Raw genomic sequence first — 72,089 nt, 5'->3', positions numbered from 1 at the left:
CCAAACTCATGTGCATTGAGTCGGTGTTGCCATCCAACCATCTCATCCTCTGTCATCCCCTCCTCCCTGCCCTCAATCTTTCCCAGCATCAGGGTTTTTTCCAATGAGTCAGTTCTTTGCATCAGGTGGCCAGAGTATTGGAGTCTCAGCTTCAACATCAGTCCTTCCAGTGAATATTCAGGACTGCTTTCCTTTAGGATGGATTGGTTGGGTCTCCTTGCAGTCCAAGGGACTCTCAAGGGTCTTCTCCAACACCACAGTTCAAAAGCCTCAATTCTTTGGCACTTAGCTTTCTTTGTAGTCTGACTGTCACATCCAAACATGACTACTGAAAAAACCATAGCCTTGACTAGACAGACCTTTGTTGGCAAAGTAATGTCTCTGCTTTTTAATATGCTGTCTAGGTTGGTCATAACTTTTCTTCCAATGAGTAAGCATCCATCCCTTGTCGGGGAACTAGATCTCACATGCCACAACTAAGAGTTTGCATACCACAACTAAAGAGCCCACAACCCAAAACGAAGACTGACAATCCTGCGTGCCCTAACTGAGACCCAGTACAACCAAAAAAATAAAACTAAATTTATTTTTAAAAGCTTCCTCCATCTTCATCCTTTTCCAGAAGTCCACTTCACTTTCTTATTCTCTCTCAAGCCTGCTTCTCCGCCTAGAACACTGCTTCCTCTCAATCCTTCTGCTCGCTCATATGGATGGGTTTGGTAATATGTGGGATGTCTTCACTTCTCTCTAGTGTTGCTTCCCTCCCTAAAACCACCCATCTTTGTTGCTTATGTCATTAGACTCCACCTGTCACTAATGGCCTCATAATCACTCCCCTTTGTTGGATGAAGACTAGCTCCTGGCTCTCTGTGTATCTCTTCATCACTACTCTTTGGGTCATTCTTGCTGACTTCAACATTCACATGAATGATGCTACAAATACCCTGGTTTCTCAACACCCAACTTTTTCTCTTCCAGTGATCGTGTGCTCTCCAATCCTACCTTGGACACTCACTCTAGTGGTCACACCCAAGAGCAAAACTCCTTAAAAGAAAAGTTTACACTGGGCTTCCCTGGTGGCTCAGCGGTAGAGAATCTGACTGCCAATGCAAGAGACATGGGTTTGATCCCTGGTCTGGGAAGATCCCACGTGCTGTGGAACAACTAAGCCAGTGCACCACAGCTATTGAGCCTTTGCTCTAGAGCCTGCGAGCCAAAACTACTGAGCCCACATGCCACAACTACTGAAGCCCGAACACCCTAGAGCTTGAAATAACAGACAATACGGCAATGAGAGACCCATGTACCTCAACTAGACAGTAGCCCCCATCGCCAAAACTAGAGAAAGCCTGAGCAGCAACGAAGACCCAGCCCAACCATAAATAAACAAATAATTTTTTTTTTTAAAGAAGCTTATACTGCCTGGTTCCAACTTATCTCTTTCCATTCCCTATTAACTGAGTCTAATAAGTGTTTCTTCACCACTCCATTGAAACTGCTCTTGCCAAGTTCCCCAGTGAACTTTAAATTGCAAATTTTTTGTTTCAGTATCTTACTAAAATAGCATACTTAATAACTCTTCATCAAAACTATGTGAATTTTGTCTTGTCTGCCACCACCCTACCCTGCCAAAATAGGCAGCATAACATAGTAGTGATGTCAATACCCTTGTTCATGGTGACCAACAAAAATAGTTCAAAGTCAAGTTTGCTATTAAAAACACCTTGGAGAAATTCTGAATTAAGTGTCAAGTAGAGTTCATTTATCTACAAATAGTAAATGCTGGTGTGCCACTCATCTGAAAATACTACGATGTTGGTTGGTTGGCTTTCCTTTATACATAGCATAACCTGTCGTTTATAAGTACCCACTTTTATAAGTAAAATCAGCATTTTTCATCCCATTTGATATTCTTTTTCAGCTTCACAGGGGAGCCAATAAAACTGTCAACGACAATCAATTCTTCAATCCTTATCCTGCTTCTTGGTCTATCACCAGCATCTGTCATTACTGTCTTCCTGGACATCCTTCCTAGGTTAGCATCCTCTGCCCTTCACCCCTCTCTGACCTCTAGGGCTCAGTCCTTAACTTTCTCTGCTTTCACCGCACTGTGTTGCAATCCTGTCCCACAGCCTTAAATACCATTTATATGCTTGGCGACAATGCACATGTCCAGTCCAGTCCTCTCCCCTATACTCCAGACCCACAGACCCAGCAGATAAATTAAGATCTCCATTCAGTTGCCCCACAGGCAGTTCAGATTTAATGAATTCAAGATAGAGTTCTTCATCTTCCCTGAACCCTACCCCTCTGGAGGATTTCCAGCTGCATTTACAGGAAATTCATCCATCCAGTTACTCAAACCCCAAACCCCAGAGTTGATCTTGTCCTTTTTTTCCTGCTGAACCCCACATTCAACTCAGGAGCAAACCCTCTCACCCCCTCCACTGACCTGTCATCAGAGTTACTGCCACAGACTCCAAACTGATTTTGTTTCTGCCCTTGGCCTCTTCAGCTTGTGCTCCTGTTAAAATGTCCATCCACGCAGAGCAGTCCTCTGCTGAAAACTTCCAGTGGCTTCCAGATGTCCCAGCCGAGCTCAGCCATCTGCCAACCCACCGGTTGAATGAGGCCACTGAGTGAAGCTCGAAGAGAGTTGCCCAATGAAACACTGAATCTTGAGAAGTTATAAGTCGTGATTTTAGGCTACGATGTTTTGGGGTAGTTTGTAATGCCACCATTTAATGCACTATACATTTTACTTATTTTGTTTATTGATATTCTCATCCACTAAATGTAATCTCCATAAAGGCAGGGTTTTTTTCCTCCTTTGTTTAGGGTTGCACACCTGGTGCCTAGAACAATATCTGACATAATATGTTTTATTTATCTATCTATTTTTTTTCAATCTATGTTTGATTTACTCGGTAGCATGGGGCCTTAGCTGTGGGCTCGGGGCTTCTCTCTAGCTGCAGTGTGTGGGCACAGTAGTTACAGTGTGCCGGCTTAATTGCCCTGCATCGCTTGGGATTTTAGTTCCCCGACAGGGATCAAACCCTTGTCCCCTGCAAGGAAGGCAGATTCTTAACCACTGAACCACCAGGGAAACCTCCTGTCTGTCTATCTATCTATCTACCTCTACCAGTGGGATGAATGAATACACAGAACAAACAAATGAGAAGATGTCAGGAGAATTATATAAGGATTTTAGTTGACATGCATGACTTAGTCCTCAGGTCCACCTTTACTAATCCCCTTTTTTTACATCAAGGTCATTATTGCAATGGAATATCAGATTTGAGATGCTTGAGTCTCACCAGCTGAATCATGTTGCATTGTCTTTAAGCTACCCCGTGCCAGAGTCCAGCCTTCTATTATGGCCCCTCCTGTATATGGAAGTCTTCCCAGGTAGCTCAGTGGTAAAGAATCTGCCTGCCACTGTAGGAGCCAGAGGAGACTCGGGTTCAATCCCTGGGTTGGGAAGATCCCCTGGATGAGGAAATGGCAGCCCACTCCAGTATTCTTGCCTGGAGAATTCCATGAACAGAGGAGCCTGGCGGGCTACAGTCCATGGGGTCACAGAGTCTGACAAGACTGAGCATGCATGCACTGTATATGGAAATAAAGCTTTCATCTTCTGTGCTGTTACCAAATGACCCCAGTGTTACCACTGTTTATCAAACTTGACAGTATTTATATACTTGAAAATACTTTTAATATAACCTCCCCTCCCCACCAGATGACCCTGAGCTGGGATCTAATGCTTAACTGGTTCACTTCTCCTTACAATTCTCTTATTTTCTCAACTCATAATTATTAATATTTAATTCTTTACTTAAGATGAAAAAATAAAATATTTTAGAAGCAGACTTACCAAGATTTGTGGCAAACACTTAACACTTCTCCATTCCATTCCACAATATAGTCTTTCTTTTAAACTGGGACTCATTACAACTGATTTTTTTTCCATTTATTTTTATTAGTTGGAGGCTAATTACTTTACAATATTGTAGTGGTTTTTGTCATACATTGACATGAATCAGCCATGGATTTACATGTGTTCCCATTATACAGAGTGAAGTAAGCCAGAAAGATAAAGTACAACTGATTTTTAAAATTGAAGTATAGTTGATGTACAATATTATAAAAGTTACAGGTGTATAATATAGTGAATCACAATTTTTTAAAGTTATGCTCTATTTATAGTCATTATAAAATATTGGCCTTATTCCCTGTGTTGTACAATATATTTGTTGTTGTTTGGTCACTAAATCGTGTCTGACTCTTGACACCATGGACTGTAGCCCACCAGTCTCCTCTGTCCATGGGATTTCCCAGGCAAGAACACTGGAGTGGGCTGACATTTCCTTCTCCAGGGGATCTTCTCAATCCAGGGATCAAACCCACGTCTTCTGAATTGGCAGGCAGATTCTTTACCACTGAGCCACCAGGGAAGCCCTATGTTTGATATATCTTTGTAGCTTATCTTCAACCTGATAGTTTATACTTCCATAATAGTCTTTTATGTTCTACCAAAACCTTTATTCCCTGGTTTTACTCTTCATCGTAACCACAAGAATTTTTTCTTGCTGTTTCTCACATTTCCCCCATATATCAAATATATAGCAATATTTAGTAGACTTTATTTTGCTTTTTCTTTGTTGACATTATATTGTTTGGTCTTCCCTAATAATCTATTAGCCTTCTTTAATAAAATATCTTACTCTCTGGAGAACTGTTTACAAATGTTTGAAGTGTCATTGTGCAAACACATACACAGTCCATTTTCTTTTGTGCATCTGTCATGATCCATTTTCAAACTGAACCTCTGACAGGAAGTATTTTCTATTTCCTCCAAATATACCAATTACTTAATTTTCTCTTTCAGCTCTTATGACTCCTTTTTTAAGAAGAATATCTTCTGTTATGGGTGTGTAGTCATTATTAGAACAATCAGAGTCCTATTTAGAGAGGAAGATGTTTATATAATACCAGACTATGGCTCTTAAGAATCAATATTTATGAACTTAAACAATGTCTACAGATTCTTTGGGTCATTGCAACCTCTTCTAGTCTTATTGTTGTTGTTCAGTCACTCAGTCGTGTCTGATTCTTTGCAGCTCCATGGACTGCCGCATGCCAGGCTTCCCTGTCCTTCACCATCACCTGGAGCTTGCTCAAACTCACGTCCATTGAGTCGGTGATGCAATCCAACCATCTCGTCATCTGTTGCCCCCTTCTCCTCCTGCCTTCTATTTTCCCCAGCATCAAGTTCTTTTCCAATGAATCTTCTAGTCCAAGTAGCCTCAAAAGCAAAATTTCTTGGTATGGCTTTTATTTTATTTTTTGCCACACTGCATAGTATGTGGAACTTCCTCAGTCAGGGATTGAACCCATGCTCCCTGCAGTGAAAACATGGAGTCTCAACCCACTGGTCCACCAGGGGAGTCTGTTATAGCTTTTAAAGAAGGTCAAGATTCCTGCCAATGAAAGGATTTTTCCTTCAGATGCACAGTGACTGTTTAATTGCAATTATCAATTGCAATTGAGCTAAATGAAATTCTTGGTGCTATACCATAATACCATAGAAGCCTGACAACTAGAAAGTCTGCCATTTTGATGGGAAACAAAACATCCAAATCTCAACACTTAACACATATAGGTTTATTCTGGATATGAGATGATATTAAGGAATTGATAACAGTGATGGGGGGATAATGGCATGATACTTATGCTGACTATCGATCTGCTTATTCTCAGATATGTCCTCTAAATTTGCCCTTCTCTGATCTACATCTCAGAGGACTCACCTCCCAGCTTTCCTTGCTGTTTCAACCTGCTAAGGCTGCTGACAAAATTCTATAGACTAAACTGGCTTTAGCAACTGAAATTTATTCTCTCATAGCTCAGGAGACCAGAGGTCCAAGATCAAGCTGTCAGCAGAGTTGGTTCTTTCTGAAGCCTCTAACAACATGTTCTGTGCTTATCTCCTGACTTCTGGTGGGTGTCGGCAATCCTTCACCTTCCTTGGTTTCTAGGCATATTACTCCAATCTGTGTCTCGGTCTTTTTCTGCATATCTCCTCTATGTCTCTGTATCCAGATCGCTCCTTTTTAAAAAAGACACCAGTCACCAGACTTAGGACCCACCCAAATCTCGTGTGACCTCATCTTGACTTGAGTGCATCTGTGAAAATCCCTATTTTCTAACAAGGCCACTTTCACACATACTAGGGTTTAGGACTTGAATGCTTCATTCAACCTCCCACAGCCACATCACTAGGTGTCCGTGGCCCTAAGGTCTAGGAAAACACTTCCCCAGCTCCTGGATTGGGAGTAGCTTTCTGCTCAAGCTCATCTCTAAGTTGCTTCACCAAATCCTACTTCTCTGTATTGCAAAAGATGTGTAATATTTATGTACATATATGTACCCAGTATATATACATAATACGAAAGTATTTACAGATGGGATTTTCTTTAAAATATTCCAGCAAAAAAAAAAGGGGGGGGGTGGCGGAAATCCTAGTGTAAACTGTGGACTTTGTTTGATTCAGTCCCAGTCCAGTCGCTCAGTCGTGTCTGACTTTTTGCAACCCCATGGACTGCAGTACGCCAGGCCTTCCTGTCCATCACCAACTCCTGCAGCTTACTCAAACTCATGTCCATTGCAACAGTGATGCCATCCAACCATCTCATCCTCTATCATTCCCTTCTCTTTCCTTCATCACCTTCAATCTTTCCCAGCATCAGGGTCTTTTCCAATGAGTCAGTTCTTCGCATCAGGTGGTCAAAGTATTGGAATCTCAGCTTTACCATCAGTTATTCAATGAATATTCAGGACTGGTTTCCTTTTGGATGGACTGGTTGGATCCCTTGCAGTCCAAGGGACTCTCAAGAGTCTTCTCCAACACCTCAGTTCAAAAGCATCAATTCTTTGGTGCTCAGCTTTCTTTATAGTCCAACTCTCACATTCACACATGACTACTGGAAAAATCATAGCCTTGACTAGACAGACCTTTGTTGGCAAAGTAACATTTCTGCTTTTTAATATGCTGTCTAGGTTGTTCATAACTTTTCTTCCAAGGAGCAAGCATCTTTTAATTTCATGGCTGCAGTCACCATCTGCAGTGATTTTGGAGCCCCAAAAAATAAAATCTCTCACTGTTTCCATTGTTTCCACATCTATTTGCCATGAAGTGATGGGCCTGGATGCCATGATCTTCATTTTCTGAATGTTGAGTTTTAAGGCAACTTTTTCACTCTTCTCTTTCACTTTCATCAAGAGGCTCTTTAGTTCTTATTCGCTTTCTGCCATAAGGGTGGTGTCATCTGCATATCTGACGTTGTTGATATTTCTCCTGGCAATCTTGATTCCAGCTTGTGCTTCATCCAGTCCAGCATGTCTCATGATGTACTCTGCTTATAAGTGAAATAAGCAAGATGTATATTTACAGCCTTGACATACTCCTTTCCCGATTTGGAACCAGTCTGTTGTTCCATGTTGGGTTCTAACTGTTTCTTCTTGACCTGCATACAGGTTTCTCAGGAAACAGGTAAGGTGGTCTGGTATTCTCATCTCTTCAAGAATTTTCCACAGTTTGTTGTGATCCACACAGTCAAAGGTATGATATGTTAATGTAGATTCAAGAATTGTAAGAAAAGTCTCACTCTGTTGGGGGGATGTGGACAATGCAGGAGGCTATGTATGTGTGGAAACAGGGAATATATGGAAAATCTCTGTATTTATTCTCACTTTTACTATGAATCTAAAGCTGCTCTAAAAAAAAGTGAATATTGAAAAAAAAAATGCATAATGAGAATGCCCTGGTGGTCCAGTGATTAGGACTCCACGCATTCCCAGCTAAGGGCCCTGATCAGCGAACAAAGATCCTACAAGTCTCAAGGCCAAAAACAAAAAGAAGAAAGGAAAGAACTGAGTATTCAAAACAAAACAAGGGGGATGTTAGATAAAGGTGAAAGAATATTGGGAAAATGCTAATAGTGCTGACAATAAAGTTGAATAATGAGCATATGGGTGTTTCTTTTACTATTCCACTACTTATATGTACATTTGAGATTTTCCACAACAACAAAAAATCTCTAAAAATAGTGTGATAAAATGGTGATTTATCCCCTATAGGATTTTTATACTTAGTTCTATGAAAATACCTTATGTATCACTCCTTTCTTATTTCACTAAGAAAATATCTATTGTCTGTAGAATTCTGCTGAAGAAAATTCAGCAGGAACACCAGTTGGTCTTACCATTCAGTATTTCAATAGAAAAGACAAAGTACTCAAAATCTAAATTTCTGAGAGAAAATTTTGTGACCACATCGAAGCAATAAAGTTTATCTAGCGCCACCTTTTTTTCCATTTAGTATCAGTGAATTTTAACCATCAAGGAATATCCTTGATTTCTTCAAATTATTAAAAAGTGAAGTGTGAAAAAAAAAAAATGAAGTGTGGTCAGCTGCCATTGAAAGTATACAAACCCTTTTGCTTTTTCTTCCAGTAGAGGGCTGCTACTGAATGAAAAAAGCAAAAGCTTTGCTCTGCAAGGATTTAAATCAGAAGTTGAAGAAGAATCTAGATTCTTTGGGTATCCTAATGCTAACATATTAGTCTTCTTCTGAACTCACACTGCTCAAAATAGCTTTTGTTTCTGAGACTACATAATACCAAGTTTAATTATTTCATAATTCTTGAACCACAAGCAGATGCACTATTGGAACTTGCAGAGAATTTTTGGTTGTCAAGGATGGTCATGGTCTTTCTAGAAACCTAGCTTTACATTTTCCTTGTCATAGAGTATATTTTCAAAATTAAAAATTCTCAGAAAGAGAAACAAACCAAGCCTAGCCTATTATTAACCATAACTTAAGCTTTTAAAAATTGTTTTTTTGTGCTTCTGATGTTGTATGACATCAGAGTATTTTAAAATTTGGAAGTATACACATCATAAATAACATGATGCAAAATATACTGGAAGACCTGGGTAAAGAGCATTTTTCTTTTCTTTAGTTTACAAAATTAGACATAAAAGATACTAAAATGCTTTCATTGTTTTTTTCCTGAGCATCAAATTTGTTTTTTCTTTCCAACTGAAATTGCTCCTCTTTTCACATGACAGAGTTTAGTCTTTTTTTAATGGCAGAATGTAGTAAATCTCTTAGTTGAAATAGTTTGCTGTTCTAAGTCTTGCACCTCACTAAATGAATCTTATCTCCCTGGCTTCCAGCTCAACAGGTCCCCACAGCTTTACAAGGTCATGAGACCATGAGTTTGCAGCTTCACGCTAAGTGGGCATGGAACCCACCAGAACCCACCTTCTTCACATTGCCTAGGTCTCTCCTATCTCCGGGCTTCCCGGGTGGTGCTAGTGGTAAAGAACCCACCTGCCAATGCAGATGTAAGAGACTCTGATTCAGTAAGATCCCCTAGCAGATGGCATGCAACCCACTCCAGCATTCTTGCCTAGAGAATCTCATGGACAGAGGAGGATGGTGGGCTATGGTCCATACGGTTGCAAACAGTCGGACGCAACTGAAGTAACTTAGCATGCATGCAGGCTCCCATCTCCAATCTGCATATCAGAAAGCATAATTTTGGGTCAGGTTTAACTCAGATGACCATTATATCTACTACTGTGGGCAGAAATCCCTTAGAAGAAATGGAGTAGTCATCATGGTCAATAAAAGAGTCCAAAATGCAGTACTTGGATGCAGTCTCAAAAATGACAGAATGATCTCTGTTCATTTCCAAGGCAAACCATTCAATATCATGGTAATCCAAGCCTATGCCCCAACCAGTAACGCTGAAAAAACTGAAGTTGAACGGTTCTTTGAAGACCTATAAGACCTTTTAGAACTAACACCCAAAAAAGATGTCCTTTTCATTATAGAGGATTGCAATGCAAAAGTAGGAAGTCAAGAAACACCTGGAGTAACAGGCAAATTTGTCCTTGGAGTACAGAATGAAGCAGGGCAAAGACTAATAGAGTTTTGCCAAGAGAATGCACTGGTCATAGCAAACACCCTCTTCCAACAACACAAAAGAAGACTCTACACATGGACATCACCAGATGGTCAACACCGAAATCAGACTGATTATATTCTTTGCAACCAAAGATGGAGATGCTCTACACAGTCAGCAAAAATAAGACCAGGAGCTGACTGTGGCTCAGATCATGAACTCCTTATTGCCAAATTCAGACTTAAATTGAAGAAAGTAGGGAAAACCACTAGACCATTCAGGTATGACCTAAATCAAATCCCTTATGACTATACAGTGAAAGTGAGAAATAGATTCAAGGGACTAGATCTGATAGACAGAGTGCCTGATGAACTATGGACAGAGGTTGGTGACATTGTACAGGAGACAGGGATCAAGACCATCCCCATGGAAAAGAAATGCAAAAAGGCAAAATGGCTGTCTGAGGAGGCCTTACAAATAGCTGTGAAAGAAGAGAAGTGAAAAGCAAAGGAGAAAAGGAAAGATATTCCCATTTGAATGCAGAGTTTCAAAGAATAGCCAGGAGAGACAAGAAAGCCTTCCTCAGTGATCAATGCAAAGAAATAGAGGAAAACAACAGAATGGGAAAGACTAAAGATCTCTTTAAGAAAATCAGAGATACCAAGGGAACATTTCAAGCAAAGATGGGCTCAATAAGGAAAAGAAATGGTATGGACCTGACAGAAGCAGAAGATATTAAGAAGAGGTGGCAAGAATACACAGAAGAACTATACAATAAAGATCTTCACGACCCAGATAACCACGTTGGTGTGATCACTCACCTAGAGCCAGACATCCTGGAATGTGAAGTCAAGTGGGCCTTAGAAAGCATCACTATGAACAAAGCTACTGGAGGTGATAGAATTCCAGTTGAGCTATTTCAAATCCTGAAAGATGATGCTGTGAAAGTGCTGTACTCAATATGCCAGCAAATTTGGAAGACTCGGCAGTGGCCACAAGACTGGAAAAAGTCAGTTTTCATTCCAATCCCAAAGAAAGGCAATGCCAAAGAATGCTCAAACTACCGCATAATTACACTGATCTCACACGCTAGTAAAGAAATACTCAAAATTTTCCAAGCCAGGCTTCAGCAATACTTGAACTGTGAACTCCCAGATGTTCAAGCTGGTTTTAGAAAAGGTAGAGGAACCAGAGTCAAATTGCCAACATCCATTGGATCATCAAAAAAGCAAGAGAGTTCCAGGGCATCTATTTCTGCTTTATTGACTATGCCAAAGCATAGTGGATCGACTGTGTGGATGACAATTAACTGTGGAAAATTCTGAAAGAGATGGGAATACCAGACCACCTGACCTGCCTCTTGAGAAACCGATATGCAGGTCAAGAAACAACAGTTAGAACTGTACATGGAACAACAGATTGGTTCAAAACAGGAAAAGGAGAACGTCAAGGCTGTATATTGTCACCCTGCTTATTTAACTTATATGCAAGGTAGATCATGAAAAATGCTGGGCTGGAAGAAGCACAAGTTGGAATCAAGATTGCTGAGAGAAATATCATTAACCTCAGATATGCAGATGACACCACCCTTATGGCAGAAAGTGAAGAGGAACTAAAAATCCTCTTGATGAAAGTGAAAGAGGAGAGTGAAAAAGTTGGCTTAAAGTTCAACATTCAGAAAACTAAGATCATGGCATCTGGTCCCATCATTTCAAGGGAAATAGATAGGGAAAACAGTGGAAACAGTGTCAGATTTTATTTTTGGGGGCTCCAAAATCACTGCAGATGGTGATTGCAGCCATGAAATTGAAAGAGGCTTGCTCCTTGGAAGGAAACTTATGACCAACCTAGACAGCATATTAAAAAGCAGAGACATTACTTTGCCAACAAAGATCCAACTAGTCAAGGCTATGGTTTTTCCAGTGGTCATGTATGGATGTGAGAGTTGGACTCTGAAGAAAACTGAGCACCAAAAAATTGATGTTTTTAAACTATGGTGTTGGAGAAGACCCTTGAGAGTCCCTTGGACTGCAAAGAGATCCAGCCAGTCCATCCTAAAGGAAATCAGTCCTGAATATTCATTGGAAGGACTGATGTTGAAGCTGAAACTCCAATACTTTCCCACCTCATGCGAAGAGTTGACTCATTGGAAAAGATCCTGAAGCTGTGAGGGATTGGGGGCAGGAGGAGAAGGGGACAACAGAGGATTAGATGGCTAGATGGCATCACCAACTCGATGGACATGAGTTTGAGTAAACTCCGGGAGTTGGTGATGGACAGGGAGTCCTGGCGTGCTGCGATTCATGGGGTCGCTAAGAGTTGGACAAGACTGAGCAAGTGAACTGAACTGAACTTTGATGATTGATAGCCATTATTTAAAAGTCAATACTTTTTAGATAAATCCACACACCTATAGACACCTTATCTTTGACAAAGGAGGCAAGAATATACAATGGAGAAAAGACAATCTCTTTAACAAGTGGTGCTGGGAAAACTGGTCAACCACTTGTAAAAGAATGAAACTAGAACACTTATTGAAACCATACACAAAAACAAACGCAAAATGAATTAAAGATATAAATTTAAGACAATAATCTATAAAACTCCTAGAGGAAAACATAGGCAAAACACTCTCTGACATAAATCACAGCAGGATCCTCTATGATCCACTTCCCAAAGTAATGGAAATAAAAGCAAAAACAAACAAATGGGACCTAATTAAACTTAAAAACTTTTGCACAATGAAGGAAACTATAAGCAAGGTGAAAAGACAGCCTTCTGAATGGGAGAAAATAATAGCAAACGAAGCAACTTGGCAAAAAATTAACCTCAAAAGTATACAAGCAGCTCATGCAGCTCAATACCAGAAAAATAAACGACCCAATCAAAAAATGGGCCAAAGAACTAAACGGATATTTCTCCAAAGAAGACATAAGATGGCTAACAAACATATGAAAAGATGGTCAACATCACTCATTATCAGAGAAACGCAAATCAAAATCACAATTAGGCACCACCTCACGCTGGTCAGAAAGGTTGCAAGTCTACAAGCAATAAATGCTGGAGAGGGTGTGGAGAAAAGGGAACCCTCTCACACTGTTGGTGGGAATGCAAACTAGTACAGCCACTATGGAGAACAGTGTGGAGATTCCTTTAAAAACTCGAAATAGAACTGCCATATGACCCAGCAATCCCACTGCTGGGCATACACTCTGAGGAAACCAGAAAAGAGATACATGTACCCCAATGTTCATCACAGCACTGTTTACAATAACTAGGACATATAAGCAACCTAGATCTCCATTGGCAGACAAATGGATAAGAAAGTTATGGTACATATACATGATGGAATATTACTCGGCCATTAAAAAGAACACATTTTAATCAGTTCTAATGAGGTAGATGAAACTGGAGCCTATTATACAGAGTGAAGTAAGTTAGAAAGAAAAACACTAATACAGTATATTAACCCATATATATGGAATTTAGAAAGATGGTAATGATGACCCTATATGCAAGACAGCAAAAGAGACACAGACACAAAGAACAGTCTTTTGGATTCTGTGGGAGAAGGAGAGGATGGGATGATTTGAGAGAATAGCAATGAAACAAATATATTACCATATGTAAAATAGATCAACAGTACAAGTTTAATGCATGAAACATGGCACTCAAAGTCAGTGCACTTGGACAACCCTGAGGGAGGGGATAGGAAGGGAGGTGGGAGTGAGGTTCAGGATGGGGGATACATGTACACCCATGGCTGATTTATGTCAATGTATGGCAAAAACCACTACAATATTGAAAAGGAGTTAGCCTTCAATTAAAATAAATAAATAATTTTTTAAAAAAGTTAATACTTTTTGATTATTTCTTTGTGCCAGTTCAGTACAGTTCAGTTGCTCAGTCATGTCCGACTCTTTGCGACCCCATGGACTGCAGTACACCAGGCCTCCCTGTCCATCACCAATTCCTGGAGCCTACTCAAACTCATGTCCATCATGTCAGTGATGCCATCCAACCATATCATTCTCTGTCATCCCCTTCTCCTCCCACTTTCAATCTTTCCCAGCATCAGGGTCTTTTCCAGTGAGTCAGCTCTTCGCTTCAGGTGGCCAAAGTATTGGAGTTTCAGCTTCACCATCAGTCCTTCCAATGAATATTCAGGACTGATTTCCTTTAGGATGGACTGGTTGGATCTCCTTGCAGTCCAAGGGACTCTCAAGTGTCTTCTCCAATACCTCAGTTCAAAAGCATCAATTCTTCAGCACTCAGCTTTCTTCAGAGTCCAACTCTCACATCCATACATGCCTACTAGAAAAACCACAGCTTTGACTAGATGGACCTTTGTTGGCAAAGTAATGTCTCTGCTTCTTAATATGCTGTCTAGGTTGGCCATAGCTTTTCTTCCAAGGAGCAAGCCTCTTTTAATTTCATGGCTGCAGTCACCATCTGCAGTGATGTTGGAGCCCAAAAAATAAAGTCCATCACTGTTTGCAGTGTTTCCGCATCTATTTCCCATGAAGTGATGGGACCAGATGCCATCATCTTTGTTTTTTGAATGCCGAGTTTTAAGGCAACTTTTTCACTCTCCTCTTTCACTTTCATCCAGAGGCTCTTTAGTTCTTCTTCACTTTCTGCCATAAGGGTGGTGTCATCTGCATATCTGAGGTTATTGATATTTCTCCCGGCAATCTTGATTGCAACTCGTGCTTCATCCAGACCAGCATTTCTCATGAGGTACTCTGCATATAAGTGAGATAAGCAGGGTGACAATATACAGCCTTGACGTTCTCCTTTCCTGATTTTGAACCAATCTGTTGTTCCATGTACAGTTCTAACTGTTGTTTCTTGACCTGCATATCGGTTTCTCAAGAGGCAGGTCAGGTGGTCTGGTATTCCCATCTCTTAAAGAATTTTCCACAGTTTTCTGTGACCCACACAGTCAAAGGCTTTGGTGTAATCAATAAAGCAGAAGTAGATGTTTCTCTGGAACTCTCTTGCTTTTTTGATGATCCAACAGATGTTGACAATTTGATCTCTGGTTCCTCTGCCTTTTCTAAATCCAGCTTGAACATCTGCAAGTTCATGGTTCACGTACTGTTGAAGCCTGGCTTGGAGAATTTTGAGCATTACTTTACTAGCGTGTGAGATGAGTGCAACTGTGCAGTAGTTTGAACATTCCTTGGCATTGCCTTTCTTTGGGATTAGAATGAAAACTGACCTTTTCCACTCCTGTGGCCACTGCTGAATTTTCCAAATTTGCTGGCATATTGAGTGCAGCACTTTCAGAACATCATCTTTTAGGATTTGTAGTAGCTCAACTGGAATTCCATCACCTCCAGTAGCTTTGTTCATAGTGATGCTTCCTAAGGCCCACTTGGCTTCACATTCCAGGATGTCTGGCTCTAGGTGAGTGATCACACCATCGTGAGTCGTGAAGATCTTTTTATATAGTTCTTCTGTATATTCTTGCTACCTCTTCTTAATATCTTTTTCTTCTGTTAGGTCCATACCATTTCTGGAAAAACCAAAGCTTTGATTAGATGGACCTTTGTCGGCAATTTTGTGCCAGTAACTTATTTGTATTTAATTCTCTCAAGAACTTACTCAAAAATCGACATTGATATAAATGGAGTATAACCTTTAAAAGGTGTGAATCACTATATTGTATACCTGCAACATATAATATTATATACCTACAACGTATAATTTGTATACCAACTATAATGTTTTAAAAGAATAAACATAAATCATCTCTTTTTCTCATAATTAGATTGAGACTCAGAGAAGTTAAGTAATTTGCAGAAGGTTACACAGCTAGGACTTGCTAGGACCAGGACTCAGCTCTCCCAAGCAGTGCTGGAGTTAGTGCTTATAACCATAGGGCCTCCAGTCCAAGATTTCTGATGATTTTCCCAACTGGCGCAGTGTACCTTGAATGTGCCCAGCACTTGGCTGTGCTTCTAAGCTAAGGATTTAGTGCTGTTCTTTAACTGATCTACAATTACTGTTTCATCAAGTTGGGAAAAGCCCTGAATCCTAATTGTTAGTAATCACATCAAGTGTTCTATTTTAACTAGACCTCTCTTTTGTTTCAAGTGGGTAAAATTTAAAAAATAATGGTACTCTTTAAAATTGCAGGAGTTGATGTATAATCATTTTATAAATTCTAAACTTTGTAACATACTATTTAAATTCCATTCTCATCAGTCAGATCATGTTTAATTACTAAGAGAGTTTTTTTTACCCAGATGGTCTATAATATTACTGATTAGAAAAAAAAAAATAAGAGAAACTTTCTCTTATTTATGAAGGACAAAGCTACATGAAGAAAGTTTGTCCATACTGTCCAACAAGGTGGCCACTGGCCACATGTGGCTACTGACCATTTGAAATGTGACTGACTTGAATTGGTAAGTGTAAAATACAAAGTCAATTCTGAAAACTCAGGACACAAAAAAAGACGTAAAATATCCCATTAGCAATTTTTATATCAAATACAAGTTGAAATGATAAAGATTTGCACATATTGGGCCAAGTAAAATACCTTATTAAGGTTAATTTAACTTGTTTCTTTTTACTTTCTTCAATGTGGTGGCTAGAAAATCTGAAATTACATCTGTGGCTTTGCATTTATCTGTTGAACTGTGCAGGGTTAAGTGATCACTCAGTGATTAAAAGTAAGTATCCATGCCAGTGGAATCAAGCAGCTCTAGCAGATACAGGCATCAGTGAAAAACATCTTTTTTTAAGTGAGAAGGTTAAATAGTGATGTGATGACAACTGTACCATTTTCTCAAAGTTCTGCCCTGTTGGATTACCACTATGTTCATAAGAACCACAGGAAGGACTTCCCTGGTGGTCCTGTGACTAAGATCCCAAACTCCCAAAGAAGGGGATCCAAGTTTGATTCCTGCTCAGGGAACTAGATCCCACATGCCATGACTAAGACACAACACAGACAAATAAGTAAATAAATATTTAAGATAAATAAAATATCCTTACTCTTAAAACAAACAAACAAACAGGAAAGTCACTTCCCACTTAGCAGAGAGTCTGAGACTGATTTTTCTCTACTCAGAAATGTGAACCTGGGATGACCTGTCAAAAATCAAAAAAAAAATAAAGTACCAAGATTTTTAGTGTGGGTTGCAAAGCAGATGATGTGGTTCCGAGCAGTGGTCACTCGTGCAGATCCTCCACCTCTGCACTGGTTCGATGGTTTGCGGCGCAGCAGTGCAGAGCCAAAGGGCACCCACGAGTTCATTATGTAATTCTTGGTAGCGTGAGGTCAAGCGCATATCTGCTCTGGGGGCCAGGCGGCAGGCTCTGCTCAGGCCGACCACGGCCATCACAGTGATGTTTTGACAGAGAGTGTGCTAGAGGTTGTTTGTTTGGAAAAAGACTGACCAACTCTTTTTTTTTCCCCTCGTCCTCCTTCCTCTCTCTCTTTTTTTCCCTTTGAAACACTCTGGCATAATACTGAATGACTTTGTTTTTAAGCTGCCTTAGCCTTGCTTTGTGAAGAAAAAGCCCGAGAATTCTCTCCCTGTAGGACACAAGTGTTATTTTTGGAGCAGAGATTCTTAGCCTGATCTCTGTCTAAACCAATTTCTGTTCTTTGTGAGGTCGTGGTCTGGGGCAACTCAGAGTCATCTCCGTGGAGGGAAGCTTCCTGGTTTCATGAGGCAGCCTGGGCCGAGGTGTCCCGGGGCCATGCCTGGAACATCCCTGCTTGGGGTCTCCACACACGACTGTTTCACCCTCAGGTCCCCCTCACTAGGCTTGCGCCCTTGGGAGAGTCTGGGCCACCTGCCGTGAAGTGGGCGACTTCCCTGCTGAGGTCATCTCACGGGATGCTCTGGGTCAAGGTGGCCCTCCCCTTTTAACAGGGTGGTGTAGGTCACAGACTCCTCAGAACTAAAGGATCTCCACAGGCACTTGAAGGTGCCACCGGCCACGGGAGAGCCACAGCCCCCCCTGAGAGTCATGACCTGGGCCTCTGGGAACAATGTCCAGTGACTCGCAGCTCAGAGCATCCCCTTCTGTAACCCGCTCTGTGTCAGGCTGCTAGACCCGGGGAAGGAAAACCTCTCCAGCTTCTCACAGCTCCTCTTCCTGACCTGTCTTTCCTAGGCGTTTACAGAGCTTGCACCAGCTGGGAAATGTAAAATCAGACACAGTTGAAAACACTGCTGTCAACAGCAAACAGAGCATCACCTTAGAGTGAGTCTTTTCCTTTGGTGATTGGTCACTGTGGATGCAGGAAGCAGGTGTGAGGAGCATGGCCCTGGGATGAGCAGGTAGACCCTGCAGGTGTTCCAGGTTGCTGGGTGATCCCTGATGCGCCCGTCCCTGGCCAGCTATACATAGCCAGCAAAGCTTCTTACCAGAGAAACCTCTTTCCTCACCCTCCACCAGTCCCACCCGCCACCCCAAAGACTTGCTGTAAATCCCCTGGAAGTTACTGCGTCTCCGATCGAAGAGCCGCCAGCTGGCCGCGGGCCTGACCGCTTTCCCACCGCCGCTGCTCTCCACCCTTCCTTGTCTGTGCCAGGGGAGCACAATCAGTGCTCAGCCATGGTCGACATGGGGGGCCTGGACAACCTGATCGCCAACACAGCCTACCTGCAGGCTCGAAAGTCCTCGGACGCTGACAGCAAGGAGCTGCAGCGCCGGCGCCGGAGCCTGATGCTGCCCGGGCCGCAGAGCTGTGAGCAGCTCCGCCAGGCCCTGGCCACCGACTTCCACAGCCTGTGCGAGCAGCAGCCTATCGGCCGCCGCCTCTTCCGGGACTTTCTGGCCACGGTGCCTGCGTACCAGGAGGCCAGGGGTTTTCTGGAGGAGGTGCAGAGCTGGGAGCTGGCCGAAGAGGGTCCCGCCAAGGGCAGCGCGCTGCAGGGGCTGGTGACCACCTGTGCTTCCGCCCCTGTCCGTGGGCACCCACACCCCTTCTTCAGCCCAGCTCTGGTCACCAAGTGCCAAGCGGCCACCACCGAGGACGATCGAGCATCCCTGGTGGAGCTGGCCAAGGCCGAGGTCATGGCCTTCCTGCAGGACCAGCCCTTCCGGGAGTTCCTGGCCAGCCCCTTCTATGACAAGTTTCTGCAGTGGAAAGTCTTCGAGATGCAGCCGGTGTCAGACAAGTACTTCGAAGAGTTCCGGGTGCTGGGGAAAGGTGGTTTCGGGGAGGTAAGTGTCTGCGAGGAGCCAGGTTGAAAGACGAGATAGACGGCATAAATAGAGTTCTGTTTGTCTTCTTCTTGTCTTCTTTTTAATCTCAAGGGAAATTAGAACTAATTTCAGTGCCACATGTGGAGAAAGCATTCCTAGCTTGCTCTCACCTCTTCTTTCTGGTCGCTGCGTGAAATAAAGTGAGAATGCCATAGGAAAAACAAACAAGATGTGGAACTGGCTAGGAATCGTGATCGTGGGGTTTCCAGGAGGCAGGAACGCTCTGAAATGCCCCTTTGGTGAATGATATCAAGATATCAATACAATGGGAGAGTTTCCTTCCCCTTTACTTGTGCTCATGGAGATAATTTGAGATAAACTTCAGGTTTCTAAGAAAACAATCATCTTGAATTAGAGCCTATAAATCTGTTTTGCACCACTGCTGTGTTCAGCTTTCTTTTTTTAAGAAGGAAAAAAAATTCTTTGAGATTAGATTTGCATAAGATTAGCCATTAACCATTTTCAGGTGTACAATTTAATAGCATTTAATACATTACAGTGTTATGCAACCATCATATCTAGTTCCATTGTCAATACTCCTGTGTCCATTAACAGTTACTTCCCCACCCCAACCCCCAAGCTCCTGGCAGCCACTGGGCTACTTTCTGCCTCTATGGACTTGCCTATTCTGATGTTTCATATAGATGGAGTCATACGATATGTGAGCTTTTGTTTCTGGATTCTTTCACTGAAAAGTATACTTTCGCTGAGTAGTGTTTTGGAGGATCATTCACCCTGTAGTGCGGATCAATACTGCACTCCTTTTTCAGGTTGAGTAACAGTCCATTGTATGGGAATACTACATTTCATGTAGCCATTCATCTATTGATGGACAGTTGGGTTGTTTCTGCCTTTTGGCTGTCGTGAATAGCGCTGCTGTAAATATTTATGTATAAGCATTTGTTTGAATACCTGCTTTCATTTCTGTTTCATATGTGCTGAGGAGTGGAGTTGCTGGGTCTTAGGGCAATTCTATGTTTAACTTTTTGGGAAATCACCAATCTCTTCATGTTTTAAGTTCCCGCCAGCAATGCATGAGGGCTTCCCTGGTGGCTCAATGTAAAGAATCCACCTACCAATGCAGGAGACATGGGTTTGATCCCTGTGTTGGGAAGATCCCTTGGAGAAGGAAGTGGCACTCCAGTATTCTTGCCTGGAAAATCCCATGGACAGAAGAATCTGGTGAGCTACAGTCCATGGTGTGGCAAAGAGTCCGGCACAACTTAGCAACTAAACAACAAGCAATGCATCAATGTTTCAATTTCTCCACATTCTGGCCAATACTTGTTAGTTCTTTTTTTTTTTTAATGACCCATTTAGTATGTGTCACGTGATACCTCACTGTGGTCGAAGCTCTTTCTCCAAGAACCCTCTGACTCACAGCTTTTCTTTTCTCAGAAGCCTTGCCACCTTGGTTGGTGTCTGCCCCTCCATCCTCTGTATCCTCCACTCCCTTCCTCTCTCCACTGCAGTCTATTTCTACCTCTTCTTCTCCTTTTCCTTCTCTCCTTAAGGTATGTGCTGTCCAGGTGAAAAACACTGGTAAGATGTATGCCTGTAAGAAACTGGACAAGAAGCGATTGAAGAAGAAAAATGGTGAGAAAATGGCTCTCTTGGAAAAGGAAATCTTGGAGAGGGTCAGCAGCCCATTCATCGTCTCTCTGGCATATGCCTTTGAAAGCAAGTCCCATCTCTGCCTGGTGATGAGCCTGATGAATGGTGGAGACCTCAAGTTCCACATCTACAGTGTGGGTGAACCGGGCCTGGACATGAGCAGGGTGGTCTTCTACTCGGCCCAGATGACCTGTGGCGTGCTGCACCTCCACTCCCTCGGCATCGTCTATCGGGACATGAAGCCTGAGAACGTGCTTCTGGACGACCTCGGCAACTGCAGACTGTCCGACCTGGGGCTGGCCGTGCAGATCCAGGATGGTAAACCCATCACCCAGAGGGTGAGTGAGCCTCCACTGGCCCAAAGGTGGGGCACAGAGTTGGAAAGGAAGGGAGAAGGCTGTTCTTTCCCAGGGCAGACAGAGCCTCAAACTTAATGCTTCTGATTTTCTTGTTCCTAAAGCCCTTGTGCTGTCATTTGCCTTAAGTGGAGTGGTGTAAGAGGATTAGCTTAACTGGCTCTTTGAGGTCTACTTTGCTCTCTTCTCATTGGAAGCAGAGGGCAGCCTTCTTTGTGAATTGGAGGTGGTCTGTGCCTTCACCATAGATGGCAAGAGCTGAATCCATGGCCAGGAACTAGGTATGTCCCACCCATAACCACCTCCCTGGTGTCATGTTCCTGAGTCAATAGAGCCTTGATTTCCACTTTGGGAAAATTTTAGGGGCTGGACGCTAAAATTCCAGGACTCTGGAAGGTAAAATTTAATAGAATAAGAAATAGAAAAACCCCCAACACTTAGCAAGTTAAATATCTCGTTTCCTGTTGAGTACACAATGGAGAAATGTTTTACATTGGACAAAGGTGAAATTTTAAATGAAAAGATATATACAAGTCAACAGAGGTTGATTTTGATCAGTTTGGTCCAAAGAGACTTACAGAGAATTCTTTGATTAAAAGGGGGATTATAATAATTAATCAATTATGTTAAGTGATCAATACAAAAATCTCTCAAATTCTGACAGGTCTTTACCATTGAGTTTCTGTGCACAAAGATGGGAGAAGTCCCAGGAAGATAAAGGCTCAAGTCAGGTTCCTAAATATACACTTAAAACTTTGTTTTTGCACAGTTTCCAGCTTGTAAGGCAGAGAGGACAGTCAGGCAAGGAAGTGAGAAAAATCATGGCAGGTTTGGAAAACTGCAGGTGATTTTATGTGGCTATAACGGAAGGAATGTCGACAACACGTGTAGGGCTCAGATCACACAAAGGCATTGAAATTCTTTTCTTGTGAGGGACGAGAAGCTATTGAACGAATCTTTAAAAAGGAATGACATGATCAGATTTGCATTTTTTTAAACACCAATTTGATCGTAGATGGGAAGCAGAGGAGCTAGTTAGGAAGCATATGCAGTGGTGCAGGAAGAAATGATGGTGCCTGTGTAAGACACTAGGATTGATGAAGTGGGAGGTCAACCAGAGCCGTTGGAAAGAGACTTGGGATTTCAGGACCAGCTGGGTATGAGGGTGAGGAAGGTCCCTAGCTCCAGTGACTAGAAGGAGGAAAACAATTATGGGAAAGCTGGAAAGTTTCATTGTGAGTGTAGTGTATATAAGGCTCTTATATGACAGGCAGGTGCTATGATGAAAGGTCTGAGTTAGACATTGGAATTTGGAGTAATCGTGGCTTGGGAAGCAGCAGACACCACTGGGTTGTTTGAGAAACAGTGGAGGAAGAGGACCAAGGAACAGCAACATGTAGGGGGTGTGGAAGAAGAGGGGTCTTGAAGAGGTTAAAGAAGTAGGATGAAAATGGCAGAGTCATCGGAGCTGTATCAGTTAAGTGTTGATTTCACTAGCAATAATAGAAAACCCAAATAACAGTGGATTAAACAAGAAAAAGGGTTATTTTTCTTATGTGACAAGTAGTGTAGGGATAGGGATGACTGATATTAGTTCCACAGCTATGGGATAACGGCAGAAATCCCATCTCTGTGATTTTGTCCTTTTCCGTGTGTTGCACACTGGCTGCTCTAGCCCCAACCATCAAGTCTACATTCTAGGCAGAGAAAGGAGGAAGGGTCAGGAGTAAATAGGGATGCCACAACAACTCAATATATCTCCCTCTAAGGAACTTCCCTAGAAGGCCCATCTGACAACTTCCATCTAAATCTCATTGGCTAGGACATTTATCTGGCCACCCCACCTGCAGAGGCAACTGATAAATGACTTTTTTTGTTTTTGGTTTTTTGAGAGGGAGAGAGGAATTCTAGTTACTAAGGAAGGAAAGCAAGTAACTACTAAGGAATATAGAGCAAGTAACCGGCCGCCTCTGCCACAGGAGCCAAAGAAAAAGAGGATTTAAGGTAGGAGTGTGGTCAGCGCTGTCAAGTGCTGCCAAGAGGTCACACAGGTTGTGGGGTTTGACAATCTGGAAACCAGAGTCCTCAGGAAGTGAGATTTTCAAGGTCAAAACTCAGATGGCAGAGGTTGGATTGACCTGGAAGTAAAGAGTGAGACGAAGGAAGGAGCAGGACGGGGCTTTAAGAAGGGAGACTGGAGGTTTAGACGCTGAGACCAGAAGAAGAGAGGACTTCCCTGCCGGCCCAGTGGTTAAGGCTCCGCACTTCCAAGGGTAAGGGGGCCTGGGTGTGATCCCTGGTCAGGGAACTAGGATTCTACATGCCTTATGACTTAAAACAAAAAATAGTGGGGAAAATGAAAAAGAATCAGGAGAGAAACTGCTGGTCATGTAGGAAGGAAAGAGGCTCAACGAAGGTGGAGAAATCGAGAAAGCGGTGGAGAAGGATGAAGAACTTCAGTATTGCTATCTCCTAAGTAGAGGTGGAGGAAGCAAGAAGATGGGGAGGAAGCAGAGTGTTTGTCTCCTTGGGATTTTGCTATGAGAAGAGAAACACTGTGAATGCATGTTTATCACTGCACAAAAAATCAGAACTGTATTACTTCAGTATATTATTTTGAATTTGTATTGCTGATTGTGCAGACAGGAAGTGCTCCTTCTGAGCGTCCTGTGTGCATGCATCATGCTGACTGGTGGTACCATCTCCACCTTGCTGAAGAGTGAGGAGACACATGGCTCTGTCTCTTATAAATCCCTTCTCAGTCTTCCTCCAGCTCTGTTCATGGGCCAAGAGAATATTTAAGGACAGTTCCTCCTGCATCCAGCTCTCTGACTCTTTTGGAACCTGCAAGAAGCTTTTTGCACCTCCTCAGTATTGTCCACTATAATGAAGGCAGTTGGTGGAGTTTAAGGTTTCCCAGGTGGTGCTAGTGGTAAAGAACCTGCCTTCCAGTGCAGGAGACATAAGAGATGTGGGTTCAACCCTGGGTCAGGAAGATCCCCTGGAGGAGGGCATGGAAACTCCAGTCTTCTTGCCAGGAGAATCCCATGGACAGAGGAGCCTGGCAGGTTATGATCCACAGGGTTACACAGAATCAGACACAACTGAAGCAACTTAGCATGAGTGCACACAGTGCCTAGAGGCCTCTCACCCTTTTGCCTTTTCTGAGTCCCTCTTTGTCCCAAGAGACCAGACTTCTGGGTTTAGACCTCTTGCCCCATCCAAGAAAGTTTATGCTCTGGTCCTTAGACCTGCCTCTGAAGCCCAGGGGGATTTTCAGGAAGGATGGAGGAAAAAAATAAAAGGGGGTCAGAGAGAAGGTTTAGAAAGCCACAGAAAGAAAGAAAGAAGAAAAGCGTTCCTCTTTCACTGTTTACCCCTCTGCATAGCCAAGTGAAGCCCCTCAGTATCCTGCTTACTGCAGCTGCAGCTCTGACACAATAACTGGGCCCCCAAGGGGATTTTAAATCATTGTAGTCACAACCCATTTCACAGAGGAAATAAAAAGGAACATATTTTATACAGCTTCTGTAACTAATTAATGTTTTGATGTCAAGATACCATATAAAGAATTACTGGGTCTTCCCTGGAGGTACAGTAGCTAAGACTCTGCACTCCCAATGCAGGGGGCCCAGGTTTGATCCCTGGTCAGGGAACAAGATCCCACATGTCACAGCTGAAGATCCTGCATGCCACAACGAAGATCAGTGATCCCACATGCCCCAACTAGAACCTGGTGCAGCCAAATAAAAACAAAATTTTTAAGCACAGATCTCACCATATTTCCAGAGTATGATCAGCTGAATGAAGGTAGAAGTATAAAGAAAAGCCCTGCTAAATTTTTGCATAAATGTAAGGAAATGCACAGGAATATTTCGACACCAATTGGATCCTATCAAAGGAAAGCATGTATCATTTTGCTTTACAGGGAAATTGCATTTGTGAGATAATTCTATAACGTGGATTAAAAAGACTTTGAACAACAGTTGTGCAGAGCTGAAGGAGCAAACTCAAATGTCGAAGCAGGCAGCGCAAGAAGTAAAGCAAGTGCCGTGGACCCCAGAACAGAGTGTGCACTTCCGTCTAAGGAGGGAAGCCACTCCTCGGGTCCAGTGGCCACATTGTGAGAACAGAGATCCAAAGCTCCTGACTCTTTTTTCTTTAATATTTATTCATTCGTTTATTTATTCTTGGCTGCACTGGGTCGTCCTTGCCGCACACAGGCTTTCTCTAGTTGCAGCGAGGGGGGCCATCTCTAGTTGCAGTGCTCAGGCTTCTCACTGCTTTGCCTTTTCTTGTTGTGAAGCAGGGGCTCTAGGCTCACAGGCTTCAGTAGTCACGGTGCACAGGTTTAGCTGCCCTGCAGCATGTGGGATCCTAGTTCCCAGGCCAGGAATTGAACCTGTGTCCCCTACATTAGCAGGTGAGTTCTCATGCACTGGGTCACCAGAGAAGTCCCCTGACTTTTTAAAAGAGAAACTGACACCTGTGAATTTTTGAGAAGTGTCTTGCTTTTAAAATGAGGACAATTCATTAAAAAGAATGCATTTGAATCAGTTCTAATGAGGTGGCTACAACTGGAGCCTATTATACAGAGTGAAGTAAGTCAGAAATAAAAACACCAATACAGTATACTAACGCATATATATGGAATTTAGAAAGATGTTAACAATGACGCTATATGCAAGACAGCAAAAGAGACACAGATGTAAAGAACAGTCTTTTGGACTCTGTGGAAAAAGCTGAGGGTGGGATGATTTGAGAGAATAGCACTGAAACACATATTATCATATGTGAAACAGATAGCCAGGCCAGGTTTGATGCATGAGACAGGGTGCTCAGGGCTGGTGCACTGGGATGACCCTGAGGGATGGGGTGGGGAGGGAGGTGGAAGGAGAGTTCAGGATGGGGAACACATGTACACCCATGGCTGATTCATGTCAATGTATGGCAAAACCACTACAATATTATAAAGTAATTAGCCTCCAATTAACATTAATTAATTAATTAAAAATAATAAATAAAATGAGGAAATTAATTCAAAATGAGCCCAAACCATAAACTAACAACAATAACAAAATCCTGGTGAGATTCATCACACTAGCTGCATCTGTATTCATGGAGTTTGTTATCACATCCATGTTTGACAGTCTCTGAATATAAAGTTCAATACTGATGCTCTGAAGGCCACTATATCTTAAAGGCAAGAAAAGAATGTGATATGCACCTAGTATTGAAGATTTTTTTCAACAAGAAAATGGCATGACCAGAGTGATTCTTGTTTTTTAAAAATTTTATTGAAGTATATTTGATTTACAATGTTGTGTTAATTTCTGCTTTATAGCAAAAATGTATGTGTGTGTGTGTGTGTGTATTCTTTTTATATTCATTTCCAGTGTGGTTTATTACAAGATCCTGAGTATAGTTCCCTGTGCTATAGTTTATCCATCCTATATGTACTAATTTGCATCTGGTAATCACAAATTCTCAATCCTTCTTTCCCCCACCTCACCCCCTTGGCAAACACAAGTCTATTCTCCATGACTGTGAGTCTGTTTCTGCTTTGTAGAACATTCATTTATGTCATATTTTGGATTCCAAACATAAGTGATATCAAATGCTGCGGTATCTATCTTTCTCTTTCTGACTTTTTTCACTTAACATGGTAATCTCTGGGTCCATTCATGTTGCTGCAGGTGGCCTTATTTCATTCTTTTTTATGGCTGAGTAATATTCCATTTTGTTTATCCATTCATCTGTCAGTGGGCATTTATGTTTCTTCCATGTCTTGGCTATTGTGACTAGTGCCGCTGTGAACATAGGGGCATGTATCTTTTCAACTTATAGTTTTGTCTGGGTATACAGAGTGATCCTTTAAGAAGATGATTAACAGTATATATGATGAATTGAAGAAGGAGTCTGGGGTTGAGAAGAAGGGGGGAGCTGTAAGGAGTTACTGTAATAATTCCCGCATGAGGTAATGAGAATTGAAGTATGGCCCTGGGCTCTGAACAGCCTTACTTCCAGAGCTCAGCTCTCTGGCTTCACCTAAGTTCCATTAAGACCCACATCTGTGTTTACTTCTCTTAAATCATGACTGTCCTCGGTGGAAGAGGCAGGGTTGTTGGGGGAATGGAGCCATTTCTAGAAGGTAATGCCCTTTGTCCAGTGGGTTCCCTTGGCTGCGGGTAGTTGGACAATGATTCAAGAAGGAAAGGTGAGGGTAGTTCTGCCCGAGTCTGAGAAGGACTGAGGCAGAGACACAATGAGAGGCAAGGATGGTAAAGAGCACTGGCCTGGAATGCAGAAACCCTGGCCTCCTGTTCCAGACCTATCCCTGACTCACAGAGTCAGCCAGCTCAGGCAGACCCCAAGACATCCTCATCTATAAGATTTCATAAATCTATGAGATAGTCTTTGGATTATTTATAGGAAAAAACTCGTAAACTCAGAAGATGAACATATGGCCTACATTTTACTATGATTTACTGGGCTATCAATCAGGGTTCTTAAGGAACAAAATGAAGTTACTTAAGAAAATGAAATTAATGGTTTTCATAACTGAGAAGCCTAGAAGTCTGGCCTGATCCAGGTCAAAGAATCTCAGAATCTGTCCCAGAGAGTTAATGAGCAGTGTCGTTGAAAGCTCTCCCTCTGTGTCCCAGCTCTGCCCTCCTCGGGATTGGCCTCACTCTCACTCTCCTATGTGGGGGCTCCTATGTGGAGGCCACCAGCAGCACCACGCATATCCTAGCAACCAAACAATCTCATGGAAAGGGAACAGTTCTTTACAAAAGGTCCTTCAAACTCCCAGGGAAGACTCTCAGTGCACAGCTCAAGTTACATGCCCAATCATATCCAAGTCCACCGAACAAGACTAGATCTCTGTTCTCAGGAGCCAGGGAGAAGTTCTGTCCTATATAAATATCAGGGACAGAGGAAAGTGTTCTCCAATAGAAAACAGAGGTGGAGGGACTTCCCTGGTGGCCCATTGGTTAAGACTCTTCGCTTCCAATACAGGCACCTTGGGTTTGATCCCTGGTTGGGGAATGGAGATCCCACATGTTGGACAACAAGGCCAAAGGAAAACAAGAAAATAAGGATGGAAGAGAATTCAGATAGACAGAAACAGTGGATGCCCCTAATAACTGCTTGATGGTTTGACAACTTTCTGACCTCTTAATTAAGTGATGACGGCATCTAGATAGAGCCTTTACAAAAAGATGTTACAAGGTAGGGACTATTATTAGCTCCATTTTACAGATGGAGAAATTGAGACTCAGGTTAAGTTACCCATCCAAAGTCACAAGTGAGATGAACCCAGGTATGCCAGATTCAAGAGCACTTACAGTTTTGACTGCACCTTGTCAAATTCACGCACAGGGCAGAATGTTCCCTCTGGTTTATATTACTGTAAAAGACCCTCCACTGAATAAAACTCAGAATGAGTGTGTGTGATGATGCATAACTTCCTGAGTCTGGTCTGACATGTACACCAATCTCAGGTCTAGTTGAACCTCTGTTGGAGTTAAGACTTTGGAAAAGGAGCCCAACATTTTACAGGGAATCATGTGACTAACATTTCAGAGTCAGCCTCCCACACCCCAACACAATATCATTAACTGTGGTCCCAGCCACAGTCAGTATTCACCTATAATAAATGTGATGAGCACTCCAGCCTGTTTTCAGCTGACATTCACATGCACACATTAAAACTAACTCTTGGCAGTTTTAGAGATACTAGGTAAATATAATAAGAAAATCAGGCAGTGGGGCTCGTGCTAGGACTTTTCAAGTGCAGTGTTCTATGTGGAGAACAGTGACCTTCAGATTTTAAGGAACATGAGTCAATCCTTAAAACTTGTTATTTTGTCAGGAATTAGAATGAAATTAGCACAGTGACCCAAAAGTTCATGACATGTTTGGTTACTTTGCCCTACCTCTGATCAGTTCTTCATAATCAGAAGGATGATGGGTGGCAGAGTTCCAGCATTATATTTATTTTCAGAATATTTATTTATTTAACTGCATTGGGTCTTAGTTGACGCATGTGGGATCTTATTGAGTCATGTGTGATCTTTTGTTCAGGCGCGTGGACTCTCTAGTTGTGGCATGCAAGCTCAGTAGTTGTGGGGCATGGGCTTAGTTGCTCTGTGGCACATGGGATCTTAGTTCCCCTATCAGGAATCAAACCTGTGTCCCCTGCATTGCAAACTGGATTCATAACCACTGGACCACCAGGGAAGTCCCAGCCATCATATTTATTTTGAAGCTCTTATTGTGTTGAATAAAATGCTAGGGACACACTAAACAAGTGATTTTTAAAAGATCTCTGAGTGTGTTCATCAGAAGTTGACAACTACATATATCACAGCCCTTATGACCCTGTTTCAAGTATTTTTCTCTTTGAGAATTTACTTCTGAGAACCTCATGGGACAGGCATTCTGGTTACTTTATTGTCACATGTTGGTCTCCACCAAAACACCCTCAAAAAAATAAAATATAAAATAAGGCAAAGAGCCATGAGCAAAAAGAGACATGAGTTCTTGCCCTCATGGAGCTTACAGTCTAGTGAAGGAGACAGAACTTCATTTTACCCAATGAATGTGACAATTCAATGATGACAAGCGCTGTGAAGATGGGGCTCTCCAAGGGTTTGTTAACATGTGAGACTCTGGGGCTTCCCAGGCAGCTCAGTGGTAAAGAACCTGCCTACAATGCAGGAGCCACAGGAAACACAGTTTCGATCTCTGGGTTGGAAAGATTCTCTGGAGGAGGGCATGGCAACCCACTCCAGTATTCTTGCCTCGAGAATCCCATGGACAGAGGACCCTGGCAGGCTATAGTACATAGGGTCACAAAGAGTCAGACCCTACTGAAGTGAGCCCACTTGCATGTGAGACTCTCAGCATCAATCACAGGGGAAATACAACTTCCTGACATCAGAAAAAAGATAGAAATTCACTCCGCAAAGCAGTTTGGGTGGTGTCTTGGTAGGAGTCACTAGAAACTGACTCGGAATTCCAGATTTCCATGTGGAGGATTTATTTATTTATTCTCAAATTTTTATTATTTGTTTATAGCAATGCTGGGTCTTCGTTGCTGTGAGCAGGCTACTCTCTAGTTGTGGTGTGTGGTCTTCTCATTGTGGTTTCTCCTGTTGCAGAGTACAGGCTCTAGGGCGCAGACTCAGTAGTTGTGGCCCACAGGCTTATAGATCTGAGGCATGTGGAAGCATCCCAGGGCAGGAATCGAACCCGGATCCCCTGCATTGGCAGGCGGATTCTCAATCACTGGACCACTGGGGAAGTCCCTGGAAAGCCTTTGAAAGTGTTTAACCAAAGCAGGCAAAGAGTTTAGAATTCTGTTTTGGAATAAAATCACTCCATCTGAAGTGAAAGCAGATCAGAGGGGATTCATGTGGATTGTGGTTGTTTGCAATCCTGGTGAAAGATGATGGCAGCTCAACCCACGTGTGTGTGGGAGGGGGTGGAGGGGGGCGTGAGGGGTAGTCAGAGTACAGTGTTTGATCTGGAAAGAGATTCCAGAATGACCCAGCTTCAGTAATGGTTTGGATGTGAGCTAAGGGAGAGAGGGGGTCAAGGGCGATTTACTAGGTGAGGTCATGTTACAGGTACTGACGTGGCCCCAGTACAGACAAATGCCTGTCTTCATGAAGTCCAAGACCGGCGGAAGACACCATCAAGCCACAGGGCGGTGACAGCACAGCGGGCAAGCTGTCCAAGTTGTGTGCGCAGGAAGGTCACCAGCCCCAGCATGGGGTCAGGAAGGGCTTCCAGGAGGAAATGACAACCAAGGGCAGACTTGCAAGACAAACAGAAGTGAGCCAGGTGAACTGAAAGGCAAGTGGGTTTAGCACAGGGCTCAGCATAGGGTGGTGGTCTGCAACGGAGAGCAGTTTGGGCCCCCAGGGCATTTTGAAAATGTCTGGAGACCTTGTTTGTCATGACGGGGGAATTGTCACTGGCTTCTAGTGGGTAGGGTCCAGCGAGGCTGTGAACATCTTACAATGCGCAGGACATCCCCTCCCCCTCCCCGCCCAAAGAGCATCCTCCATGTCCATAGTGCTTCAGTGGACAGCCCTGATCAGAGGCTTAGGGCTCAGCCACAGAACAGACTGACTCTGCAGCTGCCTCGAGTGTGGAGTCACAGGGCGTGAGGGGTGACAACAAGTGCAACTGGAAAATGGGCGTATGTCAGGCCCTAGAGGGCTGGAGGAGTTGGACAAGGCCATTCGAACCCAATACCAAGGGTACTGGGGAGCCATTGAAGGTTTCCATGCAGGGAAGTGACAAATCAGCCTTGGAAAGAATAGTTAGGAAGAGGGAGTTGAAGTTAAAGAATAGGGGAATGCAGTGTTCATAGTAGTACTATTTACAATAGCCAGGACACGGAAATACCCGTCAATAGTCGGTTTAAGAAGTGATGTGTGTATACACACAGATGCACACACACACACACACACACACACATATGTATGTATATATACACACATACATTAGAATATTACTTCTCCATACAAAAGAATGAAATCCTGCTTATATGGGGAAAGTAAAAAATAATATGGGCTTCCCCGATATCTCAGACAGTAAAGAATCTGCCTGCAATGTGGGAGACCTGGGTTTGCTCCCTGGGTTGGGAAGATACCCTGGAGAAGGGAATGGCAACCCACTCCAGTAGTCTTGCATGGAGAATCCCATGGACAGAGGAGCCTGGCAGGCTGCAGTTCATGGGATCACAAAGAGTGAGATACAGAGAACAAACTTGTAGTTACCGAAGAAGAGATGAAAGAGAATTTGCCAGTCTGCATGGCTTGGTGTATGGAGCACAGGTTGGTCCTGGGTCTTCCCTGGGGACCAGGCAGGCTGGCACATTGTCTGAGTTGTGGCTGGGAGGAGAAAGAAGAGCCGTGAGGTCTACAGCCTGCAGCAGGAGGGGGCTGCCTTGTGAGATGATGCAAACCAGAGAACAACCAGTTGCTGCATCTTCTAATTTAAGGTAGACACAGGTTGGAGGTTCAGAGCATCCTTTCAGATCAAATGTGGTCCACAGGATCAACGAGGTGGAAGGACAGTGAGTCTGTCAATCTGGTTCTGCCATTTACTACGGCTGCTGTTTATAGAAGCGCAGGCTGACCCCACACCTGGGGCGCCTGGCCGTGGGGACAGTGAGGACTGACAGCCAGCCAAGCCAGGCGGACTGCCTTCTAATTGGCCCAGACTTGCTACTTAGGCTGGTCTCAGCCCTGCACTTAACCCCAAGCAAGTCATGCTTCTTCTCTGAGCCTGGTTAATACTGCTCGCCTCTTAGGCTTGATGAGAAGATTAAGGCAGATAAATGCCTAGCAGAGATAAGCCACTTGGTAGGCACTCAAAAAATGATTGCTATGATTATTCTACAAGAAGCCCAGCACTGAACCCTCTGTCGTGATCCCCACCGTTGCAGTTTCTGCTTCACCGGAAAGGCACTGTAGCTGCTCCAGGGACCTTGGCTGCTGCGCTTTTTCTCCGAGGGATGTAAAGAGCCGGCAGGACTCCGAGGCTGCAGCAGGGCAGGCTGTGGGTTAGGGCACAGCTCGCCTGGAAGCTGAGCCCAGCGGGCACACACCATCATCTTGCTTCCTCACAGCCACCTGGAGCTTTGTTTGTGGTTTTATTCTGAGCCTTTTAGAGGCATCATGGAAAACAGGCATCAGCCTGCCACTGGACAGATTCACAGAACAGGAACCCACCCAGGGATACTCTCCAGTGGAAGAACTACTGCTATTGATCTCTGGTGATGTATCAGGCTCATCTTTCAATCTGATGGAGTCTCAGAGGCTTCTGGGTGTTTCTGTGTAGCTGCCCTGCCTACAGGACCAGCTTTGGCTTGGTTGTGGCTAACACCTATTGAGGGCGTGACATGTGCCAGACTTTGAAAAAGCACTCAGTGTGTCTTATGGTTTTAATCTTCATCACGATCCAATGAGATTAGAGCTGTGAAGGCTGAGTAGCTGGCGTAGGGGTGACCAGCTAATAATGAGTAGAGCTGGGATGTGCACGACAGCTGACTGACGCCAGACTGTATAGGTGCAGGATTCGTTCTTGCAGGGACCCCTTTTCTGGATCCCCTCCTCCCAGGGCTGTCAGGGAGAGCAGCAAGGCCGCTCTGGCGCGGCTCCCGCCCCGGCCCAGGAAGTGGCTGGCAGAAGGCAGCAAGGCAGGCGGCGAGGAACAAAAGTTAGGCCGGCGGCGATCTGGAGGCTGCAGCCGGGGGCGCTGAGCACACAGGGCGGGGCCTCGGAGCGAAGTCCCCTGGGGTCCCGGGCCGCATTCCTCCGAGGTCTGCAAAGGCCACTGCTTAAAGGCGCAGAGGAGCAGCTGGGAACGAGAACAAAGCGGCCGGGCCCCCCTCGGAGGAAGGAAGGAGCGAGCCCCAGGAAACAGCTGATAGCGCTAAGCTCAGCTTGTTTTTTTTCCTCTGCTCAACAGTTCTCCTGCCACGGCAAACAAAAGATGTACATTCTGATTCCCTCTTCTGTTTGGATTGTGCTGTCGAGTGGATCTGGTCTGTGATAAACTGGGGGGAAGAGGCATCCGCGGGCGTTTTCTTGCTCCGCTGGCCAGTTTGCTGGGCCATCGCGAGACGCGGAGATAGCTTCTTTGAGCGCCTCTCTGTCCCGCCCGGCTCAGTAAATCCAGCCCGGCCCGGCCACACCCGGGGCCCCGTGATACAGGCATTTCTTTTCCTGATGGAATTGAAGATTGCCAACTTTGCAGGTTCACTGGGAACTGGCAGTGACCTTGACCTTGAAGGACCTGCATGTACACACGGCACGCATGCTCGGGGGACACACTTTTTTTTATGGACGTGTAAAACTATTAAGAGAAGAACTATGCCCTCAGCCCCTCTGAAAGTCCACTCCCTGTTCTCATCACCGCGGCTGAGGCCACAGTTCACTCCTGCCCAGAGTCACCCTTGGACAACTCAGCGTGCAAATTCTGCCCAGCCTGGACCCGGCCACTTAGCTCCCAGGGGCCCAGGGGTGAGAGTGACAACAGCTGCAGGGTCAGGGGAAGCCAGCATCCAACAGCAAGAGCAAGGCAGGCAGGAGGTGTCCACACAGGTCCCCACCAGCTGGCTGGGCTCCTGATCCTAGCCTGGGGTGTCCACCTTCCTCCAAGTCTGGATCCCTGCAGGTGACAGGTGGCCCTGATGGGACTAAGCAACCCACATGTGATGACAGTGGCAGATGCACCTCCTGCTGCCCGCTTGCAGGTGGGTGGGGATTTGAACCTCCATCTGACTTCCCTGGTGGCTCAGTGGTAAGGAATCTCCCTGCCAATACAGGAGAAATGGGTTTAACCCCTAGGTGGAAAAGACCCCCTGGAGAAGAAAATGGCAACCCACTCCAGTATTCTTGCCTGGGAAATCCCAAGGACAGAAGAGCCTGATGGGCTACAGTCCATGGGGTCGCAAAAGCGTACGACACAACTTAGGAACTCAGGAACAACAACTGACTTCCTAAATGCCATGAGGCCTGACGCTTGATATCCTGAATGCTGGGCTTACTTTGTTTTGCCTGACCAGGTGTTGGCAGAGTGAACCCATCCAAGGGCACTATAAAACCAAAGCAAAGCAAAACAAAATGAATCAAAAAAAGAAGTTAAACTATACACAAAAACCTCCACTGAGTTCTGTTGCTGCTGACACTTGGGTGATCCCTACAGCCCTCTGGATGGTAGTTCTGGTCACACGGACTGAAAAAGATTGTTTTGCTGCCATAGAGACTGATGTGCGGGGGCCCTTTGTAACTGCAGGAGTTAAACTGAGCTGCGAGAGGTCAGCATGGCTGGACCCTGCCCCGTGCTGTTTGGCCCGATCTCTCCTCCCACCCCGTTCTGAGGAGGCAGTTCACATGCAGAAGACAAATGGCATAAAGGGCAGGCAATTAATTTTTTCAGCTGGAGGCTGTGATGGAATTTGGGTGCTTAGACTCTGGCGTGCACTGCTAATTCCATTCTTCTCCTCTGTGAAATACCTCCACTCTGCAAGGAGGTAGTGCCCTTCAAAATTCCATCACTGATATTTTCTGCCTTTAGGGCCAAGAGGTAAATTCATTGTTGTTCAGTCACTAAGTCATGTCCGACTCTTTTTGACCCCATGGACTGCAGCACACCAGGCTTCCCTGTCCTTCACTATCTCCTGGAGTTTGCTCAAACTCGTGTCCATTGAGTCAGTGATGATATTTTCTGTCCTTAGGGTCAAGAGGTAAATTTAGTGCTGAAAATTATTTGGAATGAGTCTGAAGTTATCCTGTATACTATTAATGCTTCAAAACACCAAGGGGCTATAGTGCCAGCTGGCCGATTCTTCCCTTATTTCCTGGAGAGGGAGCAACGTGGTCCCAGCATGGTTCAAGGTCTGGTTCCCACCGCCTAGCAGCCGCTGGTGTGGAACAGCCCAGCCAACCTGGTGAGCAGAGGTGCAGGCAAGGAACAGAGAACTTGCTGGGAAAAGGGGAAGAGACGTAGCTTAAGCAAGAATGGACCACAATGAAGACTTAGTACTTGGCAGATGGGGAGAGGGAAGGAGGATACTCTAGAGGGAGAAAAAGAAATCCTGAAGGGAACTTGGAAGAGTAAGAAAAAGTTACCTCAGCCATTTCCACAGAGGCAATGTAATGTAGTAGTTCATAACGCAAACCTGTGTGTAAATCTTGGGTGGGTGAACTTGGGCATAATTTAACCTCTGTGGTTTAGTTTTCCAACCTGCAAAATGGGTGATAAAGTAGTCTCTATCTCATAGGGTTATCATGAAGAGTAAGTAAGAAACTCACAGAAAGCATTGAAGAAAATATTTAGCATGTAATAAACGCTCAATACCTATTTCCTATTATTATTAATATTTCTGATTTTTCTCCCAGCATGTGTCTCACAATCCTTTGTTCAGGACTGGCATATGCTCTCCACTACCCTAAAGCTTCTACCAATCAACTGATGTTTATCCAGTGTCCTGATTAGTGATTTTAATCCTTCAAGTCACTTGCCTCTGAAATCTGCTCTTTGGAAGCTTGCCACACACAGAGCAAGCTCACAGTAAATTCTCACAAGTAGAATTTGCCCATCAACACCATCAGAAATGCAGTAGCATGTGGTTTATAGTCTTTTTTTATGCCTCTCCCACCCCAGCTGAAGAGATTGAACAGAGAGGAGCCTGACCCAGGAACTCATAGCCCAACTCAGAGCTGTAGAGGATGAAATACTACATACAGGGAGACCTTTAGCGGCTTTCCATCTCAGCATCCATAATGAGGGCAAGCAGAATGACACCTCTCTTGTGGAGTATTAGAGGATCTCCCTCTGGAGACACTGAACAGCCTAACAAAAAAGGTCTACAGGTGGGATCCCTGCTGACGTGGCTTGGCATAATCGCCCTACAGTGAAATCCATCAGTTGACAGCTTTTGTCAACTTTTTAGTGTCACACTGTTAAGCATAAACAAAGATCGTTTGTCACTTGAAAAAAATCCTCCAAAATGAAAGACAGTGCCAAAACAAACAGAAGAAAGAAACTCGTAGCAAACAGGAACAATTCAGGGAGTAAAAAAGAGCATTTTTAAAAACCTACAATTTTTATCTTTGAGATTTAAGGGAAGATATTGCATCCATGAAACAAGGACAGATGCTGTAAAACAAAGGACATTCAGAGAAGAAAAAGGACATTTGGAAATAAAATGTGTGTAAATATGTCTGCAGAACAGCTTGGACAAATCTCAAAAAACATTATGTTTCAAAAAAAGAGAAGTCAAACACAAGGGAGAATCTATCTTACAATTCCATCTATATGAAATGCAAGACTAATTGACGGTGACAGAAATCAGGAAGTGGTTCCCTGGGAAGCAGGGAGAATGAACCAGAAGGGACACAAAGGAACTTTCTAGGTGGACGGAAATGTTCTTTATCTGGTTTGGGTTCTATTTACATGGATGTAGTCAATTATCAAAATTTCCTGAACCAACAGTATAAGATCCATGCACATTATTCTGTGTTAATTATGTTAATGAAAACATATTTGCAGAAATGATAAGTTCGGTAGAAGTTTCTAGATCTAGCTATCAACTTACAGGAAACACAAAGAACAGAGGAACATGTTAAATGACATCACAGGAATGAAGTTAGTTAGTCTGACTGTGGGAAACTCTACAGTTTAACCAATTTCTTTTTCTAATAAAAACTTGCAAGGGGGGGGGGGTGAGGAGAGAGAAAAAATTACATTGTCACAGAGATTTAAGAGACATATAATCAATCACACTGTGTGAACCTTGTTTGAATCTAAATTTAAACAAACTATTTAGCGGCCAAGTTTACTGAACAATAGGGAAAGTGTAACATGTCCAGATATTTGATAATATTCAAGAATTATTGCTATTTTTTAAGTGAGATAATGGTGTTTGTAGTGCTTTGGGTTTGCTTGCTTGTTTTTTTTAAAATGTAGATAAGGTTATCTACTAAAGATTCATAGTGAAATACTTCAAGTAATGTCTGAGTTAGTGGAGTGGAGGGCAATGAGAGTGAGTAAGGACAAAGGAAAGAAGATTGATCATTTGTTGATAATTGTTAAAGCTGGGAGTAGAGTACACTGGCTTTATTATTCTAGTGTTTTTTCTTTTGTGTGTGTTTGAAATTTCCCATTAATAAAGTACTTTAAAAAAAAATAGGAGAGTTAGAAGGAAAAGTTAGAAGTTAGAAGTCTCCCAGATTAAAAGAAGAAGGAAATAAAAAGACAAAGAGATGGAAAATAGAAGCAAAAGATAAGAAGCACAAAGAATAAGTTCAGATTTAAAAAGAGAGAGAAAGCAGGAGAGAGAGAAGAAAGAAAATGAAAGGAAGAAAATGATCAAAGAAATAATTGAGCAAACTTCCTGATACTGACAGCCATTAGTTTCTAGACTGAGAGGCCAGCCAGTAGCCAACACTCTGGATGAAAAGTACCCCACGCCAAAACCCATCATAGAGAAATTTCATGAAGCTGGTGTACTGGCTCGAAAACCCCACACACTCTCTGAAGTCTTCACTGATGCCTCCTTTTCTCTCTCTCTGGCAGTACCCTGTTGGCACCACCTGTAGGCCAAGTTGCGCCTCCACTTTTAGAACTAGATGAAACATCATACCGTGGTATGATGCGGGACCTGGTTTTCAGGGTGACTGCTAAGGGTCTGGATAACATATCTGGAAATATAGACAAGCTAGCTTCAGTGTAACTTTTTCTTTCATGCTTTAACAATTCTGTTTTCTTTATATTTAGTCATGATATAATTTCAAAATACATTTTGAAATTAAACATTTACATGTCAGAGAATTCAAAATAACATTTTCATATTGAAATACAGTTGAAATTTCCCCCGTGGTCCAGTGGGTTAAGAATCCTCCTGCCAATGCAGGGTACATGAGTTTGACCCCTGATATGGGAACTAAGATCCCACATGCCACAGAGCAGCTAAGCCCGTGTGCAGAAACTACTGAGTCCCTGGGCTGCAACTAGAGTGTAGCCTCTGAACATCACAGCTAGAGAAAGTCCACACACAGCAATGAGGACTTAAACTTAAATAAAATTTCTTTAAAAAATGAAATATAGTTGATGTACAACATTATGTAACTTGTAGGTGTACAATATAGTGATTTTCAATTTTTAAAGCTTATACTCCATTTATGGGCTTCCCTGATGGCAGATGGTAAAGAATCTACCTGCAGTGAAGTAGACGATGGTTTGATCCTGGAGTCAGGAAGATCCCCTGGAGTCAGGAAGATCCCCTGGAGTAGGAGACAGCAACCTACTCCAGTATTCTTGCCTGGAGAATCCCATGAACAGAGGAACCAGTTGGACAAGATTAAGCAACCAACACACACACATACTTCATTTATAGTTATCACAAAATATTGGCTAAAATTCCCAGTGTTGTACAACACATCCTTGTAGTTTATTTTATATTTAATAGTTTGTGCCTCTTAATCTCCTATCCCTATATTGCCCCCTGCCACTGGTAACCACTATTTTGTTCTCTGTATCTGTGAGTCTGCTTTTTTGTGGTTGCTATTGTTATAGCTACTGATTTGTTGTGTTTTTTTAGATTCCACGTATAAGTTATAGCATACAGGGTAACTATTGACTAATGGCAATGGGAGATAAGAGGGAGCTGGGCAGAGAGATGCCCCCCTCCTGTGGTTCCTCCTTGTGACCCTTTTGGAAGAGTCTCATGTACCCATTAAGCTAGCAGCCAATGTGGTAACATCTGACATCACATTCCCCTGCCCCTCTTTCCTTTTTCCCCTGTGCATTCTTTTTTTTCTACACAGTTTTATTTATTTTTGGCTGTGCTGGCTCTTCGTTGCTGTGGGGGCTTTGCTATCGTTGTGGTGAGTGGGCTTCTCTTCGTTGCAGTGGTTGGGCTTCTCTTGCGGTGGCTTCTTTCATGGAGGGTGGGTTCTAGGACACAGGCTCGGTAGTTGTGGCTCATGGCTTTAGTTGTTCCCTGGCATGTGGAATCTTCCCAGATCAGGGACTGAACCTGTGTTTCCTGCGTTGGCAGGCAGGTTCTTTACCTCTGAGTCACCAGGGGAGCCCTCCCTGTACATTCTATTATGAAAACTTTCAAACATACAGAGAAGTTGAAAGAACTCACAATGAGCGCTTGTATACCCACCACCTAGATTTTACCACAGACATTTTAAACAGCTTTCAGTTCGATGCTGGCTTGGGTTCGATCTCTGGGTTGGGAAGATCCCCTGGAGAAGGAAATGGCAACCCACTCCAGTACTCTTGTCTGGAAAATTCCATGGACTGAGGAGCCTGGTAGGCTACAGCCCATGGGGTCGCCAAGAGTCGGACACAACTGAGCGACTTTACTTTCACTTTCACTTTAAACAGCTTTCAGTTCAGTTCACTCAGTCGTGTCTGACTCTTTGTGACCCTATGGACTGTAGCACGCCAGGCTTCCCTGTCCTTCACCAACTCCTGGAGCTTACTCAAACTCATGTCCATCAAGTCAGTGATGTCATCTAACCATATCATCCTCTGTCGTCCCTGTCTCCTCCTGCCTTCAATCTTTCCCAGCATCAGGGTCTTTTCTAAGGAGTCAGTTCTTCGCATCAGGTGGCCAGAGTATTGGAGTTTCAGCTTCAGCATCAGTCCTTCCAATGAATATTCAGGACTGATTTCCTTTAGGATGGACTGGTTGGATCTCCTTGCAGTTCAAGGGACTCTCAAGAGTCTTCTCCAACACCACAGTTCAAAAGCATCAATTCTTCGGTGCTCAACTTTCTTTATAAACAGCTTTATTGAGATATAATTTATTTTTTTTAATATTCATTTGGCTGCATTGGCTCTTAGTTGCAACATTCAGGATCTTCTGTTGTGGCACAGAGGCTCAGTAGTTGCGGCTTGTGGGCTTACTTGCCCTGTGGCATGTGCAGTCTTAGTTCCCTGACCAGGGATCGAATCCATGTCCCTGGCAGGTTCTTAACCACTGGACCAGTAGGGAAGTCCTGAGATATAATTTAAATACCATAAAATTGACCCTCATAAAGTGTACAATCCAGGGTTTCTAGTATATTCACAGATATGTGAACATTAGCACAGATTTAGAATATTCTCTTCACCCCTAAAAGAAACCACCGATCAATTAACAGTCACTCTCATTCCCCTTCTTCCAACCTTGCATGCATGCTTTCCTGACCAGTTGCTCAGTCTTGTCTGACTTCTTGCAACCTTATGGACTGTAGCCTACCAGGTTCCTCTGTCCATGGGATTCTCCAGGCAAGAATACTGGAGTGGGTTGCTACGCCCTCCTTCTTCCTGACTCAGAGATCCAGTCCTCATCTCCTGTGTCTCCAGCCTTGCAGGCAGATTCTTTGCCCGCTGAGCCACCTGGGAAACCCTCTCCCAGTCTTAAACAACCACTATTCTACTTTCTGGATCTATGGAATCACCTATTTTAGACACTGCATATCAATGGAGTCATACAATAAGTGGTCTTTGGTGACTTCTTTCTTTCATTTAGCATAAAGTTTTTAAGGTTTATCCATGTTGTAACATTTATCCATACTTTATTCTTTTTTATATAGTATTTCATTGTATATTATTAACATTTTATATGTGCTTTATCACCTGTCCATATATCTATCCTTTCCTCTATGGATCCATGAATCCATCTTATATCTTTTATGTATTTCTCTTTTTTAAAGTCTTTCCACAACTCTCATTGCCTTTGCCTTGCACACTTTTCAATACAACTCATATCACATTATCACATGGCCACCCTGGGAGCAATAGAGGCTGGGAGATGGAGTACTTAGCCTTCTGGCTCTACATAGAGGGACAAAGAGAAAAGGGAGCCTGGGAATGGATTTTTGTTACCTTGGCAGACAGCATTTCTCAATCTCATCCACATCTCCCCTTCCAGATTCCCCTCCCACCATTGCATCTCACAGATCTTATATTCTAGAAATCCGAAATTCCTTAAAGTTCCCTGGGCACCCCACATTTTTCTGGACTCCAACTCTTACACTCATTCTTTACCCTGACAACCTTCTCTGTGTGACAGTTTCTCTTTCCTCATAATTCAACTCAGCTGTCACTCTTCAGTGGAATATCCCCAACACACAAACACACACACACACCCTCTGGCCTCCCTTTGTTTGTTTTCCACTCCCGTTTTGGCATTTACTCTCTTTTATTGAATTAACCTTTTGATCTGTCTCCACCAACCTGTAAATCCTCAAAGGCAGGGGCCAGGCCTTGTATATCTTGGTATCCCTAGAAATCACTGCAGGGTTGGCTCCACAAATATTTGTTGGATATTGAATGGAAAACGTCTGGTTACCATTGTTACTATTGTTTACCTACCAAACATGTTTTAGGGCATGCAAGAAAGGAGACTTGGGAGTAAATACCTGGTTTGATACAAAGATGAGTAAGACTATATCCTGGGCCTCAGAGGACCTCCAGCACCCTTTTGTTCTGGGCAGATGTAACACTAGACAAGATGTCAGCACAACAGATGTAAACTGGGACTATCCCAGGCAAACCGGAACATAAGGTCACCCAAATTACATGTCCACTTCTATGACAACAGCAGTGTCATGCTGACTCACGACCAGCCTGTCAGACCAGTCACTTTCAGAATTTTCTTGCATGGGCCAATAACTCCTAATCAGTGCTTGGGTTATTTGTGTTTTTCATTGTTATTATCCATGTAAAAAAAAATCACCCATGAAATTTAATATTCCTAAGGTAGTACATACATCATGCATACAGAAGAAACATACACTTGGGCTTACCCCCAGTGGTTAAGAATCTGCCTTGCAAAAAAAAAAAAGAATCAGCCTTGCAGTGCAGGATCCATGGGTTAGATACCTGGTCTAGGAAGATCCCACATGCCACTGAGCACCGTTAAGCTGGTGTGCCACAATGAGTGAGCTCATAGCCCCATGAGCTCCGCACACCATGGAGCTCACATTGACTGCATGTGTGTGTGTGTGTGTGTGTGTGTGTGTATACTTATGCAACCAGACAGAAAAAAAAAAATCACCCAATGAACAACAAAAACGTTTTTCAACCTTTTCTGATGTACTGAATTCACATTTACAAACACTATGCAAAACCCATTGCATATATACACTTCTTGGTATTAACATGTGACTCTGGTCTGTTGTCTTTATTGAAAGGCATTGGGTGTTTCCACCCTGTGGCATAATGGCGCTATGAACATCTTTATGTAGATTTCTTTCCCTTTCTTCTGAGTCAATTGTTTGAGCTACTTGCTCCAAGTGACATGGTTCCGGAACAAGAACGGTAGATAAATCTCATTTTCCTATTGCTCTGTGTCTAAGCGCTCTCCTGAAAATCTGAGTCAAATCTCAGGGCACATCTGTTTCTCACAGCTCTGTCAATAATTGATGTTTTCATGTTTTCTGTATTAATAGGTGCTTATTGTCATTTAGGATGTTGTTTGCATTTTTAAGTGCTGCAAAGGTTATACATTATACTTTAATCAAAAGCAGCTTTGGTTTTTGTGAAAACACATTCTGATGTAAATATATACATTATAATTACAAGATATGTTGCAGGTATTCATTAAGTACTTGTTGAATGAATGAATGAAATTATGCTCAGTTACAAAGAGACAGATGCTGTGTGATTCCACTTGTATGAGGTACCTAGAATGGTCAACTTCATAGAGACAGAAAGCAGAATGGCAGTTGCCAGGGCTTGGGGTGTGGGGGCAATGGGGAAGTTGTTTAATGGGTACAGAGTTTCAGCTTTTAGAGATGAAAAGAGTTTAGGAGATTCATCGCACAATGTGAATGTACTTACTGGTTGAACTGAACATTTAAAATGGTAAGATGGTAAATTGCGTGTTATGTGTAATATATATGTGTGTGCGTGTGTATGTATGCCTTTGTGTGGGCTCAGCTGCTCAGAAATGTCCAACTCTTTGCAATCCCATAGACTGTAGCCTGCCAGGCTCCTCTGTCCATGGGATTTCTGAGGCAAAAATACTGGGATGGGTTGCCTTTTCCCTCTCCAGGCGATTTTTCTGACCCAGGGGTCAAACCTGCATCTCCTGCATTGGCAGGCAGATTTTTTTTACCACTGAGTCACCTGAGAAGCCTGTAAAAAAAAAAAAAAAAAAAAAAAAAATATATATATATATATATATATAAACCCAATGATAATTTGATATATATTGTCAGTAGCAGTGTGCCTATAATATATAGTCATTCATGTTAAATGAAGTTTCATGTGTGAAATTTTCTGGGTTAAAATATTTGTATTAATTTTTCAGTGCAGAGACAAACAGGTGAAGATGGCTGATGATAATATCATCACATGCCAAATAGACTAAAAAACTCATAGACTAGATACTATTATGTGAGCATACAATATTATCATTAAAGAGCTCTACATTTTAAAAGGTCATGCATCTAATTTTCTATTATCTTTGAATGAAAAGCAGAAGCAGAATTTAGGGGCTCTTAGCAACAGCCATGTGAATTTTTCACCTTAAGGATGAAGTGAGGAGACTAGAAGAGTCTAGGTTTGATTTTGATCTCTTCATTTTCCCACTTCAAGAGTCACCATATCTCTCTCCTTAATAATGCACTGCAGCCAAGTCCTCTTCATGTCTCATTGGCTAAAATGGATTGCGTGGCTTGCCCTGACTACACCAGAGGCTATTGGGAAAGCAGGGGAATAGAACAGGTTAGATACATGGCCACTCCAAGTAAATTAGGGTTCCCTCAATAAGGAAAGAGAAGGAGAATGGGCATTGGGAAGGCATCAGCCGTGTCTGTTACACTCACATTAGTGTTTTTGTTTTGTTTTTTGCTTGGGGCATTACAGGCTGGAACCAACGGTTATATGGCTCCTGAAATCCTAATGGAAAAAGCAAGTTATTCCTATCCTGTGGATTGGTTTGCAATGGGATGCAGTATTTATGAAATGGTTGCTGGACGAACACCATTCAGAGATTACAAGGAAAAAGTCAGTAAAGAGGATTTAAAGCAAAGGACACTGAAAGAGGAAGTCAGATTCCAACACAGTAACTTCACAGAGGAAGCAAAAGATATTTGCAGACTCTTCTTGGCTAAGACACCAGAGCAACGCTTAGGAAGCAGGTAACTATCATATAAAGACATGATTAGTGATGTCAGCTTTGCCACAGGGATTTGGAGAATACTTTGGATTGATGATAAGGCCTTGGTATTACATAATAGTAGTATTTTCTTATTATTATTTGCATATTGTGTGGTTAAGTATTTTCAACACTTTCAAATACTATGAACACTTGATGTCCAATAGTCTCCAAAATACATTTTAAAGTGAAAAGGTGAAGTGCAAAGCAGCATAAATTAAAAAGAAGAAAAAGAATACATAATTCAAATAGTTGCATAGAATATTTCAAGCAGAGTATACAAGGAATATATAGGATTGATTGAATTTATTTTTATTTTATCTTTTGGCCGCACTGTGTGTCATCAGTTCAGTTCAGTCACTCAGTCATGTCTGACTCTTTGCGACCCCGCGGACTACAGCACACCAGGCTTCCCTTTCATCACCAACTCCCGGAGCTTGCTTAAACTCATGTCCATCGAGTTGGTGATGCCATCCAACCATCTCCTCTGTCATCCCCTTCTCCTTCTGCCTTCAATCTTTCCCAGCATCAGGGTCTTTCTCAATGAGTCATTTCTTTGCATCAGGTGGCCAAAGTATTGGAGTTTCAGTTTCATCATCAGTCCTTCCAGTGAATATTTATGACTGATTTCTTTTAGGATGGACTGGTTGGAACTCCTTGCAGTCCAAGGGACTCTCAAGAGTCTTCTCCAACACCACAATTCAAAAGCATCAATTCTTCGGCACTCAGTTTTCTTTATGGTCTAACTCTCACATCCATGTATGACTACTGGAAAAACCATGGCTTGGACCTTTGTCAGCAAAGAAATGTCTCTGCTTTTTAATATGCTGTCTAGGTTGGTCATAGCTTTTCTTCCAAGGAATAAGTGTCTTTGAATTTCATGGCTGCAGTCACCATCTGCAGTGATTTTGGAGTCCAAGAAAATAAAGTCTTTCACTGTTTCCATTGTTTCCCCATCTATTTGCCGTGAAGTGATGGACCGGATGCCATTATCTTCCTTTTTTGAACACTGAGTTTTAAGCTAGCTTTTTCACTCTCCTCTTTCACTTTCATTAAGAGGCTGTTTAGTTCCTCTTCACTTTCTGCCATAAGGGTGGTGTCATCTGTGTATCTGAGGTTATTGATATTTCTCCCTGCAATCTTGATTTCAGCTTGTCCAGGATTTCTCATGATGCACTCTGCATATAAGTTAAATAAGCAGGGTGACAATATACAGCCTTGACGTACTCATTTCCCAATTTGGAACCAGTCTCTTGTTCCACGTCCGGTACTAACTGTTGCTTCTTGACCTGCATACAGATTTCTCAGGAGACAAGTAAGGTGGTCTGGTATTCCCATCTCTTTCAGAATTTTCCACAGTTTGTTGTGATCCACACAGTCAAAGGCTTTGGTACAATCAATAAAGCAGAAGTAGATGTTATTCTGGAATTCTCTTGCTTTTTCTATGATCCAACAGATGTTGGCAATTTGATCTCTGGTTCCTCTGTCTTTTCTAAAACCAGCTTGAACATCTGGAAGTTCATGGTTCATGTACTCTTGAAGACTGGCTTGGAGAATTTTGAGCATTACTTTGCTAGTGTGTGAGATGAGTGCAATTGTGCGGTAGTTTGAGCATTCTTTGGCATTGCTCTTTGGTATTGAAATGAAAACTGACCTTTTCCAGTCCTTTGGCTGCTGCTGAGTTTTCCAAATTTGTTGGCATATTGAGTGCAGCGCTTTCACAGCATCATATTTTAGGATTTGAAATAGCTCAACTGGAATTCCATCACCTGCACTAGCTTTGTTTGTAGTGATGCTTCCTAAGGCCCACTTGACTTCACATTCCAGGATATCTGGCTCTAGGTGAGTGATCACATCACCATGGTCATCTGGGTCATGAAGATCTTTTTTGTATAGTTCTTCTGTGTATTCTTGCCAACTCTTCTTAATATCTTCTGCTTCTGTTAGGTCCATACCATTTCTGTCCTTTATTGTGCCCATCTTTGCATGAAATGTTCCCTTGGTATCTCTGATTTTCTTAAAGAGATCTCCAGTCTTTACCATTCTATTGTTTTCCTCTATTTCTTAGCATTGGTCACTGAGGAAGACTTTCTTATCTCTCCTTGTTATTTTTTGGAACTCTGTATTCAAATGGATGTATCTTTCCTTTTCTCCTTTGCCTTTAGCTTCTCTTCTTTTCTCAGCTATTTGTAAGGCCTCCTCAAACAACCATTTTGCCTTTTTGCATTTCTTTTTCTTGGGGATGGTCTTGATCACTGCCTCCTGTACAATGTCATGAACCTTCATCCATAGTTATTCTGGCACTCTATCAGATCTAATCCTTTGAATCTATTTGTCACTTCCACTGTATAATCGTTAGGGATTTGATTTAGGTCATACCTGAATGGTCTAGTGGTTTTCCCTACTTCCTTGAATGTAAGTCTGAATTTGGCAATAAATAGTTCATAATCTGTGCCACTGTCAGCTCCCAGTCTTGTTTTTGCTGACTGTATAGAACTTCTGCATCTTTGGCTGCAAAGAATATAATCAATCTGATTTCAATATTGACCATCTGGTGATGTCCATGTGTAGTGTATTCTCTTATGTTGTTGGAAGAGGGTGCTTGCTATGACTAGTGAGTTCTCTTGGCAGAACTCTGTTAGCCTTTACCCTGCTTCATTTCGTATTCCAAGGCCAAACTTGCCTGTTACTCCAGGTATCTCTTGACTTCCTACTTTTGAATTCCAGTCCCCTATGATGAAAATGATATCTTTTTTGAGTGTTAGTTCTAGAAGATCTTGTAGGTCTTCACAGAACCGTTCAACTTCAGCTTCTTCAGCATTACTGGTCGGGGCATAGACTTGGATTACTGTGATACTGAATGGCTTGCCTTGGAAACAGACAGAGATCATTCTGTCATTTTTGAGACTGCACACAAGTACTGCATTTTGGGCTCTTTTGTTGACTATAAGGGCTACTCAATTTCTTCTAAGGGCTTCTTGCCCACAGTAGGTCATCTGAATTAAATTCACCTATCCTGGTCCATTTTAGTTCACTGATTCCAAAAATGTTGATGCTCACTCTTGCCATCTCCTGTTTGACCACTTCTAATTTACCCTGATTCATGGAACTAACATTCCAGGTTCCTATGCAATATTGCTCTTTGCAGCATTGAACTTTACTTCTATCACCAGTCACATCCACAACTGAGTGTTGTTTTCACTTTGGCTCCATCTCTTCCTTCTTTCTGGAGTTATTTCTCCACTCTTCTTCAGTAGCATATTGGGCACCCACCGACCTGGGGAGTTCAACTTTCAGTGTCCTATCTTTTTCCCTTTTCATACTGTTCCTGTGATTCTCAAGGCAAGCATACTGAAGTGGTTTGCCATTGCCTTCTCCATGTGTCATATGGGATCTTAGTTCCTCAGCCAGGGCTCAAACCCATGCCCTCTGCAATGGAGGCATGGAGTCTTAACCACTGGATAGCCAGGGAAGTCCCAGGATTGATTGACTTTAAAAAGAGAGAAATTGAGAGAGCTGGTGACTGGGATACAAAATAACAATTTTCATTTGGTAAACCTATTAATTCTTGAATTTTAAGCTATGTGAATAAGTTATCTACTCAAAAATGAATAAAAGTAAAACTTAAAATAAAAGCCATCAGTACAGATAGCCATAGTTCTGGGAAATTCTGCCCCTTTTAAACATCTCTGTAAAATATCATCAATCAGTCAATAGATATTTAATAAGTACATATGATGTTTCCAGGTGTGTTAAGTACAGTTGAAATTAATTTTGAGAAAAGTCAAGTTTTATTGCTTAAAATGGAATAATAAGATCAAGATATTTTAGAAGAAAAACATTAGAAAAGCTTACCTATGATAGCACCCTTGGCAGCAAGTAATTGTGTTATGTAGGGGGAAAACCAAGATTTTTCAAGTCACAGAGATAGACTTACATCCCAGCTCTGCTACATACTGGTCATTTTACCCCCAGCAATTGAATTATTTTCTCTGAGTCTCAATATCCTAACATATAAAATGAGATTTTTGCGGGTGTGATGGTTAATTTTATGTCTCAACTTGACTAGGCCACAGTCCTCGGATATTTGATCAAACATTATTCTAGATGTTTCTGTACAGGTATTTTTAGGCGAGATTAACATATATACACATGAGTAAAGCAGGTTATTCTTCATTATGTGAATGGGCCTCTTGGTAGCTGTTTGAAGGCCTTAATAGAAAAGAACTGGTTTCCCTGGGAGAAGAGGGAATTTGCCAACAAACCATCTTTGAACTTGAACGGCACCTCTTCCCTGGGTCTCCAGCCACACAGCCTACCTTGCAGAATGTGAACTTGCCAAACCTCCAGTCACCTGAGCCAGTTTTTTAAAATAACACCCCCTCCTCTTTATAATATACATATTGCTAGGAGAGAAAAGAACTTTTCTTCTACCCTCCTTGGGTTTAGGAATGGAGGCCTGAAAATTAAAATGCCAAAAGATGATTAACAAGAGAAGAGACAGGTTTTTATTTACATTCATACACGGAGTTCACAGAAAATTGTGGCTGGGAAGCAGTTAGAATTTTAGGCTTACACACCATCCTAATAGGGAAGGTGCATGGGGAGAAGGTCACTTACCAGAAAACAATTGACTTCTTTGAAATGGTTGGGGAAGGGGGCTTTTGGGAGAGCAGTCGACTTTCAGGAAAGAGAGATGGCCCTTAGGAGACTAGATGGGAGATATGATATCTTTGTGACAATGTCTATTTAGGTGTGGTGCTGACTTCTCTCAGTGGTGATAAGAGTCAATCTTTCCTGATTTCAAAACTCTGAAACTCTTGGGAAGAGGGTTTATGAGTTAGGTATTTTTCCAAGGCTCTGCTTATTTTAAAGGCAGACAAGGGGACTTCAAAACCTGCATCTGCTGACTCTCACATACCTGCAGTGCAGCTCAGTTATGTCCAATGCTTTTGGCCCCGTGGTCTATACAGTCCATGGAATTCTCCAGGCCAGAATACTGAAGTGGGAACCTGGGTTGGGTACCTTCCCAATCCCAGGGATCGAACTCAGGTCTCCCGCCTTGCAGCCAGATTCTTTACCAGCTGAGCCACAGGGAAGCGCAAGAATACTGGAGTGGGTAGCCTATCACTTCTCCAACAGATCTTCCCAACACAGGAATTGAGCTGGGGTCTCCTGCATTACAGTCAGATTCTTTACCAACTGAGTTATCAGGGAAGCCCAGTTTTTATGTCACTGATGTCATTCCAGACCCCTTCAACATCCTTTTGGTTCTGTTTTTCTAAAGAATGCTAACTTACTCAGTGGGATATTTTGAGGCTTAGATATAATGTAATACAAGGTTAGATTCTTTACCATCTGAGCCAACAGGGAGGTTAGATATAATGGATGTTAGGAATTATTCAGTAAGTGATAGCAATTATTAAGTAGTCCTAAGAGTGATATCAGATAACGCTTTAACTCACCTATGAGCTTATGTGTCTTAAATTACTTAGATTGAATTTTCAAAATCTAAAAACATATAACAAATAGAAAGTTACAACCATAAAGTAATTTTTAACATTACCAAAACTTGGGGGGTGAAATTAAAATCCTCTGAGTAGTTGTCATGGAGGCTCTGGAACAAGGCTGCCTTAACTCACAATGCTTTTGTATGGAGGCAGGCTTTTGATTTTTGACCTGATTTTTTAAAAATAGTGAAACAAAATGTATTTATAATGATTTTCAAAACATTTCAAAGATAACCAAACTCACAAAGGAGTATTTTGAAATGAGATTAAACCCTACATTGATGTGAACTAAAATGTGGAAGTGATTTTCTTGTGTAGATTTCAACATGGTTGTATTAATGTGGTCAGAACAGGCCATGTTGTGATAACAGGCAAATCCCAAAGTCTCAACAGCTTTAAAGTATTATTTCTCATTCACACGAAGTCCTTTATATGTTCAGTGGTTCTCCAGCTTATTTCCTTCCAGAGCAGTGACTCAAAGCTCCAGGCTACTTCCATCTTTCAACTCCATTGGAACTTGTGGTTTTTGGTTGCTATGGCAACACGAGTGCATGTAGAAAATCTGGGAGATTTGTCCTGCCTCAGACCCACCTCACAAGTCAGTTCAGACACACTTCTGTTAGCCAGAAAGAATCCTTGGGCCCTAAGAGCCAGGAGGCTGTCTCACATTGCCTTCTATCTGCCCAGGAAGGAGGAGAGGAGAACTGAATATGGTGACCACTGATCATCTCTACCATCTTGGATCTCATTCGGGGGGTGGGGAGGTGGGGTGGAGAGAGGGTGTGTCAACAGTGGCCAAGGCAGCAGAACAAGTGAACAGTCTCTTTAGATCACTTCCCTGAAGGGAACACAACCCACTTGTGTTTGAATAAAAATCTATCTCAGTACTTTATAAGCACACTTTGAGTCTATAAAATGAAACATTGACCAACCTTTTTAGGAAAACGCCACCTTACAGCACCATGTCATGGCCTGAAGCTGCTCTGTCAAGCGAAATCTTTTTAAAAAGCAGTTGTGACTGTTTTGAATAAAAACTGTTTACAACATTAGAGAGAAGGCATATAAAAACCAGCTGTTCAGTGAAAGAGAAAACCTTCCAACATTTTCGTTTCAACTCTTTGTATTTTTTAAACATTCATTCAGACGAAATAACATTTGATTAATGTCGTGGGCATCCTCCAAAGGCAGCAAATGCCTAGACAGAGTATTACACAGTGGAGAGGTCAAGTGCCCCCCTCCCTGTTGCATTCACGAGCATTTGAAAGAAATTAAAAACCCTGCTCTTTTAGACATCACTCAAGGGAATCTCCTCTTTTGCCTTTATGTGGGGTCTGTGAGTTAACTTTGCAGAGGCCAAAAACTTTTTTGATCATCTCACAGGGACTCCAGGTAGGGTCAATTATGGTGTTTTCCAATAAAATAAAAAGTGAAGACTTAAGTACTTTGCGGGATTTATTCTGATCAGATAGTGCAGACAAGGACAAATAACCATGTTAAGTCTCTGACTTAAGCACTTCTCCAAGACACAATTTCGGGCCAATTCAGGTTCTTGGCAGACCAGACCACACAGTGCAGTCCTTGTGTATGGGCAGCTGATATCTTTTCTTATTGACTGTTACCAAAAAATCCATTGTAATCTGTGTGGGGTTTGGTAACACAAGAGCCCCTGTCAGTGCTCTGAAATGTATTTAATAAGCAGGAGAAGTCTCCCTGGAGCTGCTGTTTTGGCTATTAGAAAAGGAGCTGCTTTCTTCAATAGCCTCTTCTATTGGTCCAAGGACACAGCATGATGATGCATCAAAAGAACCCTGAACAGGGGCTTCCCTAGTGGCCCAGGGGTTAAGATTCCCACTCCCACTGCGGAGGGCCTGGATTCAATCCCTGGTCAGGGAGCCTGGAGCTCCCATGAGACAACTAAAGATCCCATGTGCCACAACTAAGACCCGGCGTAACCAAATAAATAAAACTTAAAAGATAAAGTAAATTTTAAAAGAGACCTAAAGAAAGCTGCCAGGGAAATGTTCAAGAGTCAACTGACCATCACACTATTTCTAATTATACAACTGAGGCTAAACATCACTCGTGTCAAAGAATTAAGTGATCAGCCCCATGGTGGCCTTGATACAGAGGGAAAGGAGCAGAAGTTGGAGAGCCTAGTCTTGTGTTGTTAGCATCAACAGCCAGAGGCATTTATTGGAAGGGGGCAAAAGGCATGGGCCCTGCGCTCTAGGGGCATCTGGTGGGAGACGCTGAGGAACATGAGGAAAACCTCAGTGTGGCCCATCACTTCCTTGTCTATCTGTGGCTACTTGCAAAAAAGGCAGCAGCTGGTCATTCTTAATGGACAAACCAAGGCCATCTGGGCCCAGTTGAGATGTTAGCTGAGAACTGTGCATTTTGGGGGACTTGCCTGGTGGTTCAGTGGCTAAGAATTTGCCTTCCAATGCAGGGGACATAGGTTTGATCCCTGGTCAGGGAATTAAGATCTCACAACCAAGCCAGAGCACTCTAGAGCCTGTGCACTGCAACAAAGATTGCCTGCGCCACAAGCAACTAAGAACCAATGCAGCAAAAATAACTAACTAAATAAATATTTTTTTAAAAAAAGAGACAATCATGCATTTTTTAAAGTTCATTCTATTGATATATAGTTATTTACAGCATGGTGTTAATTTCTGCTATATAGCAAAGTGATTCAGTTACACATATATAAATATATTCCTTTTCATTTTCTTTCCCATGATGGTTTATTACAGGATACTGAATATAGTTCCCTATGTTATCCAATAGGACCATGTTGTTTATCCATTCTGTATATAACAGCTTGCATCTGCTAATCCCAAACTCCCCATCCACCCCCCACCCCTTGCAACCACAAGTCTGTTGTCTAGATTTGTGACTTTCTTTCTGTTTCCTGCATAAGAAAACTGTATATCTTGATGTGAGGACTGGCTCGGCAAGTTCCCCATGGTTACTGAGCCCCTGGGCACTCTCCTTTATCCAAGTTAAATCTGCTCAGAGTGACTTTAAAGGTGTCCTCTTGACCTCTGGTACAGTGCGTTCATACCTGCCAGCAGCCATCAAGGTGATACAAGCTCCTTTCTCATGGCACCTGGTCCCATCCTAACTCCTCTGTTGTCTTCAAGACACACAGACCTGAGGTTCATTTCTGATATACTTGAATAGAATTTTAGCTCTAGTCTTGTTCTGACACATTTAAAATCTATCCGATACCAACCCCCATTCCTTGAATATACTTCGAAAAAACTGACTGAACAACAAAAGAAAGAGAAAAAAATCATTTGAACCTGATACCGCAAAACAGCCCCCCCCCCCCCCTTTTAAACATTTATTGAAAACCTGGACTTAAGGAGAATCAAGAGGGCACTTTCCTGATGGTCCCTTCTCACTCACAATGCATAGGGCCCAGGTTCAATCCCTGGTTGCGGAACTAGATCTCACATACCACGACTAAAAAAATATTTCCCATATGCCGCAAATAAATACCTTTCTTTAAAAAGAAAAGGAAAAAGAACCAAGAGAAGTGTATGGTAGACCACCCTTGACATAGTCCCCAGAGATCTCCACCTCTTGCCGTCCACACCCTTGAGTAATCCCTTCCCTTAAGGATGGGCTGAGCTGACTGACTTGCTTCTAACAAATAGAAGAGGATAGAAGTAATGAGACGTCATTTCCAAGATTAGGTAATAAAAAGAAGAGGCTCACATGGAGAGGGGGGTACTTTCCAGTAACCATGTCGGTGAGCTTGGAAGCAGATTACCCCTATCACCGACCCACCAGTCAAACCTTCAGATGAGAGCGCAGCCCTGACCAATAGCTTTACTGGGATGTCACTAGAGACCTTGAGCCAGAAGTGCCCAGTTTATCCGAGTCTAGATACCTGCCCCACAGAAGCTGTGAGATAATAGCAAATGTTTGTTGTGTTAAGTCACTGAATGTTGGGGCTATCTGTTACACAGCAAAAGATAAATAAGAGAAAAAGTTACACAACTAGAAACACACTTTTCCCCCTTATTCTAAGGCAAATACCAGAATAATTTCTAGCATTGGGAAGAAGGGCTTGAAAACAAATAATGATAGTCTTGAGTACCAAATGTATGCTCATTTATGCTACTAAAAATTGCTAATGGGTTATTTTTAAGTCTTTAAAGATTATTGTGGCAGTTGGGGGAGGTAGGTGGGGTTCTTTGAAATTGTGTCATATCAACAGTAAGGAGATATGACTGCTATCTTTTAAAATGTAAGTGGTGATCAGGTGAGGAATGGCATGCTTAACTTCTCTGTGACCCTGAAGAACAAAGTAAGAGGATGTGACTGGAGGTTGCAGGCAAGCAGGTTCTGGCCCCACTGAATTTTGCTGGTGTTTCTGTGAAACACCATGAACAAAAGCTATGCCAACTGCTTGACTCTAAAAATTCCATCTAAAGTGAAAGTGGTCTACAAACAATGAAAATGCTACTGTATGCATATGGTAGAATTGTGGGGTGATTTTTAAAGATGTTATTTTTCTAAATTATTCTTTTTATATCATCTTTGCAATGAGAATGAAATGCAATTCTAGGAAAAGAATACCACATGCTTTGTGTTGCTAGAAGAGCTCCTCTTTGGGTTTGTTACTGTGTCTCAAGCTCACCATCTCCTTTCTTCACAGAGAAAAGTCTGATGATCCCAGGAAACACCATTTCTTCAAAACCATCAATTTTCCTCGCCTGGAAGCTGGCCTAGTTGAACCTCCATTTGTGCCAGACCCATCAGTGGTTTATGCCAAAGACATCAATGAAATTGATGATTTCTCTGAGGTTCGAGGAGTTGAATTTGATGATAAAGATAAGCAGTTCTTTCAAAGATTTGCAACAGGTGCTGTCCCCATAGCTTGGCAGGAAGAGATTATAGAAACAGGACTGTTTGCAGAATTGAATGACCCCAACAGGCCCGCAGGTTGTGGGGAGGGTTCATCCAAGTCTGGTGTATGTTTGTTATTATAAGTTGTTCTCTCTACCAGACCAGCAGCAGGAATCTCAGCTGACAGAATCCTCGAATGTTCCTAATACATGAAAATCTGTTGTGGAGGACTGGTCAATCAGGAGGGGCACCTCAACTGCAAAACAGTTCAAAAAACAAACGAACTCACCACTAGGACATATTTTCTCTCCTTCCTTCCCTCCTTTCCTCCCTTCTTCTTTTCCTCTCTACCTTGCTTCTTTATTCTTTCTTTCTTCCTTCACAAAGTACTGTCTCAGTTTTCACTGAGTGCTGGGAAAAGGAGCCCTCAGATTTGTTTTGATAAAGTAAAAGCCTGAGCCTTCGCCATCATGCCCTTGAAAATGACGTCAAGTCCTAGGAACAGAGAATGGAGCTTTGGGGTATGCTCAGAAAAATAAGCACTTGCAATTCTTAGTAAATAATCATTCTAGTTTTTCTTTGTTTATATCTTTTCTTCCTTTCATCTTTCAGTATTTCTCCTGCTTCTGTACTTATGAAAAGGATTTTAAACCTGAAAATAAATATTTCTGATTTCCTTCTCCCCTGTTAAAAAAAAATAAAAGGAATGTATTGTAATATTTTGGAAATATTTCAGATCACAAAATAATTTTTAATTTACAGAATGTCTCTTTTTCATATTTTTGAAATATTCTACCATTATAATGTTGAAGCATGTTAAATATAGATACACATGATGCCTGTGGGTTAACGTATTCTGTAAATTGAGTTCTTTAAGTAGTATTCTACAAATTGCTTACTTGTATACTTCCATATGCCATTGCTTCCCAAATTTTGCTGAACTTTGGAATCACCCAGAAGTCTTTGAAAATACTAATGTGTAACTCCCACTGCCAGATTTTAATCGATCTGGGTTACAACCTGGGCATCTAGATTTTCATAAGCTCTCCGGGTGATACCAGTGTGCAACAAAGTTTGGGATCTATGGCCATGTAGATTTAAATGTTATTATATATGGATCCTTGTTTGGGTCACTCAAAACCACAATCTGACATTTTGACCGCAATCTTCCAAGTACTAAAAAAAAAAATGCCTAACTTTGGCAATTGCACTTAAATGAAGTGAATATAATCTACATTCATCTTGTAGATTTTCTTGTCCAGGCACGCTTTAGTTTTTCACACATATCTGGGGAAGTAGATCTCTTGACTGTTTCAAGACCTAAAGGAGAAACATGGGCCTTGAAACTAATTTGAACAAATGGTAGCCTTCAATTCAAGAGGGTGCCCAGCCAACACTCTATAGGAGAATTGTACTTAATCGCTCAGTCATGTCTGATTCCTATGGACTATAGCCTGCCAGGTTTCTCTGTCCATGGAATCTCCAGGCAAGAACACTGGAACAGTTGCTATTTCCTTCTTTAGGGGATCTTCCCGACACAGGGATTGAACCTGCGTCTCTTGTGTCTCCACCTGCATTGGCAGGTGGGTTCTTTACCAGTAGCACACCAATTAGCACTTCTCAAAAGCACAGCCAGGATTTCCCTGGTGGTCCAGTGACTAAGACACCATGATCCCAATGCCCAGATTCGATCCCTGGTCAGGGAACTAGATCCCACATGCCTCAACTAAGATTCCAGTTGAGACCTGGCATAGCCAAATAACTAAATAAAACAACAACAACAACAACAAAAATTTTTTTTAAGCACAGTCAAAAAATAAAATAAAACAAAATAAAAAGCACAGCCAAAGTAAGAATTTTAAGGCTGAGATATATATATACACACACACATATAAATATATTTATTTGACACAAATATATCTGGAGTGATTGTGTGTGTGTGTGCATAAGGCAATCTCCTTTGTCCCAAAGGTGGGAAAGTTAGCTGAACTTATTTTAAAAGTTTTGTCCCTTGAGTAAGGGAGTCAAAAATTACAAAAACACTGGCAAAAATTCTTTTGGTTAATTGGAATCCACCTAACAGTAATCCTCAACTATAAGACTCAACTACAAAGTCAATCATGTCAAGAACCAGGAGGAAGAAACCCCCTGGGAATTGAGTCCTGGTTAGAACACCTGCCATTTGCCCTCCTGCTCATCTTCTATCCTCACTGAGCTCCCTGAAGCTCCAAACCCTACCCTGGAGACACCACAGAGTCCTGAGTCACCCAAGCGAAATACAGGTGTGTCCACCAGATTCTTCTTCCTAAAGCAAGAAAGTAGATTACTTTGATTAATTTGATAAAATTTCTGTCTGTTTAACAAAAACTAATCAACAGTTAACAGAAACCTAATTAACCACAGCATTCCAAGAGTAGACATCTCAAGATTTATCTTTATAAGCATTAAACACTTTTTTAAAGTGATGTCTACTTGCATTCATTTTTTTCATGTGAATGCCTACTTGTTTCAATTAACTTTAAAAGCAAATCTGTTTCACTTTTTTAGAAGTAACTCAGGAAAATAATTGAGTAAGAATTTGCTTGCCAATACAGGAGACTCAAAAGAAGCGGGTTTGAGCCCTGGGTCGGGAAGATCCCCTGGCACCCCACTCCAGCATTCTTGTTTGGAAAATTTCATGGAAAATTTCATGGTTGGTTACAGTCCATGGGACCACAAAGAGTCGGATACAACTGAGCACAGCAGTACGTTCAAACAGTCACCAAGTAAGTATGTCTTGAGCTCTAATTAAACTGAGCCCTATGCTAGGTAGTGTTGGGGACACAGTGGAGAAATAAGACCACCATCTAAGAAAGGTCATGTGGTGTCATGTAGAATGCAGATTTCTGTGGGTGTATTACTCACATTTTCAAAGAGGAAACTGATACTCATAAATATTTTGTAGCTTTTCCAAGGTCACACAGCTTTGCAGGGTTATTGAGAAGACATGAAGTAGACATAATAGAAATAATTTATAGGAAGCACATAGCCTGTGTTGTCATTGTTCAGTCACCCAGTTGTGTCCGACTTTTTGTGACCCCGTGGACTGTAGCACGCCAGGCCTCTCTGTCCCTCACCATCTCCCAAAGTCTGCCCTAGTTCATGTCCATTGCAACGGTGATGCCATCCAGCCATCTCATTCTAGTAAATTGAAGATCATGGTCAGGAAGTAGCAGCAAGTCAAATGACTCTAGGTTGAGGAACAAACTATCAAGAGCTGAACCCACATCTTCATTAAAAGTTACAGAGGAGAAAAAAAAGAAAAAGAAGAAGAAGGAAAAAAAAAAGTTACAGAGGAGGTAAGAGAGACAAGAGAGCTCGTTGCTGGGGAGTGGTTGAGAAGGTAATTCTTTACACACAACAGAAGAAAAATCTAATTGCAATAAGTGGAGACATGGCAGCCCATATTAGGCCTTCTGCCTATCATTTGCCAGGTGGGGATTCACCTGGGCCAAGTCAGAGTGAAGGAGGTTGGCTCGTCTTTCCAAGGACAGGGCAGGAGAAGGAGAGACCTCATTTCAGAGATTAAATGTTGGAGAGAAATAAGCAAAGGCTATGCAGTCTGCTCAGGTTGTGGGTAGGATTCAAAACCTAGGGAATATGGGACTTTCCTGGTGGTCCAGTGGCTAAGATTCCATGCTTCCAGCTCCCAATGCAGGGGACCCAGGTTCAATCCTTGGTCTGGAAACTAGATCCCACATTCCACAATAAAGACCTGGCACAGCCAAATAAATAAATAAGTATTTAAAACAAACTTAGATACATGCAACCAGATGTTTCATCAAAAGAAAGAAGTGATTTTTTTGAAAAAGGTTGGTACTTGCCTATTCTTAAAAAAGTTACAATGACCTCATGTTTTTAGAGAAAAATTTTATAAACAAAATGAAACATCAGGGGAAACAAAAGCATATATGAATGAAATATTCAGGGAAAGAAGAACCAAGAAGTCATTTTTATTCTTCGAGTTTGTCAGGGATTGTTTGAAATGTTTGCTTCTTAAAGGAGATTAGGATTTGAAGGACTTGGAAGTGCCTTGCAAAGCAGAAGGTATGGATGATGTTTTCACAGAAAACAGTGATGAATGCTTGATCTTAGGTGTAATTTTTCTTTTCTTTTCTTTTTCTTTTTGGCCACACTGCACGGCATGCCAGATCTTAGTTCCTCAACCAGGGACTGAACCTATGCCCCCTGCAGTGGAAGTGCAAATTCTTAACCACTGCACCACCAGGGAGGTTTCTGATTTTAGAATTGTAAGCCACAAAGTGTTAAAAAAGTATTCTCAGAACTTCCCTGGTGGTTCAGTGAGTAAAATTCTGGCTCCTATGTAGGGGACCCCTGCTCAGGGAGCTAGATCCCTGCACACGGCAACTGTAAAATCCACATTTTTGATCTTTAGTTGTGGCATGTGAACTCTTAATTGTGGCATAAAGATCCTATATGCCACAACTAAGACCCAGCACAGTCATAAATAAATACATAAATATGTAATACATTTTTAAAAAAAGTATTCTCAATTAGTTACTTTGAATATCAAATTTAAGATGTTTCTCATTTAGGTGACCAGGCATGAATGTGAAATAACTGAATAATTTAAGCTTTGCTTCTTGGGAATTGCTCATTTGAAATCATAGAGGAAATTTCCTGGCAGTCCAGCAGTTAGAATTCAGCACTTTCACTGCACACAGCAGTGGCTTTGGTTCAATTGCTGGTTGGGTAAGTAAGATCCCACAGGCCATTGTGGTGCAGCCAAAAAAAAAAAAAAAAAAGGCAGAAAGAAAAAAGAAATCATAGAGAATTCTACATCAATTTTTAAAGATCATTTTTATTATATTGTGTTTATCATTGGGGCAGTTTAATATATATTAAATTTTAGACAGTAAAACATGATGAAAATAATGAAAAATATATAATCCTTGATTCTTAAATGATTGTTCTTGGCAGTTACAAACCTTAAGGAGAAAAAAAATCATAAAAGGAAAAAAATAGATACAAGATTTTGGGGGGTGGCAGAGGGGAGCCTAGAAGACTTAACCATATTAGCCATTTTGATTATCAAAAAGTAAAAAGACTGAATTTTCTTGGATCATCTGAGAAAAATAATTGCAGTTGTATAGGCTTCATTCTTTCAATAAATATTCTTACAACAATGTGCCAAGCCCCATTTCAGTTTGAGGAGATATTCTGGGGTTTGTCCCTTAAAAATTTTTAGATTGGAGAGTGCTTTCGTTCACTTTGTATTTCACTAAAACTTTATATCTCTCTGGGGAAAGATGAATTTTGTTTTCCTCATTTTTTCCTAAGTTTTCTGCACTGAACATTTAAACTTAAACTTGAACATTAGAACTTAAACTTAAAAGTTCCTTTTAAAAATCAAGAAAAAGTATACATTTTAAAGCAAAACATAATTGGACCTGGGTGTGAGCCCAGGCTGGCTCGGGCAATAACCAACCTCCAAGGACCTCCTTTTGCAAAGGAGAAAAGGAAAGATATACCCATTTGAATGCAAAGTTCCAAAGAATAGCAAGAAGAGATAAGAAAGCCTTCCTCAGTGATCAGTGCAAAGAAATAGAGGAAAACAATAGAATGGGAAAGACGAGATCTCTTCAAGAAAATTAGAGATACCAAGGGGACATTTAATGCAAAGATGGGCTCTATAAAGGACAGAAACGGTATGGACTTATCAGAAGCAGAAGATATTAAGAAGAGGTAGCAAGAACACAGAAGAACTGTACAAAAAAGATTTTCATGACCCAGATAACCACGATGGTGTGATCACTCACTTAGAGGCAGACATCCTGGAATGTGAAGTCAAGTGGGCCTTAGGAAGCATCACTATGAACAAAGCTAGTGCAGGTGATGGAATTCTAGTTCAACTGTTTCAAATCCTGAAAGATGATACTGTGAAAGTGCTGCACTCAATATGCCAGCAAATTTGGAAAACTCAGCAGTGGCCACAGGACTGGAAAAGGTCAGTTTTCATTTCAATCCCAAAGAAAGGAAATGCCAAAGAATGCTCAAACTACCGCACAATTGCACTCATCTCAAATGCTAGCAAATTAATGCTCAAAATTCCCCAAGCCAGGCTTCAGCAATACGTGAACCATGAACTTCCAGATGTTCAAGCTGGTTTTAGGAAAGGCAAAGGAACCAGAGATCAAATTGCCAACATCTGTTGGATCATCGAAAAAGCAAGAGAGCTCCAGAAAAACATCTATTTCTGCTTTATTGACTATGCCAAAGCCTTTGACTATGTGGATCACAGTAAACTGTGGAAAATTCTTTAGGAGATGGGAATACCAGACCACCTGGCCTGCCTCTTGAGAAATCTGTATGCAGGTCAGGAAGCAACAGTTAGAACTGGACATGGGACAACAGACTGGTTCCAAATAGGGAAAGGAGACCATCAACGCTGTATATTGTCACCCCGCTTATTTATCTTATATGCAGAGTATATCATGAGAAATGCTGTACTGGATGAAGCACAAGCTGGAATCAAGACTGCCGGGAGAAATATCAATAACCTCAGATATGCAGATAACAACACCCTTATGGCAGGAAGCAAAGAACAACTTAAGAGCCTCTTGATGAAAGTGAAAGAGGAGAGTGAAAAAGTTGGCTTAAAGCTCAATATTCAGAAAACTAAGTTCATGGCATCCAGGGCCATCACTTCATAGCCAATAGATGGGGAAACAGTGGCTGACTTTATTTTTGGGGGCTCAAAATCACTGCAGATGGTGACAGCAGCCATGAAATTAAAAGATGCTTATTCCTTGGAAGGAAAGTTATGACCAACATAGACAGCAAATTAAAAAGCAGAGATACTACTTTGTCAACAAAGGTCCATCTAGTCAAGGCTGTGGTTTTCCCAGTGGTCATGTATGGATGTGAGAGTTGGACTATTAAAGAAAGCTGACCGCCAAAGAATTGATGCTTTTGACCTGTGGTGTTGGAGAAGACTCTTGAGAGTCCCTTGGACTGCAAGGAGATCCAACCAGTCCATCCTGAAGGAGATCAGTCCTGAGTGTTCATTGAAAGGACTGATGTTGAAGCTGAAACTCCACTACTTTGGCCCCACCTGATGCGAAGAGCTGACTCATTTGAAAAGACCCTGATGCTGGGAAAGATTGAGGGCAGGAGGAGAATGGGACAACAGAGGATGAGATGATTGGATGGCATCACCAACTCAGCGGACATGAGTTTAGGTAAACTCCAGGAATTGGTGATGGACCGGGAGGCCTGGCATGCTGCAGTCCATGGGGTCTCAAAGAGTCGCACATGACTGAGCAACTGAACTGAACCTCCTTGGGGGCTTCCCTGATGGCTCAGTAGGTAAAGAATCTGCCTGCAACATAGGAGACACAGGATGTGCAGGTTTGATCCCTGGGTGGGGAAAATCCCCTGGAGAAGAAAAACGGCAACCCACTCCAATATTCTTGCCTGGAGAATCCCATGGACAGAGGAACCTGGCAGGCTACAGTCCAAAGACTCACAAAGAGTCAGACAAAGCTAACCGACTTAAGCATCCAAGGACCTTCTTCCCCACCAAAAGGCATAAATTAGCCTGGGTACCAGGATTAAGTCCAGGACTCCTGGTCTGAGCCTGGAGGGTCTTCCTTAACAGAGCCAGAAGTTAATGCCTAAGGTTGGGCCAGATTATTGGTTCCACAATCCAGACCACGAACTGCTGCTGGTTGGTGGCAAAATTTTGACAGAACCTCAAAGAAAAAAAAAGAAAGGAGAACGTAGCAAGTTTTTCAAGCACTATGCTCTTCAAAATATCTTCTTTTATCAAGTAGCTAAAATGTCTTCTTTTATGAAGTAGTTGATATTTGACAGAAGTAAAAAATGCAGACCAGTGACCATCCCTCAAATATTTTTTGGAAATTTTACTGACACTTGAGATTTCAAAATCTGGAACCCCACTGGACTGGATGACCTTGAAGGGCATTCCAACTACAGGGAAACTATACTTCAGTGCAAAATGATGCATTGTCTACAGGAAGATCTACAAACTTTTTCTGTAAAAGACGTGATAGTAAATATTTTAGGTTTTGTGGATGAGAACTACTTAACTCTGCCTTGTTGTGGCAAACCAGCCACAGACAAGGGGAAGGAGTGAATATGTCTGCGTGCCAATAAAGCTTTATTTACAAAAACAGGTGGTGGAACTGGATTCAACCCACAAACTGTGGTTTACTGAATGTAGTCATAAATGCCTTATTAATCTGACTAGATTATCTGATTCTAAGAGAGTTATTTTACAATTCTGTAAATTATAAATAGATAACTGCGATGTAAATTAATTCTTGATTATCTATGTTCAAATGACCCTTTCCCACTGAATTAGTTAGGGCTATGATAACAAAGTACCATAAACTGGGTGGCTTACACGAGGGAAATTTATCTCAGTTCTGAAAGTTAGAAGTCTTAGATCAAGGTGTCATTGGGATTGGTTTCTTTGGAGGCCTCTGCCCTTGCTTGACTTGTAAATGGCCACCTTCTCCTTCTGGCTCAGGGCTTTCCTTCTTCTGGCTCAGGGTCTGTGTCCTAATTTCTTCTCCTTATAAGGACAACAGTCATATTGGATTAAGGCACCCTGATGACCTCATTTTAACTTGATTATCTTTTTAAAGACCTTATCTCCAAATACAGTCACAGTTCAAGGTACCTCATGTTTAGGACTTTAACATTTGGGGAGATACAATTCAGCTTATAACACCCCTGACGCCAATTTTATGTCTATTTGCTCATTCATTTCAACATTTCTTTACCCCATATAAATCAGTGGGTTTTATTACTTCTCTGAACTGGTTGTAAGGCCAGTTTCCTTCTTAAAGAGTTAAAGTCTAACATGTGTTCATTTTTATTTCTGTTACAACAGTCATGATTTTAACACTCCCCCTCTATTTTTTGAGGATTATCCATTAACACAATGCAGAATGTCACAATGCTATCAAGGAACCTGGGGCATATTTTGAAAATTCCACTTCCATAAGCAAAAGTTCTCAACAAGAGCCCTCTCTCTTTTTGTTCTCTTATGAAATACACAGTAGACAGCAGAGCCCCTAGACAGAGGGCTGGTGCGAGCGGTGGTGAGCCCAGAAAGCTGCTAGCATTTCCCAGGGAGACTGGTTGAGGTGCAGAGGGCCAGCTGACTATTCTATAGTTTTAAGCCTATTCTCTTCATCCTGGGTCTCCCATCTGCATGGCCAGCTGTCAGGCACATTCCTGCCATACCCGCTGTTCCTGCATGCAGTAGGGGAAGCTTTCAGGAAAGAGGAGTGGGGAGGAGAAAGCCAGGGGCCACAAGAATCAAAGACAGCTTCACAAGTTCACCTGCTCTTAGGGTGGGGCGCTGAGCCTGAGGCCACAGTGCAAACATGCATTCCAGAGGCACACCCAGAGGAGGGCCGCATTTCAGAGTCCCTGGACTAAAGATTCCCCTCCGAAGCTTGCTAGTTCAAATGCAGGATGTCCTGTTACATTTGAATTTTAGTAAACAATTAGTGTTTTTGCTAGTATAAATATATCCCAAATGTTGTGTGGGACATACTTATACTAAAAAGTCTCAAATAAATAAATTTTTAAAGAAAGTCTCTTGTCCACAAGTGTACAGAATTGACTGAAGATAGTCATTGGCCAGGACTAAAGAAAATGCAGGAAAACTCCCAGCCCAGCAGCTGACACATGGGGCTCCACCTGGGTTGTTCAAACTTGTGGCTTCTCTCCTACACAGCTGCTGTGAATTTTTTTTGTTTTTTGACAAGCCCACATGTGTGCTCTTATCTCTAACTATCTCTAACTCTATCTCTAGCTCACCTAAAGAGCTGGCCAGGCAGCATTGCCAGCATCGCCAATAATAATAGCACAACAAAAACTCCTATGTGTTGAGCACATACAATGTGCCAGGCACTACACTTAGCACTTTTTGTGTATTATTCCTAGTGCTCACAATCGCTCAGTGAAGCTGGTATTATCTACATTGTATTGAGGAAGCAGGAAAGCTCCAGAATTGAACGGACTTATCCAAGTACACAGTAAGTGCTGAGTAAACCCAGGTCTACCTGATAGCTCTTGTCTATGTGGTCACTGGTTCCCCAGGTAGGAACTGTCTCTGTTCTACTCCCTGAAACATCTCCCATGGGGCTCAGAGCAGAATCAATGGACCAAGCCCAAGGAGGAAATAATTTTTTTTAAATATGTATTTTATTGGTTCTAAATGGACTAAGAAGTTGGGGCGGGGGGAGAACTAGGAGTGAGGTGAGTGAGGCAGCTGGAGCACAATATTTCGAACATTTGGACAGCACTCTCTCTCAGGATCATGCCAGTAAGTGCAACCTGGAAACCTGCACAAAACCAAAATGAGTGCCTCCGTCACAAAATGGAAGAGAGTACCTCAGTCAATTCCATACCTCAGATCTTTCCTTCTGCTGGCCCTAATTCTGGGCCTGTGGCCTAATCAGCTCAGGTGCAGAAATATAGAAAAAATGCTTTTGAAACATTTATTTCTTTGCATCTTCAAAAATAATCATTTACATTTATTCATACAACAAATTCTAGTTTAGGACTTACCATGTGTTAGGCCTGTTGTAGGAGACAGGAATACCACCTAGGATAGACCATACTTGTCCTGAATTTGGCTGGATATCTCTATTAAGCAATATCAATCAATAATTTTTCCTCCTCCTCTTGTCACCCTTTAATGGATGTCAAGGACCCAGAGGCACAATGCCCAGGAGGTAGGTAGTTAAGAACAGAAATTCACTTTCCCCTCTTCCTTTCCTCTTTAAAATATTTCTTGCAAGGACTTCTCTGGTGGTCCAGTGGTTATGAACCCATGCTTCCACCACAGGTGGTGTGGGTTCAGTTTCTAAGATGCCACAGGCTGCAGTGCATGGCCAAAAAATAAAATCTTTTTTTAAATCAATAAATTAAAAAATTTCTCCCAGGTTTATGCTTTAAAATCCTTGTTCTTACAAAGCTGTGAAATTAAGACTTAGAAACTCCTCATTACACCTCCCCTAAAGTGGAAAGTTACAGGCAGACCAAAAGACAGATCCAGATCAGATCTTGGTGAATGTTGTTTTAACAAATGCCAGCGGAATGAAGGGGCAAAGCCTGCCCTGGCACATGTCATAACTGGTAACAAGGCAGACAATGGTGAGACCGCAGCTCAACCAAACAAACATGCGGATGCCCTTGTCTGCGCCTCGCTTCCCAGGGAGCGGGGTGCCCTCCGGCCCTCGCCTCTGCTTGGCTGTGTTCTGGGCCAGGCTCATAAAAACAGCACAGCAGATACCACAGGGCAGAACTTGGCCCAGACATGTGGGGTTTTCATGACTGTGATTACTTTACGACTTTATCGGCCACATTTCCTGTCACGGTTGAGTGTTTAATCAATTCTAAGTCACTTAAGATTCACATGTAGACTCGCTGGCCACCTTGCCGCTCCCTCCGGCAGAGCACTTTGGGGCATTTTGTCACTCACTGCGCCCTGCCTTGTTGTCTGTAGGAGTGCAGAAAGGAAGAGAAATAAATCCGTTCATTTGATTTGGGAACAAGTATTCAAGAAGAGGGCCAAAGCCATTCACTGGATTCTGAATTCTCTGTGACATACTGACATGCTCTATCTGCTCACATCTCCCACCCCACTTTCTTTGATGAAAAGATAGCTCAGCTCATTCACCTCAGATGTTACATTAAGTTGGAATTTTCTCTTTTTTTCAAGATTTATTTATTATGTATTTAGTTATTTACTTTTGGCTACGCTTGGGTTTTCAACGCAGTGAGTGGGCTTTCTCTAGTTGTGGCAAGAGGCGGGCTCTTCTTTGTTGCGGTCCACGGGTTTCTTATTGCAGTGGCTTCTCTTGTTGTGAAGCACTGGCTATAGGGCGCCCAGGCTTCACTAGTTGCCACTTGCAGGCTCTAGAGCGTGAGCTCAGTAGTTGTGGCACACCAGCTTAGTTGCTACTCAGCATGTGGGATCTTAATTCCTGGACTAGGGATTGAACCCATGTCTCCTGCATTGGCCAGGCAGATTCTTAACCACTGGGCCACCAGAGAAGCCCAAGTTAGTGACCATCTTGCCAGTCACTATAAAGGTGACCATAAGTCAGCATCCCTTCATATAAGGAAGAAGGAGGGACAATGGGAAAGACTAAACTCAAAATGCAGGACTTCCCTGCTGGTCCAGTGGTTAAGAATCCACTGGGGACAGTGCTTTGATCCAGGGTTAGGGAACTAAGATCCCACCTGCTGTGGGGCAGCTAAAAACCCATGTGCCACAACTAGAGAAAACCCATGCACTGCAATGAAGACCCAGTACAGCTGAAAAAGCAAAATGCAATTCCAAATCAAAGTTTGCTTCTAATCATACTCCTGCCTGCCACAAATACTAAATCAGGGAGATTGTGAAGTGCATGGAAGATTTCCATTGCAAAATATTCCAGAGAGAAATTGTTTGACTCTGTTTTGGAAGACATGGACTATTAAAATATTGTGTCATGAGGCCGTGTCTGCACTGGCCCTGCAGCATGCTCACCTCTTCCCATCTCTAAGGTCTGGGTGACCTCACTTCTGTAGCTTGGATTAGATCACAGTGGGTGTGTCTGCATCATGAAAATTGGCAAATCCTACAAAGCGGATTTGTTTTTTTCTGAAGAGTGAGTTTTTAAACATTTACCAGCTCTTCACTGACTTGCCCCTGGCACATACCATATCTAGTTAAGGTATGACTCTGCCCGGGACCCCACAAGTTCCGCCCCAAACTTTGCTTCTATTTGCAACGGGTGGGGCAAGGCTGTAGGGGAGAAATCAGCTAGAGCCACAAGCCACTGTCCAGGGGAGATACTCACCAGGAGCTGAGAAATGGCAAGGAAAACTGGAGGTGAGGCTTTGAAATATCTGAAAGATGACACTAAGAGAATGTGAAAGAAAGGAAATCACCAAAACCAGAAAGGAAAGGAAGGCAGGGGGAGGAAAATGGGCCAAGTGGTCTGTAAGTTCACTACAAAAATTCTACAAAATGTCCTGAGGTGTCCCATGGAATCATCACTCCACATGGAGAACTCACTAAAAATGTGATGAAGCTAATGTGGGCATAAGGTTTGACAGAAGTTACTTCATGTTAATGGGATCTGCCACCTCTTACATACACATTTCCATGAGTGGGTGAGCAAAGTCACTCAGTCATGTCCAACTCTTTGCGACCCCATGGACTGAAGCCTCCTAGGCTCCTCATCCATGGGATTTTCCAGGCAAGAGTACTGGAGTGGGTTGCCATTTCCTTCTCTAGAGGATCTTCCCGACCCAAGGATCAAACCCAGGTCTCCCACACTGTAGGTCAATGCTCTATCAACTGAGCCACCAGGGAAATCACACACTTCCATACACACGTTTAAAGCAAACATGATTCATTCATCTACAAAAATATAAAACACACAGAGTTAAAAGCATCCCCAAAAGGTTCCCAAGAAACACATCCTTCTGCTAGGCATTCTGGTCCTCCAGGCACAAATCACCACCGCAAGCATTGGCCACACACCTAGGCCATAGACCCCCAAAACCACAATTTTGAGCAGCTGAGCTGTCATTGAGAAAATATTAGAACTCCCTCCTGCCTATTAAGTTCCCCCTTCTGAAACATTTGAGATTGAAGGATCAGGTATTAGGGTATGTGGTAGGCTGATTAATAGCCCCCAAACATAGTCAGGTTCTAATTCCTGGTAAATGTTAATCTTATATGGCAAAAGGATCTTTGCAGGTTAATTAAGAATTAATTTAAGAGTAATTAAATTAAATTAATATTAATTTAAGAATCTCAAAGGACTTCTCTGGTGGTTTAGCAGTTAAGACTTACAGTGCAGGGGATTGGGTTCAATTCCTGGTTGGGGAAGTAAGATTCCACATGCTGAGGAGCAGCTAAGACCGCACACCACAACTAGAGAGACCCTGTGCCACAGCAGAAACGTCTGCATGACGCAATGAAGATTCCACATGTCACAGCTAAGACTTGATGCAGCCAAATAAATAAATGTGTTTTGTTTTGTTTTTTAAAGAATATTGAATCTGCCTGTGGCTATTGGGTTCCATTCCAGAGCTACAGTAGTTTCAGCACCACGTGAGTGACTGACTGAGGGCTTTCAGTTTCAGATCTTGGAGACAAAGTGAAAGGAAAACAAAAAAATCTTGAGAAAGGGAGATTATCTTTAATTAATAATCACATCCCTCCTTCTAAGATGGATGCAGAAGGAGTCAGTCAGAGGAGAAGACTGTGGGATACACAGAAGCAGATGCTGTTGGTACAGTTAACCCATGTTAAGACAGAGGAAGGGGCCATAATCCAAGGAATACATGAAGCCACCAGAAATTGAAGAAAGCAAGGAAATGCACTCTCCTTGGATTCTCAAGAAGCAACCAGCCCAACCAACACCGTGACTTTTAGCCCAGTGAAACAGATTTTGGATTTTTGGCCTCCAGAGCTGTAAATGAATAAATTTGTGTTAAGTCACCAAGTTTGTGATAATTTGTTATAGCAGACATAGGAAACTAATACAAGGTCAGACATATTTTTTTCTGGTCTTGGAATTAGAGAATTTTTGAGGCTTTAGGAGAATTAGGAAAATACAAAGGTCAATTATTCTGCAAAGAAACAACTATGAATTGTATCAATTAGCAAACCATGTGCCCTTTTCTCCAATCCTGACCTGGACCTTGCCCCAGGGGAGGGCAAGAGTTGGGGTTTTTTTTTTTTTTTTTTTTTTTTTAGGCTTTTTGGAGGAAGGACAGGAGAGGAAAAGAAAGGCAGCCTACCCAACAGCCATCTTTCCTCCTTCCTTGCACACAGATGCCAAATATTGCTCAGGAAAGCTGCATGCCTTTACCTAGAAGATGAATCTTAATTGGTCTAAGCCCAGCACCCCTGTTACCAATAATTGGTCTAGGAATGGTCATGTGACCTCTTCCTGGCCAATGAGAAGTAAGCAGATGCCTCTTGAGATTTTTTTTTTTTTTTTTTTGGACAGATATTTTTGGTCCTTGTTCCAAATAAAAAGAACCACAGGAGAAAGGAACCCTTTTGTCCTCTTCTTTTTTTAAATATTTAAGTGATAAGGGGACAGTGACGCTTTGCCCTGAGGTGGCCATCTTGATACCATAGGGTAGGAACTTGAGGATAAGAGTTAACACATGAAGAGGCAGAGGATAATAGCTAACACATGAAGAGGCAGAGTGGCAAGATGGAAAGGCCTGGATTTTTTGGGGGGTGGGGGGTGGGGGCTGTGTTCCAGGCCCTTGGCACTAAGAGCACAGGGTCCAAACTTCTGGACCACCAGGGAATTCCCAGGGCCTGGGTTCTAGATGATACTACTGAGCTGTCAAACCTACCACCCTCAGACTTTTGAAGAATAGACCCCTTAAGGTTTAGATTTGCACTGATGGTCAAGATTCTGATTACTTGCTGCCAAACATACTTAAAGAATAAAAGAAAGAAGGAAAGAAGGAGGAAGAAAAGCCAGAGGGATACACAGCATGCCTTTACAGAAGTGAGTTGTCAGAAAACAAATGCACAGAAACGGAGAACAGAGGAGTGGTTACCAGAGAGGAAGTGGCAGGAGGTGGGGAGGAGGGCGAAATGGGTAAATGAGATCAACTGGATGGTGACAGATGGACACTAAATTTTTGGTGGTGAGCTAACTGTAGGCTATCCAGAAGTAGAAATATAATGTTGTACACATGAAACTTGTATAATGTTATAAACCAATGTAACATCAATAAAAATTAAATCCAAAAATTCACCATTAACTGTTCAGTTTGATGATGAAGTTTGTATCAGATATATAATTGTGTAACCACCACCACAATAAATACATTGAACTTGTGAATCACCCTTAAAAAAAATTGGACTGTCTGTTCTATAGCTGCTGCCAGAACTTCCAAAGTGAATCCTCAAAGTGGGCTGAAGGACACCCTGTGGGGTCTGAGGCACCCAACCCACCTTTAGCTGTAGAACTACATCTGCTCACTCTTTGCTCACCACAGATGCCTTTCCAAACCCTGGCACTAGTTATCCAAGTGCAGACAAAGTGCTACCAGCACCAAAACCACGAGAAAAGCTTGCAACAGAAAAATCAGAGTCACCACAGGAAAAGGTTTCTCAACTTTTACAGTTTCTTATCCTACTTCAGAATTTACTCTTTTGGATTTGGATTATATATGCTCAGAGGCACTTTTTTTTTTTTAAACCACACCTTGTAGCTTATGGGGATTCTCTGACCAGGGATCGAACCTGGGATCCAGCATGAAAGTGCCAAGTCCTAACCACTGGATTGTCAGGGAATTTCCCAGGGGTGCAATATTTCTGATGCTCAGAATCTCAAGCAGTGGAATCACTGAGGGGTTCATTGCACTGAACCTTGAATCCTGAGTCTGTTACTCGCTAGTCATATGACCTTGAGTTTTTTTAAATTTTTTGCCTTTTTTCCCCATCTCTAAAACAGGGTATTGAAGCTACTACTAGCACCCACCTCTTAGAGTTGTTGTGAGGCTTAGATGAGTGCATATATACATAGTGTTTGGACAGTGCCTGGCACAGAACAGATACTGTATGGTTACAAGCTGTTGCTGTTATTATTATTATTGTAATATTATTGTTACAAGCTCTAACTATTTCAGTATGGCCCTGGCTCTGTGCCCCCTGGTCACAGAGGTGACTTGAGCCAAGGACCATCCTACGGAGGCCACTCCAGTTTCTGGGACTGGCAGCAGTGGGACTCCAGTTCTCTCACAAGAGAGCCTGCGTGCT

The 72,089-nt window shown here is 42.4% G+C and overlaps 1 protein-coding gene across 1 annotated transcript; it reads left to right on the top strand.

Annotated features, from left to right (window-relative positions):
• The first annotated feature begins 18,138 nt into the window (after nucleotides 1–18,138).
• Nucleotides 18,139–55,926, top strand: GRK7 (G protein-coupled receptor kinase 7). The gene is made up of 4 exons (XM_065942949.1): nucleotides 18,139–19,169; nucleotides 20,726–21,163; nucleotides 44,585–44,859; nucleotides 55,059–55,926. Exons 1-4 carry the CDS (start codon nucleotides 18,558–18,560, stop codon nucleotides 55,390–55,392), a joined length of 1,659 nt encoding a protein of 552 aa, XP_065799021.1. The 5' UTR covers nucleotides 18,139–18,557; the 3' UTR covers nucleotides 55,393–55,926.
• The last annotated feature ends 16,163 nt before the right edge of the window (nucleotides 55,927–72,089 follow it).

Source organism: Muntiacus reevesi, chromosome 8 (assembly GCF_963930625.1).
Source record: "Muntiacus reevesi chromosome 8, mMunRee1.1, whole genome shotgun sequence".
In the NCBI taxonomy this organism is placed as follows: domain Eukaryota; kingdom Metazoa; phylum Chordata; class Mammalia; order Artiodactyla; family Cervidae; genus Muntiacus; species Muntiacus reevesi.
Note: the sequence above shows the minus strand (reverse complement) of the source record. Positions and strands in the feature narration are given on the sequence as shown.

Excerpts from the sequence above, each read along its gene's own strand:
- GRK7 (XM_065942949.1), top strand. The coding sequence starts at position 18,558 with ATGGTCGACATGGGGGGCCTGGACAACCTGATCGCCAACACAGCCTAC. Across the intron at positions 19,170-20,725 it reads GGAAAGGTGGTTTCGGGGAG|GTATGTGCTGTCCAGGTGAA; the intron begins GTAAGTGTCTGC and ends TCTCTCCTTAAG. Across the intron at positions 21,164-44,584 it reads GTAAACCCATCACCCAGAGG|GCTGGAACCAACGGTTATAT; the intron begins GTGAGTGAGCCT and ends GGGGCATTACAG.